The sequence below is a fragment of the Benincasa hispida genome, chromosome 4 (genome assembly GCF_027475165.1).
Source record: "Benincasa hispida cultivar pf3 chromosome 4, pf3_genome.v1.1, whole genome shotgun sequence".
NCBI lineage: Eukaryota > Viridiplantae > Streptophyta > Magnoliopsida > Cucurbitales > Cucurbitaceae > Benincasa > Benincasa hispida.
Genome location: NC_143481.1, coordinates 69,029,338 through 69,101,426, shown reverse-complemented (window position 1 = coordinate 69,101,426; position 72,089 = coordinate 69,029,338). Strand labels below are relative to the sequence as shown.

Here is a 72,089-nt window from a genome sequence, read left to right as displayed (position 1 = left end):
CATTTTATGGATGTAATCACAATATATTTATATGAATCTCTTGATAATGATATATATATGAGAATCCTAGAATGATTTAAAATACCTAAAACATATACATCAAATTCTAGGGAAAGGTATTTAGTAAAGTTACATAGATCACTATATGGATTAAAACAATCAGGACGGATGTGGTATAATCGCCTGAGTGAATATTTATTGAAAGAATGATATCAAAATAATCCAATATGCCCGTGTATTTTTATAAAGAAATCACAATCAAGATTTGTTTTTATAATTGTATATGTTGATGACTTGAATATAAGCTTTCAAAGGTAATAGAATATCTTAAGAAAGAATTTGAGATGAAAGATCTCGGAAAAACAAAATTTTTCCTTGATTTGCAAATTGAGCATTTAGCAGATGGAATATTTATTCATCAGTCAACTTATACAGGAAAAATTTTGAAAATATTTTATATGGACAAAGCATATCCATTAAATATTCGAATGGAAGTTCGTTCATTCGATATAAAGAAAGATATATTTCGACCTCAAGAAGATAATGAAGAACTTCTTGATCCTGAAGTACCATATCTTAGTGCAATTGGTGCACTTATGTATCTTGCTAATAATACAATACAAAATATTGCATTTTCAGTAAATTTATTAGCAAGATATAGTTCTTTTCCAACAAAAAGACATTGGAACGAAATTAAGCATATACCCCGTTATCTCCAAGGAACAATCGATATGAGTTGTTTTATTCAAAAAAATCAAATTCTGATCTAGTTGGTTATGCAAATTCTGGATATTTATCTGATCCACACAAAACTAGATCTCAAACAGGTTATCTATTCACATATGGAGGAACTGATATATCATGACAAACGATAAAATAGACCATAACGACCATTTCCCCAAATAATGCTGAAATTCTTGCAATTTATGAGGCTAGTCAAGAATGTGTATGACTAAGATCAATGACTCAGCACATTCGTGAAACATGTGGCTTGTCTTCTAATAAAAATCCCCCAACAATTGTACGAAGACAACACAGCTTGCATAGCCCAAATCAAAGGAGGATATATTAAAGGAGATGAAACAAAGCATATTTCACCGAAGCTTTTCTACACTCATGATCTTGAAAAAAATGGTGACATCACTGTACAAAAAGTTTATTTGAAGGATAACCAGACTTATTTACAAAGGCATTACCAACCGCAACTTTTGAAAAATTAGTGCACAACATTGGAATGCGACGACTCAAAGATCTTAAGTGATGTTTTCATGTGGGAGAGTAAATATATTGTATTCTTTTAGGAGTATATATTATATGAAATATGTACTTTTTTCCTTCCCTAAGGTTTTTTTCCATTGGGTTTTTCCTAGTAAGGTTTTAACGAGACATATTTCATATAGATATGGGCACTTAAGGGGGAGTATTATGAATATTATAATAATAAATAGATGTCTATTGTTTAGTATTCCAAAAGATATGTGTCACCCTTCATATTGTCTATATGCCTTGTAGTTATTCATGCTTAGTGTCATGTAAGTTCACATCCTACTTGCACTTTCTCTATAAATAGTGACATTTAGTGGATCTTAAAATTACACACCCATTGGTAAGAAATCAATTTCAAATTTCACTAAATCTTCTATTATCCAATTTTATAATTTTATGATTTTAATTATTGTATTTTAAATTATATTTTATATATTTATTATTATTTTTATATTATATTTTCTCCATATCCGTGTTTCCGTTGTATTCCTCGATTTCACAAGAGCCTAATTATTTACAAACATAGCAAGATTTTAAATTTCATTTCTTTTAAATTATGATTTTGCGCATCCCACGTTCTGTAGCTCATCTTCATCCAAAATCTCGATTTTGTTCTACTCCGTCATTGAAGTTGGCTATCAAACACCACAAAGCTACTGTTCGAGAAGTCAAGCCCAAGAGTAGAAGAATTATGTTGCGATTTTAGGGGATTTTGTTAAAATTCTTTAGGCATTACTATTCTCAATCTGAATTTTTGTGGGTTTTGTTAAAAACAGGGTGCTGGAGGCTATGAAGACGAACGTAACATATTGTCACCATGGCTGAAACCTTAAAGCTTCTTTGTTCAATGCAAGTTTCACGTTGACTCTCATAAGAGCAAATGTAATAATTTGGCAACCTAATTCCTTGGTTGCTCTATAATCTGATGAAGGCGAGGAATAATCTGATGCCGATAGAGGATGAGATTAACCTAGCGTCTTTTATTTCTAATAATTCGAGGATGGAGATTGGGAGGAACATTAATCCCTCAATGAAAATAGTTGTTAATGTGCTTCTGTTAGTTTAAGAGATATTAAACGCATTATTTTTTTTTCAAATATAGTAAAATGAATTACTTATTCATAAATATAGCAAAATATCATTGTTGTTATATTTGAATATTTCTATTAGTTTTGTCATTTAAAAAAAATTATACAAAGCTTTTGTTTAGTGTATTTGTTGATCTTGGTGGATTTTTAGTGAAAGTGTAAAAACCTTCTTACATATAATGGTTTTGATAGACTAGTATCATTTGATTATTAGATTGTACATCTAATTTATTTTATGAAAGTTTATCACTAACATATTTTTATGAAGAAAAAAAATTTAGTCGTATATTTATAATTCTATCGGTGATATCTCTATATTCTACGAGTGATATCATTTTATGTGAAATAAGTCCTTGAATTTTGAAGATTGTATTTACTGTTGTCATTTTTAAACCAATTTTGTTGATATGAAATTGTACTTATAAAGTGTTAAATTAAATATTAAATTAAATTTGAGTGAATATGAACGTGTTTTGGAATTATTTTGAACATGACTTGATTTTAATCATTTCAAAATTACTTCCAAACATGCACTTATATTATATTGTGTTGGGCATTATCGCAATTCACTATTGTTTAATAGGGGTTCTCTCATCTCTAGGATCTCGTTGGTGCTTTCTAGTGCAAACTATAGCTCATTTGATATATGTTCCAACTTATTGTCTGTGAGGCACGTTATTCATGACCATTCTTCCATAATTAGGCCTAATTGGATAAATCCTTCTTCGAGGTCTTTCAAAGTGAATTTCGATACAACTATTGAAGGCAGTGAGGTTGGTAATGGAGTTGTTGTACGTAATTCCAATAATGAGATCTTGTTGGTTACAGAAAAATTCTAACTTTTCGTTTGTTATGTGGAGCTTATTGAGGCCTTAGTCCTCTATTAAGGCATTGTCAAGGTTTTGGAATCTAGCATTTATCGTCTAAGGATTAAGACGATTCTCTCATTTTGTGGAACCTTCTGATGAACTCTTCTTGATATTCTAATGAGATTCAGTATTTTATGGATTCTCTATGTGCTTTACATCGTTGTTGTGTTGTTGAAGGTTTTTTTTCCTCTTAAACATAAATGCAATTTTGTGGCACGCGCGCTTGCTTCCCATGTAAGAAGAAATTGGGTGTTGTTGGTTTGTCTTGAAGACCATCAATGACAAACATGTATATAAATGATGTGATGATAAATTTGTAAGATAGTGCAAACATCCACTGTCACAAAGTAGTAAATTAGGAATATTCCAAGTACCGTATCTCACGACACTAGCAAGTAATTCAATTATTTCCAAAACAGCACTTTTAATGCAAACCAAGGGTAACTGGTGAAAATAGGTGAATTTTATGGTTGGTTGCTAACAAAGGTAAACAATAGATGACAATAGGAATTGGAGGTCAAATTTTAATAATTAAGTAATGTACCTCGAACTATGCGGTAGCATCATGTCGACGTTGACCAACTATGAACAAAGAACTACTCCTATTCAGTTTTTTTCCCACAAGTTTTTCTAAGAGCTTAAATAACTAGTTTTATATTTCTATAGTTAACTGAATCTTAGCTTAATTCATGCAATCTCTAAGTCCTATGTTGTACCTAATGTTTAAGGTTACACGACAACTTATGTCTAGGTTATTAGTCTCAAATTCTTTTGAGTTCCACTTATGTCCTAACTTGCATAACATTAAAAACACTAACATGCTAACTCAAATGATTAGTTTAACTTAACAAGATAATGTTTAATCAACGAAAAAAGAAGAAGAAAGTATCGATGTAATGTGAAGCAATTGTATTGGCTCGAGCTATATTATCTTAGGATATTCACATGAGTGAATTCATTAGAAAATTAGCCCATAAATAGATGAAAACAAATATACTTCATTAAATCAAATGTCATGGGTTAAAAAACATCCATTCAATAAAAGACTGAGAGATAAACAATGAGAAATACATAAAAATAGTAAATAAAAAATGTTGGAAAAACAGTACAACTCCTCATTGAGTAAGAAACGATACACCGAATGGCTCTTTAGGATGGGTTTAACGTTTCTCAAGGTAAATTCTCACTATAGACACGTCGCTGCTTGTAAGAATGACATAAAGAACTAATTTCTTCAGCGAAATTTATTTTCATTCTTAAAGAGTTTATAGATGATTTTCATGGGCTTTCTTCCAAAGGGGTGGAAATTGATGATTCTTAAGGACTTCTTCATAATTCATAGGCCAAGGAAGTTGGATGGAGACCCTTCAATGACCCTAGTCAAATTTAAAGCTGAAAAACGGTTGACAACTGCAAAACTAGCAAATGTTGAATGATTGAAGCGTGCGTTGATTCGGTCTAGGACATGATGCGACTGCATCAGACGCATTTCCAACAAAACTGCCAAATTCGACTATAAAAGCTCATAAAACTGATTCGAATCATCATAAATTAACTCAAAGTTGTTAAGAGAGATGTGCTCGCTCATTTTACCTTTTTTTTATGATATTATGGGGTCAAAAGTCATAATAAGTGATTCTTTTACTTAGTAAAAGTAATAACATATATGGTAAAAAGGGACACTTTGGGGTTGCTTGGGAGGTTGGAATGTAATCAGGATTACTAGGAATCTGAGGAGTGTTAAAACAAATGAGGAATTGAGAATGAAATATAATGAGATTGTGAAGCGTGAAAACGGTGGAAAAGAATATTGAGTTGAAAACTGTGGGAATGGAGTGGATTTGTTATTATGAATCGGGCCTAAAATACTCAATCCAAACATGAGTTTTGGATCCATTACATAACAAATCTATTTCATCATTGCCCCAAAAAGCCCTTTTATGACATCTAATACCCATTCTCATGGGTGGAATCTGGAAAAATTTCATAAAATGACCCAAAATCCAAAACTTTTCTATGAATGACCTCTTTCTAAAAACTTATCTATGACAGACCTTTTGTCCATGCAAAATACCAATTTTATCTCCAATTTTAAAAACTCGTCAGATTGTGCCATTCTTCATCTTCCTTCAAATGATTTCTTCAGCGATTCATTCAATATGTATTCAATACATCACCAACATCCTACCATAGTATTTATTCCCAACTAATATTCTATCAATAGCATCTAATAACATTGATCTTAAGAATGGAAGATCACACTCAGTTATTCACTTTCTGTCGAACTCCCCACGAAGTTCTCCCTTGTTCTCTTTGTTGAGATTGATACCCTAAATTTCGTGGTTTTTTGTAAGTTAAACATATATGTGGAGACATACAGGTGGATTATGTTTAAGTGATGATCTAAATGGTCTGTAGTGGATGGATATGGCTGGGTATGGTGACACTACGAATACGACTTATTTTGTAGTTGTTACAATTGTTGTAAAGTGCTACAAATGATCTGATCCTGATATTTCATGTGGAGACATGTGAGCAGGAGTATTCTATACAAAGAGTTTGTATAAGACCGAACCACGAAATGAATAGTCTTTCTGCATACACCGTTGCTAGAAAAAACTTAGAGGTTGTTTAGGGCGCTGAGTTGAGATAGGATGTTTGGAATTCATATGTCTTTGAAGTTCATATATCTGTGGAGTTTATATGTTTGTGTTTGGGGTGCAAATTATCTGGTATGAGTTCATATGTCTGTGTTTGGAGTGTAGAATTGAGTTCATATGTCTGAGTATATGATGCAGTTTGTTGAACTCTAAATAATATTCTTTTATGATTACTATTTTTATTTTGAAACTTTTTTATTCTATAATTCTACCAATTTTTGTTTGAATAAAATCTGGATTGCATTTTTTTTCTTTTAATTTTTAAAACTTTTCTTTCTTTCTTTTTTTTCTTGGGCAATGAACAACAATTAACCCATTACATTTCTTATAGAAATATGGCTAAATAAAATAAGAACTAAAGCGAAATCAAAACTTTTGATTCTAGCTAATTTTTCTCAATGAATTTCATTATCATCTTCTTCTTTTTCTTTTTCTTCCTATTGTTACTCTATATTTTTACTATGTCATGAATTTTTTAAATTAAATCTCCCTCAACATCATAACAGCCAATGGAATGTCACCACATTTCTTCAATAGTTTCACTTTTATTTCCTCTAAATTTGGAGGATCATCAAAGAACAAATCTTTACTTTTCACTAATTCTTGCTGGAAAATGTTCCAGGAAAAAAATTTCATTTTATGGTTTTTTTTTTATTTATATGTTACATACTTTTCAACTACATATATACTTTTCGTCTAAATATTCTTAACGCTCATTTGATATGTGAATTCATTACGTATAAATATTGCACTTAATGTAGACAAAATAATATTTTTTGTATAATAAACAACCTTACAACATACTTTAACAATCATCAGTCTTATAGTAGTCGGAAGTGGTTGTCGAAATTGATTATCAAAGATGATTTTTGCTGGAGTTTGTAGTTAAAGGAGGTTGTCAGAGCCTAAAGTTGGTTTCATGAAGGTATATTGGAGTTGGTTGTTGAAGTTTATCATTGGAGGTGGTTTTCGAATCCCGGAGTTGGTCGGGTGAAAGTAGTCGTCGAAGTTGATCATGAAGATGATTTTCACTAGAGATTGTAGTCAGAGGTGACTGTCGAAGCCTGAAGTTAGTCGCATGAAGGTGGTATTAGAGTTGATTGTCGGAGTTTGTCGTTGAAGGTGGTTGTCGAAGTCCCGAGTTGATTGTCAGAGTTGCCTGCTCAAAGGTAATCATCGAAGTTTGTAGTCGGAGGTGGTTGTCGGAGCCTATGAAGGTGGTTGTCGAAGTTGGTCATCAAAGTTTTTTGTCGGAGCCAATTGGTCGTTAGAGTTGGTAGCACAAAAGTGGTCATCGGAGTTGGGTCACCGAAGGTGGTTGTCGAAGTTGGTCACGCGAAGGTTGTCGGAGCTTAGAGTTGGTCGTGGGAGCTGTCATCGGAAGTGGTTGTCGGAGTCCGGATTTTTTCATCGAAATTTTCATCGAAGATGGTTGTCGGAGCTCGGAGTTGGTCGCCGGAGTAGTCATTAGAGGTGGTTGTCGGAGCCCAAAGTTGTCATAAGAGATGGTTTTCAGAGCTTGAAATTAGTACTTGGAGTGTGACAATGGTCAATAGGTGGAGCCATTGAAAACATGAAAATAAGGGAGAGTTAGGGTGTATTGGGGTGAGTTGATAAAATATATCAACTCAACTCCACCAACATTTAAAGTTGGTGGGCCAAACAATGAGTTGGTATATTATACCAACTCAACTCATATTGGTGAGCTAAACATCCCCTTACATTTCATTCGGATAACCATATGTGATGCAACCTGAATCTTGAGTGAGTTGTGAAGTCTTGCCTATGAAGGCATGTAGGGATAAAAACTCTAACATAGCGGAAAAAACTAAGACCCAACTCGTAATTATTTTAGATTTCAAAATATCAGTACACTGGAAAAACTTACAGAATAACACAGAGACCTAAAAATCTCAATCATCCGTAAAAGTTAGGTTAAACATGTTGTACTATTAGGGAATTTAGTATTACAGAGAATAGGGAAAAAAAATCACTTATTTTTGTTCACGACTCGGACGAAAGGATCAATTCTCCTTGGGATTGAATGCATGAACACCACCAATTGAGAACCTCTGTATTCTCTGAGAATTTAGAGTTTTTGGTTTGCGGGAACCAATCTTAAAATTGGGGAAAGAAAAAGAGAGATTTTTTTTTAGAGAGTTTTTCAACAGAACGTTTCTATAACCTCACAAAAATCTTCCTTCTCCAGATCTATTTAGGCCAGATAGACTAAGAGTTAAACGTGGGAAGTATCCCATGATGGGAGTTATCTAATAAGTTCTTTTAATTTAACTAATGAAATCAAATAATTAATAATTAAATCTAATTCAATTAATAATTTCATTTAAATCATATTTAAATGAAAATCTCTCACATAACCTATAATTTTAATTCAATTTATTAAATTAAATTAAATAATTAATTAATATTTCAATTAATTAATTACTAAATTAAATATCACATATTTAATTTAACCTACATATAAGTCATATTCAATCGTATTTCTCCCATAACCTATAGTTCTAATGTTTATCTAATACGCACTAATTTTAACCTATAGTTTTAATATGAATCCAATTCATATTAAGTTAATATTTGAACTCCTTTAAAATTTCAATTCTCTCATAAATTAATTTTGAACCATGTCCAAAATTAAATTTATATTATAAAGTTTAATTAAAATATAAACTTTATATTATAATGTATCATTATACATTATACTATTTCTCAAAGTGAATTTGAACATTTCAAACTCTATTCAAGACAAAATTACCTCGATTCCCTTTACGAGATAGGAAGGTGACCTCATGGCCCTACAGATCGGAAGTTCCAAGAATATGAGATTAATTAGCTAAACTCATTAATCATATTAATCAATATTCATTAACTGTAGGTACACTCTACTAAAGACCTACAACTGCACTCTTCTTATTGCAAATATATTTCTATGTCCACAGATATAGGCCAATAGCAACAAGTTAATCCTTCACGAGTGTTCATAATATCAGCTAGATCAAATTACCATTTTACCCCTAAGTTACCTATGTATCCTTATGTACCAGTGCTTCTCTAATGAACAATCCGTTTATAGTCCTACCATTAAACAGAAACTTCTCTTAGCAAGTGAAAGGGTAGGGCCCTTTGTTTAAGTCCTAGAAGCACCACTTAAGGGAACATCCATCTACTTACCCTCAAGTCGAGAAGGAGTGAAATTCATCTTGTATTATTATATTTCTAGCTCCCCATTCAGTCTTGTCCTTAAAATGGTAGGCATATTGAGTCAGCAAGTTGACCACTCTCACTCATACAAATCAAATGACAATCCCTCACGAACAAAAGTTCATAATACACTCAAGATTAAGACTGAGTTGCCTAGGTCATCCTATTGAAATAGAAGCCTCACTAGTCAACGAAGTTACATCTAGTGGTTACTATTTCACGGTCCGATCTTATGTAAACTCATTATATATGATACCCCCACTTTCATGTCACCTACATGTATGCGTTGGATCATTACATTTGTAAGAAACACAAAGTGCGTCGTATCCATAGTGTCACTAAAATAAGGTACCTACGCTTATCCCTATACTATAGAGTATAGACCCTTTAGGTTGTATATTGAACATTGTTCCCTATATGTTTTCACATATATTTCAAAACTCAGAAGATAGCCTAGGATGTTAGTTTATTGAATTTAGGGTTATCAAGACGAAACGAACATAATACAATCAATAACACTTATTGAAATAATATCGATAACTCTTTATTGATGACAGTCAATTATTTACATTTTCCATCTACAAGTTTTAAGGCATAAAACCTAACAAAGCGGTATTATTTGACCTTTAATTACTAGTTTGGTCTTGGTTTTTTCTGGTCTATTAGGGCTTTTTAGCCCTACAATTAGTATCAAAATAACTCGCATAATTAATTTAGAATTTTCAAAATCTGCACTGGTTTGGTGGGTTCAATTGCATTTTGGAATGTGATTTTCGAATGAATATTTATAATATCATTTGGCCTTAGATTTACATGTTTTGATTTGATTAATTTGTAAAGACCCCTGTGTTTTTGGGCATTTTTTCATGTAAATTGAGTATTCTGTAAGTTTGTATCTAGAATTAAGGTTGTTGACGATGAAGATCGAGACCAATTTTGGCCAAATCGGAAGAACAATCCATTTCTAAATGTCGTAGTGTTGTCGCAACCGAAGGGTAGCCAAATACTCCTTCACTAAAGCAAGACATTCTTGACTAAATGCTATCTCAAGAATAACTCTTATTCCTATAGTCATTTAGTTAACGTTTTCAATTAAAAATTACTAACACTTAGTAATTCTTAAGTGTAACCCTCCATTTTCAGACTTAGGAGGTCGACTCCAACGATGCTACCGGATTGGAGAGTCAAGGTTGGGAATGGACCTAAGGAATCCTATCTATTTCTGAAGTTTGAGTTGTTCTGAATCCTATGTTACAATCCTCCGAAGGGATAGCCATCGCTAAACGACTGGCAAGGTTGCCTAAAGTCAACAAGTAGACGCAATATAGGATTCTTACAGTCCAAACTAACGGAAGAGACTGTAGGACACGTTGACACATATCCTTCACCCACTTACTATAAACTACTTCCCCCATTCACCTTGATCTTGACCCATACAAACACTTTCCGAATGGAGGTCACTCCCAAAGTGACAAAAAGCATCGTATGAATCTCACATTGTAATGTCCCCAAAGTTGTTTTTTTAAAAAAAAAAAAGAAAAAAAAAAAAAAGAAAAAAGAGAGGGGAAAATATTGGTTATTTTTAGGAAGAGAAGTAGGGTTTTAAAAAGACTTTGGGATGCATGTTAAAAGACAAAAAGAAAAGAAGGGTTTCTTTTTTTTTTCTCTTTTCCTTCTTCTTCTTCCTCCAGCCGCCCCTACTACAGTCATCATTCTCCGCCGTTCGTTCGCACCAATGCCAGCTTTTCGCCACTCGCATCTCTATTCATTGAAAGGGTACATAGGTCTTCGCCGCGTTGTTCGTTTTCGTTCGTCGACAGGCCCAACACCGCGCAGTCCGTTTTCGTTCGTCGATAGGCTCTTTGTCGTGCCGTCTGTTTTCGTTCGTCGACTGGGTAGCTCTAGCCGCGCGAGTCCTAGTCGCGCCGAGCACCTTTTTCGCCTCTGTTCGTCCGCTACACATCAGTGTTCCATCGATAGTCGAAGCCTAACGTGCGTCAGAGCTCACCTCGTTCGTTTGCACACCAGAATAGTGTCGGTTGTTGCCGATTCGCGGTTGGTTTCGCCTGATCCTACTGTTTGGGGTAAGTTTCGGTTCCCTTTTGGCAGCTCACTATCTTTTGGGGTTCTTGGGCCTAATTTGTGATTGGTTTTAGGAACGTGTGTCGGTGAAGGGAGTTCTCGAGCGAAGTCAGGTCTTGTTTTGGGACAGTGCGTTACCCCGAGGTAAGTGGTTTACTACTGGTTGTCCTAGGATGTTGTTAGGCCTACTGAGAAATATTTTTATGTCATATGTGAAACTGTGATGAAGTCTACTATGGGTTTTGTGTTGAATTTGAAGTATTCTTACTATGATGAAATGGATGTAAGGATTAATGGGATACTGTGATAAGGTTGAAGCTTGGATATAATGTGTTAAGGCCTGATGTTTGAGTACTGATATCTGAGTTATGAGTAAGTACTGATGTATGGGTTATGAGTACTTATGTATGAGTTATGAGTATACTATGAAACGGTTGATTGAGGTATGGGTAATGGTGTTAAAGTTTGATGTTGAGTCATGACCTTGCTTGCATGCTTATGTTTAATTATGTACTGGATGTTTGTAAGTTTATGTCCATATGAGATTTTAGTGAATGTTAGTGTACCATTGGGCCATACACATCGCATGTGTGAGCCTTCGGGCCCATACCCTATGCTTATGTACGGTGTCCATTTTTTTGGGATCACCACTTGTATTTATGTTGTGACCTTTGTGTCACTACTTATGAAAGCGTGCCTTCGGGTTCACCCCTTATGCTTATGCCTATGCCTATGTTTATGATGCCCTTGTGCATTTTGGGTCCAATGGATAAACTAATAGATCACTGAGTGGGCACAGTAGTGGGCCGCTTACTGAGTATATTTTTATACTCACCCCTTTTCTTTCCCTATTTTTCAGGTAAGAATAATGACAGACTGGTGCATGACAAGAGAGATCCGTGACCTGGCCATTAGGACGAGTCACTGTTTCCGCATATAGTATTATGTTTTGAAGTCTGGGTTAGGAGTTAGGCGTCTTTCACTTTTATGCAAAATATATCAATTCTATTATTTGACTATTTAATTTCAAACATTTGTTTTAGTAGAAATTAGGGGTACCCCGACTGGTAAATTATTTTATTTTATTTTGCTTTAGTTTATTTATTATTATTTAATTATGTTTTCCCATCCTTGCTCGTTTGAGCTTTATTAAATAAAATCTTGGCTTTTTAATTTGATGATTTAAAAGAAATAGTACGATTGAGCCTATGCATGCATGAAGTAGCGTCCTAAAATGTTGTAGGAAACTAAGGTGTTACAGTTGGTATCAGAGCCTAAGTTTTAGGTTCTGTAGACTGACTTACATCGTGAGTCTAATTTGTTCCTTATGGCCATAAATGGATCTTTCGTCATCACCAAGTATGTCGTTTTAAAACCTTTAGAGAATTATATATATACATGGAATCCTACTTGTGTGCTATCGTTTGATGGTTTACCCTGCTAATGTGTATTAAAGTGTTGCGTGTGGTCACTAAGTATGGCACCATGAACTAAAGGAAAGGGCTGTCAAGTCAGGAAAGTAGTTGGGGAGCGGGACCCTGATCTGCAGAAAACTGAGGTGCAGAGCCGAGAGGTATGGGACCCGCCACCTTGCGACCCCTCTGGGTCAATCTGTCAGAGAGTTAGACCAAGAAGCGGGCCTCGAACTTCAACTGTACCCCCACCAGAACCGTCGTCCTCAGAAATCCCAGTAGAATATACGACTATGGCTGCAGCCATTGGGAACGTCGTCACACAAGCCGTGGTGGGACAGCTAAGGGGCATGGTGGCCGAGCAGATCGCCTAGCACGTACAGTCACAAGCAGGCGCCATCCTCATCAGCCCCGTTCCACCAGTTCAGAATCGGGATAGAGCCACGAGTCGGACCGTGGCAGGCCCTTCATTGGAAGCTGGATACCTGCGAGATTTCAAGAAATATAATCCCCCGACGTTTAACGGATCTTTAAAAGACTCCACAAATGCAGAATTGTGGTTGTCAACTGTTGAGGGGGTTTTCCAGTACATGAGGTGTCCAGAGGAGCAGAAGCTGCAGTGTCCCGCTTTCGTCCTCATCGACAATTCCAAGCGATGGTGGCGTTTGGCTGAGAGAATGATAGAAGTCGGGGGATGCCAAGCCACGTGGGATATGTTCAAGGAGCGGGTTTGTGAGAAGTACTTCTCTGCTCATGTGAGGTACAACTAGTAGGCTGAGTTCATGAACTTGAAGTAGGGAACCATGACAGTGGAAGGGTATGAAGAGTAGTTTGACAAATTGTCTTGTTTTGCCCCTAACCTGGTATCTACCGAAGCAAAGAGGGTTGAGAGGTTTGTACAAGGACTCCAAGACAGGGTGCGAGGCATCGTGCAAGCCCTGGAGCCTCCCACCTATGTCGCAGCCTTTCAAGCAGCGGCACGCGTGGGTTGTCCTTCAGGGATAGAGTTCCTAAAGTCCCTGACGGAGAACCGGCCCCCGGCCAGAAGAGGAAGGTTGAGCAAAAAGCTCCGAGACCTCCGCAGAAGGTCCAGAGTACAAGCAGGTCAGTAGAGCATGCTCAACGACAGGTTACGACTTCAGGAGAAGTTTGGAGAGAAAGGCCGATATGCAAGTCTTGTGGGAAGCGTCATTGGGGACGCTATCTGATTGGCACAGGGACATGCTTCAGATGTAAGCAGGTAGGGCATATGGCAGACCAATGCCCTAGTAGTGGTTCCAGAAGTGCGAGGGGTCAGCCCCCGAGTTCGCATCAGGGTAGTTCGAGCCGACATCAGTAGCAGGGTCGGGTCTATGCCACCAGTCGTCAGAAAGCTGAGCACTCGGGAACAGTGGTGACAGGTACACTCCCAGTCTTGGGGCACTACGCCTTGACATTGTTTGACTCGGGCTCGTCCCACTCTTTCATTTCGTCGTTGTTTGTAAACCATGCCATGTTAGTTTTGGAACCTTTGAGCTATGTTTTGTCAGTGTCTACACCGTCGGGAGAAATTATGATAGCCAGTGAAAAGATAAAAGCATGTCAGTTAGAAATAGCAAACCGCACCCTTGATGTGACTTTGATAGTATTAGACATGCGCGATTTCGATGTAATTCTGGGCATGGATTGGTTGGATGCCAACCATGCTAGTATAGATTGTTCTCGTAAGGAGGTGAATTTTAACCCCCCTAGAGAAGTCAGCTTTAAGTTCAAAGGGGCCAGGACAATAGTTTTGCCAAGGTGATTTCAGCAGTTAAGGCCAAGAGGTTGATTAGCCAAGGTGTCTAGAGCATATTGGTTAGCGTAGTTGACACAAGGGAAACCAATGTTGCACTAACCTTTGAACTAATTGTGAGAGATTATCCTGACATATTTTTGGAAGAACTTCCAGGATTGCCTCCACCAAGGGAGATTGATTTTACGATTGAATTGAAGCCAGACACTATTCCTATATCCAAAGCTCCGTATAAAATGGCTCCGGCAGAATTGAAAAAATTAAAGGTTCAATTGTAGGAACTGCTTGATAAAGGGTTTATACGACCCGGTGTTTTCCCGTGGGGTGCACTAGTATTGTTTGTGAAGAAAAAGGATGGGTCATTATGTTTATGCATAGATTACAGGGAGTTGAATAAGGTGACCATAAAGAATAAGTACCCCCTTCCTAGAATCGATGACCTAGACCAGCTACAGGGTGCTACCGTATTTTCCAAGATTGACCTACGATTAGGTTACCATCAGCTGAGGATCAAGGATAGTGATATTCCGAAGACTACATTCTGATCCAGATATGAGCATTACGAGTTCATTGTAATGTCTTTTGGTCTGATCAATGCTCCAGCGGTATTCATGGATTTGATGAACTGGGTGTTCAAGGACTTTCTAGATGCCTTTGTAATCGTTTTTATGGATGACATTTTGGTATACTCCAAGACAGAGGCAGAGCATGAGGAACATCTTAGAAAGGTCCTAGGAACACTGTGGGAAAACAAACTGTATGTAAAGTTTTCTAAGTGCGAGTTCTGGCTACAGAAGGTGTCCTTCCTTGGGCACGTGGTGTCGAAGGACGGGGTTTCAGTAGATCCAACTAAGATTAAAGTCGTTACCAATTGGCCCTGCCCTACGACGGTCAGTGAGGTGCGTGGTTTCCTGGGTTTGGCTGGATACTATCGTAGGTTTGTAGAGAATTTCTCCAACATGGCCATGCTGTTGACCCAGCTAACCAGGAAGGGAGCTTCGTTTATTTGGAGCAAATCGTGTGAGGACAGTTTTCAGGACCTCAAGCAGAGGTTAGTTTCAGCCCCGATTCTCACCGTATCAGACAGCTTCGGGAACTTCGTGATCTACAGTGATGCTTCTAAGAAGGGTTTGGGTTGTGTGCTTATGCAACATGGTAGGGTGGTCGCCTATGCCTTCTACCAATTGAAGAACAATGAGCACAACTATCCTACCCACGACTTGGAATTGGAAACGGTAGTGTTTGCCCTGAAGATCTGGAGACACTACTTGTATGGGAAAAAGATCCAAGTGTTCACTGACCACAAGAGTCTGAAATACTTTTTCACCCAGAAGGAGTGAGGTAGCGCAGGTGGCTCGAGTTAGTAAAGGATTATGACTGCGAGATCCTCTACCACCCAGGTGAGGCGAATGTGGTAGTCGATGCCCTCAGTCGAAAGGTAGCTCATTCGGCCGCCTTGATCACTAAGTAGGTTCAGTTGTGTAAAGACCTGGAACGAGTAGAGATTGTGGTGGCAGTGGGGGAAGTCACTTCGCAGCTAGCTCAATTGACAGTGCAACCAACCTTGAGGCAGTGGATTATTGATGCACAACAGGGTGATCCCGACTTGGTTCAGAAGTGTTGTCAGGTAGGGTCAGGTCAGGCCAGTGAATTTTCTGTGTCAGTGGACAAGGGTCTTTTGTATCAGGGACGGTTGTGCATCCCGGCAGATGATGGCTTGAAAGGGGAACTGTTGGCGGAAGCTCATAACTCTCCATTCCCGATGCACTCAGGTAGTACCAAAATGTACCAAGATGTGAAAAGGTATTACTGGTAGCCAATATGAAAAGGGAGATAGCTGAATATGTCAGTAGATGTTTAGTTTGTCAGTAGGCTTGTTACAACCTTTGGATGTGTTAGAGTGGAAATGGGAGAGCATGGCTATGGACTTTACTACGAGGTTGCCCAGGACAGCGAAGGGTTTCACGATGCTTTGGGTTATGATAGACAGACTTACCAAGGTGGCACATTTTATTCCAGGGAATCCCACGTATGCGGTGAGTAAGTGGGTTCAGTTATACATGAAAGAGATAGTAAGGTTGCATGGTGTGCCAGTGTCAATTGTGTTCGACAGGGACCCTTGTTTCATCTCCAATATTTTGAAGAGCCTCCAGGCAGCTTTAAGGTCGCAGTTGAACTTCAGTACAACGTTTCACCCTCAAACTGATGGGCAAACAGAACGTTTAAATCAGACATTGGAGGATATGTTGTGTCCTTGTGCGTTGGAATTCTTAGGGAGTTGGGACTCCCACTTACATTTGGTAGAGTTTGCTTATAATAACAACTATCAGGCTACCATTGGTATGTCTTCGTTTGAAGCTCTTTATGGCAAAGGTTGCAGGTCTCCCGTTTGCTGGGGTGAGGTTGGGGAGAGGAAACTGGTGGGGACTGAGTTAGTGGAGTTGACGAATGAAGCTATGCAGAAAATTAGGGCCAGAATGCTAGCAGCACAAAGTAGACAGAAAAGTTACGCGGATGTCAGGCGAAAAGATTTGGAGTTCAAAGCAAGTGACAAGGTGTTTCTGAAAGTGGCGTCAATGAAGGGTGTCCTGAGATTTGGGAAGAAGGGTAAGCTAAGTCTGCGTTTTGTAGGGCCATTCGAGATTTTGGAGCGGGTCGTTTCTATGGCTTACCATTTTGCCTTGCCACCGTCCCTCTCCGCGGTCCATAATGTATTTCATGTCTCCATGTTGAGGAAGTATTTAACGGGTCGTCGCATATGGTGGACTTCGAGCCCTTACAACTGAATGAGAACTTGAGTTATGAGGAGAAGCCTGTGCAAGTTGTGGCCAGGGAGGTGAAAGTTTTGTGCAATAAGGAAGTGCCACTAGTAAAGGTTCTGTGGCAGAACCATCAGTTTAAGGAAACAACTTGGGAGCGAGAGGACGAGATAAGGGCACTGCATCTAGAACTCTTATAGGATTAGAACTTTCGAGGACAAAAGTTTATTAAAGGGAGGAAGAGTGTAACGTCCCCAAAGTTTTTTTTTTAAATAAAAATAAAAGAAAAAAAGAGGGGAAAATATTGGTTATTTTTAGGAAGAGAAGTAGGGTTTTAAAAAGGCTTTGGGATGAGTGCAAAAGACCAAAAAAGGAGGGTTTCTTTTTTTTTTTTTTCTCTTTTCCTTTTTCTTCTTCCTCCAGCCGCCCCTGCCACAGTCATCATTCTCCGTCGTTCGTCCGACTAGTGCCAGCTTTTCGCCGCTCGCCTTTCCATTCGTCGACAGGGTACGTAGGTCTTCGCCTCGCCGTTCATTTTCGTTCGTCGACAAGCTCTACGCCGTGCCGTCCGTTTCTATTCGTCGATAGGCTCTTCGCCGCGCTGTCTATTTCCGTTCGTCGACTAGTAGCTCTTCGTCGCGCCGTTCGTCGATAGGGTAGCTCCAGTCGCACGAGTTCCACCCGAGCGAGCCCCAGTCACGCGAGCGCCTTTTCCACCTCTATTCATCCGCTGCATGTCAGTGTTCCGTCGATATTCAAAGCCCAACATGCGTCAGAGCTCTTCTCGCTCATTTGCACACCAGAACAGTGTCGGTTGTTGCCGATTCGCGGTTGGTTTTGCCTGATCCTACTGTTTGGGGTAAATTCTGGTTCCCTTTTGGCAACTCACTATATTTTGGGGTTCTTGGGCCTAATTTGTGATTGGTTTCAAGAACGTGTGTCGATGAAGGGAGTTCTCGAGGGGAGTCAGGGCTTGTTTTGGGATAGTGCGTTACCCTGAGGAAAGTGGTTTACTGCTGGTTATCCTAGGATGTTGTTAGGCCTGCTGAGAAATAATTTTATGTCATATGTGAAACTGTGATGAAGTCTGCTATGGGTTTTGTGCTGAATTTAATGTGTTAAATTTGAAGTATTCTTACTATGATGAATTGGATGTAAGGATTAAAGGGATACTGTGATAAGGTTGAAGCTTGGATATAATGTGTTAAGGCCTGATGTTTGAGTACTGATATCTGAGTTATGAGTAAGTACTGATGTATGGGTTATGAGTACTTATGTATGAGTTATGAGTATACTGTGAAACGGTTGATTGAGGTATGGGTAATGATGTTAAAGTTTGATTTTGAGTCATGGCCTTGATTGCATGCTTATGTTTAATTATGTACTGGATGTTTATAAGTTTATGTCCATATGAGATTTTAGTGACTGTTAGTGTACCATTGGGCCATGCACATCGCATGTGTGAGCCTTCGGGCCCACACCCTATGCTTATGTACGATGTCCATTTTTTTGGGATCACCACTTGTATTTATGTTGTGACCTTTGTGTCACTACTTATGAAAGCATGCCTTCGGGTTCACCCCTTATGCCTATGCCTATGCCTATGTTTATGATGTCCTTGTGCATTTTGGGTCCAATGGATAAACTAATAGATCACTGAATGGGCATAGTAGTTAGTTGCTTACTGAGTATATTTTTATACTCACCCATTTTCTTTCCCTATTTTTCAGGTAAGAATAATGACAGACTGGTGCATGACAAGAGAGATCTGTGACCTGGCCATTAGGAAGAGTCACTGCTTCCACATATAGTATTATGTTTTGAAGTTTGGGTTAGGAGTTAGGCATCTTTCACTTTTATGCAAAATATATCAATTCTATTATTTGACTATTTAATTTCAAACATCTATGTTAGTAGAAATTAGAGGTACCCCGACTGTTAAATTATTTTATTTTATTTTGCTTTAGTTTATTTATTATTATTTAATTATGTTTTCCCATCCTTGCTCGTTTGAGCTTTATTAAATAAAATCTTGGTTCTTTAATTTGATGATTTAAAGAAATAGTACGATTGAGCCTATGCATGCATGAAGTAGCATCCTAGAATGTTGTAGGAAACTAGGGTCGTTACACACAGTATGAACTTTCTAGGGACGTGAGAGTTGAAATCAATATATCACATATTTGATTTTATAATGAACAACTTCCCCTTATTCACCTTGATATTGACTCATGCAAACACTTTCCAAATGGAGGTCACTCCCAGGGTGATACGAAGGAAAGCATGAATCTCGATGTGAACTCTTAGGGATATGAGAGCTAAAAACAACATATCATATATGTTATTAATCTTCCATCGAAGCGTTCTAACATATTATATATGTTATTAAATTCCCACTGAAGTGTTCTAATGATTGTTTGGGTATATTTATACTCATGTTTATTCTGGCTTATTAAACAACCTAAGTCTATGTCGTTTATACAAGTATAACGCTTATAAATGGATTTAACCTACGATGCTAGGTGATAAACCGTTTTATTACTTCACACTGTTCACGTATGCTTATAAAATCGGTTGACAATGCTCAATTATTCGGCTATAATCCTCAGGTAGGAGGTGTTTCATAGATTGTCAACATAAAAACCTCTAGCCTTAGATAGAATTATATACCGGTTGAGTTTGTAACCGTGATTTATAAGATAACGACCTATTTTAGCTATTAAAACAAGTGCTTAACCTACATGAACATGCAACTTATCTTTGTTATGGATTTTAATGTCTAATTCAATTTTATAACAATTTATAAAAATAGACATGCTTTGCATCCATAACATTCAACAAAGGCTAGAGGTTTTTATGTTGACGATCTATATAACACTTATATTAAATATAAGAAACCCTAAACATGCATACTATATATTATAACAATTTATAAAATATATCAAATGCATGTAACATGCTTCCTGTGGTGGGATTTTACATGGTATACAATATGCACAAACATGTTTTCATTTAAATATAACATACATCACATGAACAAATATTTAAACAACACTAATATGGTTCAACTTTGGCATTCTAAGCAAGCAATAATAACTAAATTATTACAAAATTGATCAAAATCTGCTTCAAAATTGTTTTGGACTGCATGAATCGACCTAAACCGAACTTGAATCGCCCAAACCGAACCTCCAAACCCACAAAAGATGCTGAATTGGTCCAAAGATGGCTGAACCGGACCGGAATACTTGAAAACTGGTCAAAGCGAACCTCCTACGTGAACCGGTTACCAATGCGTGTGTTGCTGGGCTGGGATGAGAAACGTTGCAACATTCATCCCAGCGTTGCGATGCCTCGGGCTACATATGAGCAGCGTTGCAACGCTGCCTGGCAGAAGCACTCCTTCTAGTTTTTGCTGCCGACCTTGCTTGCTTTAATCCTCAAATTACAACTTAATTTCGACTATATTGACTCCAAATAAATTACAGACTCTAGAGTACACACATAAGCTCATCAATCAATAGTCAAATACAAATTTAACTTAGGAATCGAAGAGAAATCTAATGTCAAAACTGATTAAAGCACCATATCAGTCCCCAAACATGCAATCAAAGAAATTCACCCACCAAACTCAAATTAACGTTAATTGAGTGCTTAAGTTATGCTCTGATACCAATTGATAGTTTGAAGAATCATGCAACGGAAGCAATCAGAATCAATAAGCACTTTAATTACATTTAATTTGAGCTCTAAATTAAGCATGCTCATCAAGTAATAAGAGGGTTTTAAGAATACATGTGTAGATCTTCTTCTTCAACGAAAATCAGCTACAATCCTCTCTTGTTCTGTTCGTGAACCACCACTAGGACTTCTCTACTATCCTTTAAGAACCTTAGATTGAGTTGTGAGGCTCAAAATAAGCAGGAATTTTCGGGAATTAAGAGGAAGAAGGAGATTGTTTTCTAAAAAAATGAAGAATCTTTCTTCTAAGTTTTTTAGCAAAAATCGCCCATTTGCATGCATCAATTCAGTTGATATAAAGTGTGTTTTATGCAGGAAAAACATGCAATCAAATTACATCAACAACCCGTACTTTCTTCTTGAGATTTGAGGTGAAATTTAATAGTGAAAAATGACTAAGGTGCTAGGTCTTCAAAGTGGAAAATCCCACATTTTGGGATTTTGAAAAATCAACATTTTTCTTTAATTTTGAAAAATAATTCCAAAATCAAAACCCAATTTTTAGTTTTAATTTTATAATTAAACTAAAATTTATTAATTTTACCAAAAATTAATTCAATTAATTAATTTTTCTAAAATTAATAATTAATTAATTTTTTTGAAATTAATAATTAATTAAACAATTTAATTAATTATATTAATTTAATATCAAATATTAAATTAATTTAACATCAATTCCACCAACATGAATTCCTATTCATGAAATTATATTTAAATCATATTTAAATATTAATTGATTCTCCAATTTCGTTTAATTTCATAATTAAACGTGTAATTATATCAAATATAATTACTAATTCTCTTAATTCGAATTCGAACATTTCAAATTAACTTATCACGCTATTCTAAGGCTTAATCCGTTTGTGAGTTAGTAGAGGGACCTAATGAACCTACAGACCATGGGCTCCAACAATCCAAGATTAATTGGCTAAACTCTTTAAATCGAATTAACCCCCCATTCGTTAACTACCGGGTCATTCCACTAAAGCCCAGTAGTTGCACTCAGATATATTGTGTTCACTTGATTAACCATGAGTAATAAGTCGACCTTTCACTGGTTGTTCATAATAACGACTGGGTGAAATGATGTTTTACCCCGGGCCAATGAGAGGGTGAGGTCCCTTGTTCAAGATCTGGATTCAACATTTAAGAGAACAACCTTCCTTCTATCCCTAAATCGGGTAGGCGTGAATTCCATCTTGCACCCTATGTCCTCAGCTGTCTACCCTGTCTTACCCTTGAAATGGGAGACTTATTGAGTTGGCGCTGTTGAGCCAACCCTCACCTATGCAAATCTAAGGATAATCCCGAATAAATAGGAGTTCATATTTAGCTCAGGATTAAGATCGAGTTACCTAGGTCATCTAAGCAAAATAGTCAGTCTTAAACAGTAAACAACAATATAAAGTAAAAGCAACTTATTTCTTGATTCGATCTTACGCAAACTTATCGCATAGGACACCGCCACTCCTCTTGTCAATACACGAACAAATCAAGATCACTTCATTTGTAGCACCTTACAACAAATTGTAACAACTACAGAGTGAGCCGCATCCAATAGTGTTACCAGAATAAAGCACCCAACCTTATTTATATACTATAGACCGTTTTGGCCTTTTACTCGAACTTGATCCATCTTTATGTCTCCATACAAAGTTCATGTATTCATATAATAGTCATAGATCTTAGTTTATTGGATTTAGTCTTTACAAGTGCAATTTACAAAATTCAATAACAACTTTATTGAAGAAATGTTGAAAAACATATTTATTGATAATAGAAAATGTTTAACTTTACAAACTGTGAGTTTTAGGACATACAACCCAACACCAAGGATACATGTTAAATAAAAGAAACAATTTATTACAAGACAAAAATGGAACAAGGAGTTTCTCAACATTTACCCATTCTTTTTAAGAATGTTCCTCAAATTTTAGAAATAAGGAACGAGAATGGTTATCAAACAAGTCAATTTCTTGAAAAATGAGAAGCATATATAGAAAATAGGAAACGAGAACGTTATGAAACGGGCCCTAAACGATCGCCAAACAAAGAACTAAACAATCACATAACAAAAAACTAAACGATCGCATAGCAAAAAACAAAACGATCGAGTAACAAATAACTAAACGATCGCTCATCCTTATCTAAACAATCTTTTAAGTTTCTCTAACCGGTCATTTAGAAAAACGTTAAATGCTCGCCTAACTTTAATTCAACAATCAATTATGAATGAACTCTAAACGATCACATAACAAAATACTTAATGCTCGTCAAAGCTCAAATGTTAACATGCATTCAAGGAGAAGAGTCACATACCTTTCAGATCACAACGACAGTGAAAAATGTATAGAAAAGAATGGTTAGAAGGTGGCCAAACGCTCAAATAAAGTGACGAGAGAAAACGAAAGAAACCTGAGAGCCAAAGAGCATAATGAGAGAGGTAAGCGAAAATAATGTGAATGCTCACTTGGTAAAGTATTCTTAAAGGTGAGATATGAAGAGTTTTTAAAATTAAGAGTAAGACTGGTACTTTGCAAGAGCAAAATGTCAATTATAGATCAGTTTCTAGAAAGAAATTATTCATAGAAAAGTTTTTAGTTTTTTAGTCCTTTTTGTGAAATTTTCATAGGGAATTTGTGTTTAATTGTTGACGGCTGTTTTCCTTATTTTTGGTTTTTCTTTTCATAAAGTTTAACCTATTATTATTGATTAAAAAGAGGAGGGGGGAAAAAAAAATCACCGGGGGAAATATCTCACCGTTCCAGAACCATCCCATCTCCGAGAGTCCTAGAAAGGCTGCAGCCTCGACGAAAGCTTGCACTGCTTCCGCTGTCGAAAAGTAACATTGACGTCTGCTTCTGCCAGAATCGTGTCATCGGCGACAGTCCTCTATCCCCAGCGGTATTATCACTGTCCACCTAGCGACAGCTACCTCGAGTAAACGATTAAGGAACAATATGTTCAAGAAGGCGGCAGAAGCGAAGTTACACCAGAGATTATCTGGTGCAGACAGGAAGAAGCTGAAGAGGACTGTTAAAGAAAGGTTCCCCGGAGCTTCCGACGCCGATATTGATGTCTTGCTTCCTCCCAAGGTATTGCTATTTTTCCAATCAATTTTGTCTGTCCTAATTTAATTATGGCAACTGCTCACCAGATTACTTTGCGATTCTTCTTCTCGTTTTTAGTTGAAATTATCGCTGAATATCACTTGCGTCTAATTCCTCTTAGATCAATCCTGCACCCTAATATTCTTATCTACCTGTAAAAAATTGTTTTGGTACTAGCATTGCGATGAACCTTGCGTCGCTAACTACCAAACTAAACGTCATTTTTTTATGCATTCAATATTTACTCATTTCGTGGAGGGAGAAGAATTTGTCACTAGATAGCTCAATTTTAAAGAAAAGGTAGCAGATTGAGTAGAAGAGTAAAGAGGACCTTTTGGAGATTATGGTCTTCCTGGCTTATTGGTATATTTTGTCAAAGCTCTTTTATAACTATTATATTTATTTTATCACCATAGAGTTCACTTTGTTTTTTTAAGTAATTATCATCTCCCCATATACTTCATTCTATCAATCCTAAATTAACATGTTTAGGTCGAGTTTTCTGTTGCCAAGTTCCAAAATCGCGTCCACATATATAGTCTAGAAGGAGGCTTTCCTATGTTTTTTGACGTCGATGGGAGAGGAACTGACATATTCCCCACAGGTATTTGATCCTTTACTAGACTTTATCTTTTACACCAGAAGATTCTCTTCAAATTTTCACCACCACTATTAATTATTATAAGGGTTCCTAAAGCTTTCCTTCACAACATTTTGGTTATTTTTGGATTGGATGATTGTTTCTCAGTCTTATTGCTTTAGTAACATTCTCAATGCCATTACAGTTTTTGCACTCTGGATGGTACCAGAGTTGTTGCCTGCCTTCATTCTGAAGGGGGGTGAAGTCTCTCGCTATGTGATAGGAGGAGCAGACTTGATGTTCCCCGGTATTCATGTTCCTGCTGAAGGTCTGCCCTCTTTTTCATCTGGGGAACCATGGGCTGTGAAAGTCCCTGGCAATGCATCTCCTATTGCTGTAAGATTCACTGAAATTTGATCTCATGTTGCAATTTAACTTTGGCTGTGAAGGCAAATTAGCACTCTAGTCAACCTGAAGATCTCATGCAGGTTGGTGTTACCACCATGAGTAGCACTGAAGCATTAAAAGCGGGTTTACGTGGAAAGGCTCTGAGAATTCTACACTACTACAGGGATTCCCTTTGGTGAGATGATCAAATTGGCTTAGAAACAGAGTGATCGATTCTTGATGAATGACACGATCTTATCTCTTAAATTTATTTGTCAGGGGATCAGTAGAGGGTCATTATGTGCCGAATGCAGGTTTTTTGGAAGATGCTGTATATGGAGATCCTGCTTTGGCATCATCTTCACAAACCGATGGCTCTTGTGAAGGTACTGAAGCTGACGATGCTTCAAATTATGGACAGAATGACAGTGGCAATAAAGAAGTTGGGGGATCTGTCGATGAAACTACAAGTGATGTTCTTGATGAGTCTGGCGTTGTTCTAACAGCACAAACTGATTCAACTACTGATGAAATCGTTTCTGGTGTGAATGATTTGAAGGTTGTAAATGATATTTCCACTGAGGAACCAAATGTACAACATACTCTATCAGCTGAAGATGTGGACAAGCTTCTCGATAAATGTCTTCTTCAAGCCCTACATACAACAGTGAAAGACAAAGATTTTCCACTTCCTGGAAGCACTCTATGGTAAGAAATTCTGACCTGTCATAGAATTCTGACATAGGAGTGAGTTTGTTTGTTTTGAAGACTTAAGGCTTCGTTTGGGATTGCGGTAGCTTTTAAAATAATTGCTAGCAGCCGTGCTTTTAAAATCAGTTGTAAAGAGAAGTAAAATAGTGTTTGGTAAATTTCAGCTTAAACTTGAAAAAGTAGTTTAGAGTATTTGGTAAATAAATATAAATACATCTTATTTTAGATATAATAACTAAAATAGACTTAGAATCAACTTTTTTATTATGATTTTTTTTTGTAATTTAAAATTTTAAACAATTTTTAAATATCAAGGGCAATAGCTTTATTTAAAAAAAAATCAATATGTTATATATATTTTTTTAAAAATGATGCATTTAACTCATGAAAAATAGAAAATAGATTTGATCAAGTGAGAAATAGATAAATATTTAAAATAAATCTTCTTTTTAAAATATAAAATTGAAAACTAAATATTAATTAAAAATTGTATTTGATTTTAGGAGAATCTAAAAGCTAGTATGATACTGCTTTTAAACTAGACGTGAAATTAACGTGTTTTTAAAAGTGATTCTAATAGATTTGATTTAAATCTGTTTTAACAAACGCAAAAAACGGTTCAGATTTTTTCTAAATGGCTTTTTTACACAGCTAACGCAATGCCAAACATAGCCTAAGTTTTAAAAGATATTTCTGGTATATTTTTCATATGAAATATTTGTTGCAAGTTGACAATTCTTTCATGTTATAAGTGTGATTATAATTTTATGCAAGTAAAGGGTAGTAGCTACGGATCCATACTTCCATTGTTACCATTGTTGGATTCATATTGTGGCTTGCTGCACTAGGAACATCTGCATTTTCTGAATGATTCTTCTTCTTGGCTGTTGGCCATTTAGTATATCTTCGAGGAAATTTAACTCTCTTTTCCGAAAATATTTGTGTAAAAAGAAATGTTTTATATTAAAAGAACTGTACTGACATAGAAGTAAGACAGATTTCCATACTTGAAAAGGAATAAAGAAACGGTATAATACAACTCAAAACCCAAATCCGGAGGTGGTGTGTTTGTTTTTTTGGGGGGGGGGGGGGTGGGGGTGTGTGGAACATCCTCAAAATGCTTATTGATTGATAGAGAAGCTCTTGACTTGAATGCTTACTACTGTGAATTTGAAGACCCACATAATTTCGTTTCATTCACTTTTTGCCCGATGTAGGTCAAATCATGTATTGCCTTGTCGGCCTCCTGGCATGATGCTAGACATCAAGAAATCATCCTACAAGAAATTGTCAAAGTGGTTGCAAGCTAAATCCTCTACTGGACTGGTATGTCTCATGCTATTTCTATTCAGCTTCTTAGTTTTAAAATGAACTGCTGACTTTGTATCATACTTAAAACCTAATAGTCATGACAGAGCAAGAGGGAATAAAACCACACATAGTTCATCTTTATGCTTTGCTAGTTGATGTTTTAGAACAAGCTATGTCATCTTCTTTGTCTTCGTCTTCGTCTTTTTAGTAAGAAATAAAAAGTCTTGTTTCCTCTTTTTTTTCTTTTTTCTTTTTTTTTCTAATAAACAAAGAAGTGGGTAGGTATATAGATTGATATTAGTGTAAAAAACAGGTGCATTGTATATAGATTGAAAAATAGGTAAGCATGAAGTTCAGTGTAGAATTCAGGTGTATTTGTGATTGTGGGTTCAAATCTTAGTGACCACATATTTAAGGATGCTTATAAATATTAATCTTTCATGAGTTTTCTAATGATAAATGTTACAATGTTAAACTGTAAAAGTTGGCGTATAAGATTTAGTGAAGTAGCCTGTAAGTTAGTATAGACAACCACCATCATTGCAAAGAAAATACCTATTTCTTGATTTTATTCATCATGGAGGCAAAATATAACTAATCAAATTGGAGTACCTTTTGGAGTCCGTTACTAAGATTGGACATTAGTCTCCCCTCTTTTTATCTACCGTTTTATGGTGAATAGAATTTGTGTCTTATCCCTGAAAAAAAAACAGAGAGAGAAGAAATGATGGAAAGAACTTCAAATTTATATCCTTCCCTATGGAGGCAAAGTTATAAAAAGCTGTGCTGCCTCAAACTTCATTCTACCTTTATTTGTCTCATACAAAGTATGTAAAATTTTAGTTTACTATCAACTGAAGGCTGGTGTTTTGAAGTTGGATTATGTTATCTGAAGATCTTGGGTTCTTATCAGGGGAAAACAACAAAAACGAAATGCTTACTTATGTCACTTGTTATTGTGCAAACGTGCATTGAATATACTATTCATTTGTTTCAGATTACAGTGAGAGAGGATAAGCACAAAAAAGAGACGGTTTTGTACTCTGTTAACCATAAGCATCCAGACTACATTTCCTTTAAACCAGAGAAGCAACAGGTAGAGAAAATTGATCAGAGCAACAATCACGGTCCAAAAGAAAGTTCATCCAATAAAATGCTTGAAGTAGCAGAGATATACAAGCCAAGTGTGCATGTCAATCCCATTTTTGTTACTGTGGGGGCGGACACTAGCAAACTTTACACTGCAGCAGAGGCTACTGATATTGTCTTCCAATACGTTGAGAAAGAAAAGTTGGAGAAACCAACAGATAAGACTAGAGTGGTCTTGGATGCAATATTATGCGATGCACTGTTCAAGGGGGCCATTAAGAAAGGAACAACATATCCAACAGAAATTCATAAAAAAGATATAGGTTCAACATTTATCAGCCGGATGCAACCTCATCATATTGTAACAAGAGGAAGTGAGTCTGTTGTTTGCAAAGGTGCATTAAAAACTATTCAAATAATGACAGAGCGACGCCAAGGAAATAAGAAAGTTACAAGACTTTCTGGATTGCAAACGTTCTTGTTGGATGCTGAAGCATTGGCATCAGAGCTTCAGAAAAAGTGTGCTTGCAGTACGACGGTGGCAGAGTTGCCTGGTAATATGACCTGTCTACATATTGTTTTTGTTCTTTTTTGTTTTTTTTATGAAACAATTTCATTGGTGGTATGAAATTACAAAAGAAGGGGGAGACCCCACAAAAGGAGTTACATGAGACCTTTCCAATTGGAGAGGAGAGTGGAAAAGCTATGGTGTTGAAATAAAAGAGAAAATTTAGACCAAGTGACAACCATGTTAACCATAGTCTATAGCATTAAAAAATTATATAAAAAGAAAGCTCTTTGTCTTGGAATCTTCTATTTCTTTCATGCCATAAATTCCATCAGAAGGCTCTTTTAAAATTCTCTCGAACCATTTTCTTTTCCTTTTTGAAAGGATGCCCTCCAAGGGTATATGAGAGGAGGAGATTGGGATCTTTAGGAAGGACCGTGTGTAGTTGAATGATGAAAAGATATGGTTTCAGAAGACCCTCGCAAATTTGCTGGAGACCATAAAATGACTCTGAGATTCATAATGTTGCTTGCACATGGAGCACCACTGTGGATAAGACCATGAAAGGCAGTCTTCTCTGTAATTTATCATGAGTATTAATGGCTCTTGAGATAGTTCCTTAAGAAAGTCCTTAACTTTTTTGGGTAGTGTTCTTTCCTAATTAATTCAGAGCAGATTCATTGTTGGATGGAACAATGTCACGCAAGAGGGAGCTGTATGTAAAAAAACCGTTGGGGTCCAATTTCCAAATTCCCGGTCTTTTTATAAGTAGACAGTGGACAAGCAGTGAATGAGAGTTCCATATTCTTCAATTTCGGCGTTTCTAAGATTTCTTCTCAATTGAAAATTTGAAAAGCCAAATTTAGTGTTCTAAAATTCCTTGACAGCCCAGTTTCTACTGAGAGTAAGATAAAAAATCAACGGATATTTCCTTGCAAGAGGTTCATTTTCAAGCCATATATCCATCCAGAAGGAAATATTTGCCCCATCACCAAGAGTATAGGGTGTTCTGCTGTGTATCAGGGGGCAACATTTATCTGAGGTATCTTTTTATGGGGGTATGTTAAAAGGATCTTACGTTGAGAAAAATGAAGAGACCTCACAATGTTTATAAGACACATTGGCTACTTCTCTCTTTGTCAATTTGTTTCAAGATAGAACCCGTGTTCATCAAATCGATTGGATGTTACCTTTCGAGATGCTTGACTATTGCATTTGGGAAATTAGTAAGGAAAGCCTTGGTAGCCAAGTATCTGTCAATAAGCATATGAGTGGGAGAGTCTAAAGTCAATCCATGTTATTGAAAAACTAAAGGGTAGAAGAGAAAACACCAAGGTTACGTGGAAAACCCTAGGTCAGGGAGAAAAAACCACGACAAGAGTTTTTTTTATTAATTTTTGATACACACTACACAGTACAGGTACAAATATAAATAGCCATAGGTCAGAAACCCTAGACTTTAGACACCACGTAAAAAGACTAAAATACCCTTAGGACTAAACAACATTTTGCGACACTCCCCCTCAAGTTGGGGCATATATATCAATAAGACCCAACTTGCTAACACAGGTGTCAAATGTCTGTCTCGGTAACCTTTTGGTGAGGACATCCGCAATCTGTTGACTGGATGGAACATAGGAAATGTAGATAAAGTGTGTGTCGGTCGACCTCAACATGTTTGGTTTTGTCGTGTTGGACAGAATTGTTAGCAATATAAATAGCAGCCTTATTATCGCAATAAAGTTTCATCGGGTCATGACTTTCCTGATGAATATCTACCAGAACCTTTTTCAACCAAATTTCTTCACAAATTCCCAAGCTCATAGCTCTGTATTCAGCTTCGGCACTGCTTCTAGCCCCGACACCTTGCTTCTTACTCCACCAGGTAACTAAATTTCCCCACACAAAAGTACAATATCTCGAGGTAGATTTTCTATCCATAATAGAACCAACTCAATCTGAATCTGTGTAGGCCTTAATGCGTCTTTTGTCATGTTTTCTGAACACCAAGCCTTTTCCGGGCGTAGACTTTAGATATCTCAGAATTTGTGTAACTGCCTTCATGTGTCTTTCATAAGGAGTGTGCATAAATTGATTGACTAAACTAACTGCATACGATATATCAGGCCTGATATGCGAGTGATAGATCAGCTTCCCCACAAGATGTTGATATCTTTCCTTGTTAACAGGGACATCTTCTACTGATTCTACCATATTGCTATTGACTTCTACCAGCGTATCTGTAGGTTTGCACCCAGTCATTCCTGTTTCTCTCAACAAGTCTAGCGTATATTTTCTTTGAGACATAGAGATCCCTTCCTTTGATCTTGCTACCTCCATTCCAAGGAAATATCTCAAGTCACCAAGATCTTTGATCTTAAACTCATCTGCCATCTTTTGTTTCAACCTGCCAATCTCTGCTGAATCATCTCCTGATAGTGAACAAGGTGTGATCAAAATGTCCTTGAACAAACTCCTGGGACTTGACAAAGGTAGTGAACCTATCGAATCAGGTGTAAGACCACCCATAATAAACACCTATAAACGGCGGGGTAGAAAAGGAAATGAAGAATTGGGAAGTTGAGGAATATGCTGAAATTAGTTAGAAGAGGTAAGAGGGGGACCAACTGTAGGTGTCACAAATTTGTTAGGGAAATAGGGGACCATGAGAGGCAAATTAGAGTATAAAAAGGGGTAGGGAGTAGGGAAGGCAGGCCAATTTTGGGAATCAAGTAAGGTTCATTGGAGAGGATACTAGCCCTCTATAAGGTGCTGGAAGGAGATAGTTTTCTGTTCAGTTTGTTTCTTGTCCTTGAGGATTTTCCATGTATTTGCTGCTAAATTTTCTCAGAAAGTTCATAGATAAATATTGAGAGCACTGCTCTATTCTGGGAATTTCTTTGTTAGGATAGCCTTTTATTTGTAGGTAATCAAAATCCTAACAAATTGGTATCAGAGACACCTCCATCTTGGGTAAAACAAGAGCAGAAAAGAAGAGGGAGATGGAAGAAGAGCTGGAAAATCAAGCCAAAAATATTGCAGAACTAAGAGAATGGATGGTCGAAATGCGCAAAAACTTGGAGATGGTAGTTACTACCGTCCAACTGTTGATAGAGTCACGAGAAGAGACCTCGGAGGTGACAACGAAGACCCCAAAAACATGAACGTCCAAAGGAAGCGACGAAGGAGAAAGCTCCTAAGCTCGAGCAGCTGATAATCCCACAGATCGAAGTAAGTATAAACGACTCGAAATGCCAATTTTTATAGGGGAACATCCGGACTCTTGGGTATACCGGGCAGAACATTTCTTCGAAATCCACGAGCTGTCCGATGATGAGAAGGTCAAAGTAGCAGTCGTAGCTTTCGCTCCGGAGGCGGTAAATTGGTTCCGATGGGCACACAACAGACGACCGATTCGAACATGGGATGACTTGAAAAATCGGATGTTCGAGAGATTCCGACCATCCCAAGAAGGTACTCTCTTATCTCGACTTTTGCGTATTAAACAAGATGGCTCTTATGAAGATTACAAGAAGAATTTCGAAACATGTGCAGCACCGTACCGGAAATGACGAAGGAAGTTTTGCAGGAGTCATTCGTAAATGGGTTGGCACCGGACATCAAGGTAGAGCAGATCAGTAGACATCCGTTGAGCTTGGAAGCTTGTATGAGAGAAGCCCAAGCCATCGACGATCCTAACTTGGCCTTCAAGCTAGCGAAGGAAGAAATGGACCTGGCCCAAAGAATGGCCCATCGGGGCTCCAGTTCTTCAAACGCGAGTGGACGACCCAACTCACCTGGCAAAAAAACAAACGAGCCCACTCTTAAGAACATAGTGCTGCCTGATAAGGGAACGACCCAATAGAAGGAAAAGGTATCTCAAAAGCTGACGGATTCTGAGGCCAAAGAGAGAAGGGAAAAGGGGCTTTGTTTTCGTTGTGACGAGAAGTACCATCCCGACCATTGTTGAAAATTGAAGGAGATTCGAGAGCTCAACCTGCTAATTCTTCATGACGAGGAAGAAATTGGGGTAGAATCAAGCGAAGTGCTGTTGGACGAATCGGAAATCAAAGCGTTAGAGGTTTCAGACAACGTGGAGATTGCCATACGTTCCATCCTTGGATTATCAGGAAAGGGCACGATGAAGCTGAAAGGGTTACTCGCCGGACGAGAAGTAGTGGTGATGATTGATTGCGGAGCGACCCACAATTTTATACATCGAAGATGGGTTGAAGAATTGAAGTTACCTTTGATCGATACAACAAACTACAGAATCATAGTCGGTAATGGAGATGCCATCTAGGGCAAGGGGGTTGGCAAAAAAGTGGTGGTTGTGCTACCGGAAGTGACGATAACAGAAGATTTCTTATTGTTGGAGCTCTGGTGAGTGGATATTATACTCGGAATGGAATGGTTGTGCAACATGGGCTACATGGAGGTACACTGGCTGACATTAACCCTGACGTTTACATCCAGACTGAAGCGGATAGTATTGAAGGGTGATCCATCCCTCACAACGGCAGAAGTCTCCCTAAAGTCCTTAACCCAGACGTGGAGCGATGACGATTTGGGTTTTTTGGTGGAATGTCAACAACTCGAAACCGAGCCACCCGAGGAAGCAAGTTACGAGTCCGAATCTGAAGGAGGAACATAACCACCCCTAGGTATTCAAGAATTGTTAATTGAATTTTCAGACATATTTGAGGCGCCTTCTTCTCTTCCACCCAAGCGAGTAATCGACCACGGTGAACGTGAGACCATACAGGTACAGTCATACTCAGAAAAATGAAATAAAAAAATTGGTTAATGAGATGCTGTCTGCAGGAATAATCCGACCAAATCAGAGCCCTTATTCCAGCCCTGTCCTCTTAGTGAAGAAAAAGGATGGAGGATGGCGTTTTTGTGTGGATTACAGACGATTGAACCAAATAACTGTGGCCGAAAAATTCTTGATTCCGATGATTGAAGAGCTCCTGGACAAATTGCATGATTCAACAATCATTTCTAAATTAGATCTCAAGTTAGGATATCACTAAATAAGAATGCACGAGCTAGACGTAGAAAAGACTGCCTTCCGTACTCACAACGGCCACTAAGAATTTTTGGTCATGCCCTTCGGACTAACCAAAGCATCGACTACATTTCAGTCATTGATGAACCAGATTTTCAGACCATTCTTACGAAGGTGCGTTCTCGGTTTCTTTGATGATATAGTGATTTATAGTCTAGATGAGGACACCCATACTAAACATTTGGGCATGGTAATGAATGTTTTGCGAGATCATCAACTTTTTGTGAACCGGAAGAAGTGTATATTTAGCCAACGACGAATTCAGTACTTGGGTCATTGGGTATCAGTGGCTGGAGTTGAGGCGGATGGTGAGAAAATATAAGCAATGTTGAGGTGGCCAGAACCAAGGAATGTATTAGAACTAAGGGGATTTCTAGGCCTCACCGGATATTAACCAAACTACTGCAGAAGAACGCCTTTCAGTGGGATGACAACTCCACGGCAACTTTCGAATCTCTAAAGCAAGCCATGGTAAGTCTGCCCGTGTTGGCCCTGCCCAACTTTGAGTTACCTTTTATTATAGAAACTGATGCTTCAGGCGTGGGGCTCGGGGCTGTGTTAATGCAAGAGCAACATTCGGTGGCTTACTTTAGCCAAGCCCTGTCAGCACGAGCTCAAGGAAAATCCATCTATGAGAGGGAACTTATGGCGGTAGTGCTCGTGGTACAGAAATGAAGACCCTACTTGTTGGGCCATAAATTCACAGTCATTTCTGATAAGAAGGCCTAGAAATTCCTCCTAGAGCAAAGAGAGGTACAACCCCAGTTTCAGAGATGGTTAACGAAATTAATGGGTTATGATTTTGAAATCCTTTATCAGCCCGGGTTGAATAACAAAGCCGCGGATTCCTTATCAAGAATGCCCCTCCAATCTGAATTAATGACAATTGCAGTCCCATCATTAATAGATGTTCAGGTAGTACAACAAGAGATTGAAGATGATGAAGACCTCCTACAAATCCGTAAGAAATTGGAAGAAGATCCATTGAGCTATGAGAAGTTTTCCTTGTCACAAGGACGATTACTGTACAAAAATAGACTGGTGTTGTCCAACAAATCAGTTTTTATACCTACATTATTAACAACATTTCATGACTCTATCCTAGGAGGACATTCAGGGTACCTACACACGTACAAAAGTCCTCCTAGGTACTTACGCACGTACAAAAGAATATCTGGAGAACTATATCGGAAAGGAATGAAGGTAGACGTCAAGAGACATGTAGTCGAATGTGTGATCTGCCAAAGGAATAAAAAACGAAGCCATTGCTCCAGCCGGGTTACTCCAACCTTTACCGATACCAGATCGAGTATGGGAAGACATCTCAATGGATTTCGTGGAGGGACTACCCAAATCAACCGGGAAGGACTCATTGATGGTCGTGGTGGATAGATTAAGCAAGTATGCCCACTTCATTCCACTCAGTCATCCATACACGGCCAAGAAGATAGCAGAATTTTTTGTGTGGGAGGTAGTACGACATCATGGTTTTCTAAGATCCATTGTCTTCAATTGGGATAAGATCTTTATGAGTAGCTTTTGGGTGGAAATGTGTAAAGTCCATAGAGTGGCCCTCAAAAGAAGTACAACTTTCCATCCTCAAATAGATGGACAAACTGAACGTGTCAATTGCTGTGTAGAGACTTACCTCCACTATTTCTATAATGAGCAACCCAAGCAATGACTCCATTCTATTCCATGGGCTGAATATTGGTACAACACCACCTTCCATGCATCAATCAACACCACACCATATTCAATAGTTTTTGGACGTCCAGTGCCACCCCTAATTTCTTATGGGGATCGGAAAACAACGAATGACACTCTTGAGCAACAATTGATCAAACGAGATAGAGCACTGATAGCACTTAAGGAGCATCTCTCGGTGGCCCAAGAAAGGATGAAACGATATGTAGATCAAAACGGAAGGGAAGTCGTTTATGAAGTTGGAGATCTAGTTTTTCTCAAATTAAGACCATATCGACAACGAACTTTGGCAGGAAAAAGGTGTGAAAAACTCGCTCCACGGTTTTACAGACCTTACAAAATTGTAGGAAAGATTGGGGAGGTAGCTTATCAATTGGAACTTCCAACGGAGGCCAAAATTCATAATGTATTTCATGTTTCACAGTTAAAAAAGTGCATATGCAAGTCCGCTCTAGTGCAAACTCAAGATCCAGATTTATCAGATGACTTCGAGTTGCAAATGACATCAGAAGCAATAAGGGGCGTTCGTTGGAATGCAGAAATGATGCGGGAAGAATGGCCTAGTGATGACATGCAGAAATGCACGTCATCTTAGGCCTTTTATTTAGAATTATGAGGGCTGTTAAGCAGAATATGCGGCAATTAGGTTAGGAATTCATGAGAAAATGAGTTTGCATCGTCCATCGTTAAGAATCTCGACTAAACCATTATTATGCATTATTATGCGTTCAATTGTCTATCTTTGTAGCTAACGCAGGAATCGGACGTAGATGCGGAAGCCGGGCTATCGCATAGACGACCGCATACGGAGAAATTCTCCATCGCAAACGCGAACGCATACGTTCAACGCATGGGTGTTGCGGTAATCAACCGCATGCGTCCATCACATAGGAGTTGCGATCGTCAAGTGATTGCGGTCATCGTGTAGAAATTGCGTTTATCAAGCGAATGCGGTCATTGCAAGATTGCGGCTACACGATAACCATAATAGTGGGGTGAATGCAAGGTTGGTGGAATGGAAGCATCAACGCATATCTCGGGAAAACCAAAAGATGTTGACATTTCACCTACCACGTCGTTAGCGTAGAGATTCAGAAAAGGGACAACGTGCTGCGATTGTCAGAATCAGAGCAGGTCCATAAATGCTGTCGGCAATCAAGCTCTATAAATAGAAGTCGATGAACAGAATTTCATTTTATCTAGGGTTTTCACCCAAGGTTTCCTACCTTCGGGTGGATCCTTGTGATCCAGACAAATGCGTGAGAAGAAAGCTTGAGAGTTCATCATCTCCTTCATCCATTCAGAGTGACGACCGGAGTCTCCACTGGAGTTAGATCTCGATAGAGTCAGCTCCATCGCCTTTCCATGACATCACCGGCAGTCTTGACACACATTGTTTGAAGCAAGACATTGCTTCCAGCTGGTCCTTTCATTTTCTCATCTTTTCTCATATTGTATTGTATTACATTTTGGATTAAGAAATTAATACATTGTGTGTTTAATGCATTTCTATATTTCCTTCGATTCTATCTCCATCTTCATTACTTAGTATCCTTAATCTTCATTGCATCACTTAGTGAGGCTGTTAGAGTATCGCATACTTAATCATGCGGCATAGAAATATGAAGCATGTAGCAAATCAACGGGAGGTGTGCATTGCGTGAGTGTTGTGAGAAAACCTTATTTGCTTAGTGTGAAGTTGTAGCAACGCCTGTCTATAGGCGGACGCAACGCTTGTATATGAGCAAAGTCAGCAACAACTAACTGTCCGGAAGGGTAAGTGGTTGGTCGCATTAAGCAATGTAAGCTAGTGTTCACTAGAGATAGGAATGATCTTACGTCAGCCAAGTTTATGCAGTTACCTTGTCTTATGAGCGCATCACTCAACATTTAGGCATACATGAGAGAGTAGTCTAAAAACCAAATCTATGTCTTGGGAGAGTGGATTGGATCGCATAAGCAAGAATGGGGAACTTAGAGATAAGCTTCGTTTGCTATTACACAGCGTATGCACCCTACGGAGAGGATATTGCATGCGTCCAAGAAGTAGGATACGGTGATGGTATGCGGTCATCTTGTTTATGTGTGAGAGCACATGAGCAGGAATAGAGACTTGGGAATAAGGCCTCTCGACACTTCGCATACACATCGCATACGTCCTAGATTTAGGCACGAGTGTGTGTAGCATGATCGCATAGCTTGCGTTGGCTGAGGTTGCCCTTGCGGTCACTCTTAAGGGTTGCGATGAAGACATCCTCACATTTTATCTATTTTCCATCCATTTACTTCACGTCAACAGTTGTCTTGTCTCTACCTCTCATTCATACTCTCATTGCTTTGACTGTTAGTTAGGAGTAGGAGTAGTTATTAGCTTATACCCTCCATCATTCTTTTATTCAACCGCCGCAAACACATTATCACATAGCATTTAGTTACAAGTTCCTGAGTTCGACCTCGGATCACTCGAGAAACTTGCGTTCGCGTTATACTTGGTTGGTGCGAGCGTAAGAAAACTTGTGACGGGAACGCATGATCATCGCATAGTTTCATTCCAACGCATGACCATTGGCGCATGATAATCAACGCATAGCTTAAGACATGCATCGCATACTGCGTTCACCTAATTTTCGCCATCAAGTTTTTGGCGCCATTGTCGGGGATTGACAATTATTAGTGCTGAATATTTTTATGATATTCTGTAGGACAGATTTCTGTTGTACAGTCTGTTTACGCGAAGAGCAGACTGATGGTGCATGAGTACTGGTACAGAGCTAGAATTCGATGCCGACCCAGAGATCGAGTGAACCTTTCGTAGAAGAGCACGTCAAAACCAACTAGGCGAAGAAGAAATATGGCAAACAACGGAGAGAGGCCCGAAGGGAATCAAGGAATGAATCGGCTACCGCAAGACCCAGTCTTTCTGGCCGCTGATCGCAACATTCCCAGGAGGAACTATGCGGCGCCTAATCTATACGACTTCTCGCATGGTATCGCAAGGCCTATAGTGGAGGAGAATGCCAGATTTGAAATTAAGTCAGTCATGCTCCAAATGATTCAGAATGCGGGTCAATTTGGAGGTTTACAAGGAGAGGACTGCATGCACATCTGACCAGTTTTGTAGAGATGTGTAACACATTCTCCATCCTTGGCGTGACTCCAGAAGGCATACGACTATATCTCTTCTCGTGTACACTCAGAGACGAAGCAAAGAGGTGGGCTCATTCGTTGGAGCCAAATGAGATCAATTCTTGAGATCAATTGGTTGAACGGTTCATGAAGAAATTTTTCCCTCCCCCAGTCAACGCAAGAAGATGAAGGGAAGTGTTAAATTTTGAGCAAACGGAAAATGAGACTCTGAGCACCGCATGAGTGCGATTTAGAAGACTGGTGAAAAATTGTCCGCATGATTGCGTTCTCATGGAGACCTTTTTATAACGGCTTGGATAGAGCGACACAAGCTATTGCAGATGCCTTCGCGACAGGAGGATTTATGGATAAGACGTACACTAAAGCAAAAGTCATCTTAGATTGCATCTCGTGAAATATGGATGATTGGATTGATGATGGGTATGGAGGAAGAGGCCCAGAGCAAAGGAAAACGGAGAGCGCCATTGTACCAGTTGATACAATGACCACATTGGCCGCCCAAATGGCCGTAGTCACCTCGCTCCTCCAAACAATGGCTATAAATCAAGGAACTCTCTCCCAAGGTGCAACGCAAGCCAATGCGCTAACGCAAGTGGCAACAGTAAGCTGTGTACAGTGCGGAGTGGGTCATTCAGTGGAAGTTTGCCCATCAAATCAATAGACAGTATACTCTATCCAGAACAACCCATTCAGCAACACGTACAACCTAGGTTGGAGGAATCATCTCAACTTCAGTTGGGGAGGAAACGACGACCAAGGGGGCCAAAGAACCATGCAGAACAATCATTCAGGGAATCGAGGCAATGCTCCGATTTTTCATCAAGGTCAAAATCAAAGTAACTATCAGAACAGGCAATCGCACAACCAACCTTCTTCATCTAACACCTCATCGAATTTGTCATCCTTGGAAGCTCTACTCAAGCAATACATAGAAAAGAACAATGCGATCATGCAATCGCAAGCATCTTCCATCAGGACTTTGGAGGTGTAGGTCAGGCAGCTTGCGGCCGAACTTAGAAACAAAGCACTTGGTACGCTGCCTAGCAACTCAGAAGCACTTGGATTGAGTGGGAAGGAGCAATGTCAAGAAGTGACATTGGGCAGGCAAGCCTGATCGCCTGTGGGGATGCGTTTGCAGTAACACTGAAGATCCTTTTTAAACATCCCTATCAACTATCTTTACTGTCTCATTTACTGCTTTGTTATTGCATTATTGAAATTAGTTTATTGCTTGCGTTGATTTAGTTTCCTGCCAATTTGAATTTATTTTCATTTCAATCTCAGCTTGCGTTGATTTTAGTTTTCTGTTGAATGAGCCTTTGATTGCGTTGAATTAATCTACTGTTGAATGAATAATGTAAGTGAACATCGCAACGTCTTATCAATATGGTTTTGGGATAAGCGTTGCGATGTTGGTGATACTATGACACGTCAGGTATGCATACGTCGACGGGTGTATCTTGTGTTAATAGATACACTTTGCGCCTGTCTTCCAAAAATGCATTGCGTTGACGGATGTGTTGTGCTCGTATGTACATTGCGTCCGCCCTCCGCAAATACGCACTATGTTGACGGATGTGTTGCGCTGGTAGAAATACCTTGCGTTCGTCCTCCTAAGTTGCGTTGCGTTGTGTTGATGGATGTGTTGCGCTAATATATACATTGCGCCCGTCCTCCGCAAACATGCACTTGCGGTAACGGACGTATTACATTAACAACTAAACATTGTGCCCTTCGTATAAAACAATGATAAAATATTCGCGGGGTGGGTAATCGATCGATCGTTTCAGCTCCCGAGGTGAATTATTACTTAGCAGACGAAAGGACGTCCTTTCCTGCTATGCCTTAATGGGAGGGGTGCGGCAGACTTTTTGGATTACCAAAGCCTGCCATCGCAGCGATTGCGTTGGCCCATCAAGGCCCAATCTATAAATCGCCCCTCCTCAACCCGAGGAGTTCACTTTCATTCCCTTCGCAAAAACCCTAGCAAAATCTCTCTGCATACCCTGATAGCCATCCACACTTTCTTCCGAAGAACGAAAAAAATCTTCCAACTTCTTTCCCTTAACCGAACCAATGGCCGGACAATCATTCCATTCTTCTTCCTATCCATCGTCCCCTTTCCACACCCCGTCACCGCGCGGGAGGCGGTCTTCCTCGCCGCCAGTTGCCGCCTCGCCACCCAGCCAAAGCTAACCCCTAGAATTGTCGGAAAACCCAAGCGAAAACCCTCTGTAGCCGCAATACCACTCACCCAACGTGAGGGGCCGAGCACGAAGAGTGCCCCTACCACCAGACTTGAGGAGGCGCTCCTAATACCTTCAACCGAAAGTGAGTTGAAAAGAAAAGATGACAAGGAGGTGTTCGGTAGTATTCTGAGCCACTTAGAAAGGGATGGGGGGTTGCTGGAGGCCGGAGTAGTAAACCAACCACTGCCAACGGAGGAGTTAGTGTTAGCTTCACGGAGGATGACCCTGACCATTTCGGATCTTTAGGAGACTGCCTCAACAGACTCCAATGAGGGACCCATAAGGGCTATTTTGGAGGTTATGGAGGTGAAGAAGCAGACGGAGAAGTCTGAAGAAAAGGAGAAGAGAAAAGTCGAAGAGAAACAGGCCGAGAAAGATGAAGTCACCCGGTTGGAGAAGGAGAAGAAAGAAAAACGGAGAAGTGAAAGAAAACAGCACAGACGAGAAGAGAAGCGCCTGAGGAAAAAGGAAGAAAGGAGGAAAAGGGCGGAAAGTCTGGATGTCAATGGAGAATCAACCACCGCAAGGGTGGAAGTGGGGTGTTAGCGCAAGTTAAATAATCAATGCAACTACTAGCTTCATGGCCGCATTCCAAACTAGTTATGTCAGACGACAAGGAAGATCCTGACATCTCCCCTTTAATGCGACATCGCAAGGAGAATGTGCTGCAAGGGTCCACAAGAGACCTAACAATTTATCAACGCATAGAGAAGGAGAAGGAAGAAAGAAGAAGAGAATTAGAGGAGAAGGAAGAAAAAAGGGCACGGGCGCACCAAATCATCGCATCGGTTGATTTGGCCAGAAAGCTTCATGATGAGGAGGTTCGCCGTGGCAACGCAAGGGTGGAAGAAGAGGAGAGAAGAAGGCTCGAGGATGAGCAGCGCATTGCGCTCGCCTCTGAGCAATTTGAAAAGGAAATGAGAGAAGAAGAGGAAGTGGAGGAGAAGGCAAAGGAGGAAAAGGAGATGCGCCGCAAAGCAAATATTCAGCGCATCAGAGAGAGAAAAAGAAAAGAAGTGGAAGAGTGGGAAAAGGAAAAACAAGAGCAATGCAAGGTGCGGGAACGCATCCAAAGACAAAAATCTCGCCTTGCGTCCGCTCAGGAAAAGGGCAAAGCAAAGGTGGAAAGCAGTGAGCTTGTGCCGGCCAGGAGGCGACCAAAAACCAAAAAGGAAAATGATGATCTATGGATGGAAATGAGCTTCTTTCCTGCGCCAGCGCTACTACCGGATCTCATCATTAGCATTGAAGCTTTTTGCCAGTGACCATCCATTGTAATTCCATCGGTAGTGAGGGCCTTCTACCATGGCCAGCTCCACGACACTGAAGATGCGGTGATCGTCGAAGGGAGGGTAGTGCCATTCGACGCAGAGGACATCAATCAACTCTACCAGCTGAAGAATTTCCCGGAAGCACCGGGTAACAAACTGATTGATGATCCTACAGAAGAAGATATGGAGGATGCACTGAACACATTTACGCAACCGGGCACCAAATGGATGGTGTTCTTACCGACATAAAAACCCTCGCCTCCAACCGGCTGCTACTTGAAGCGTGCCTTTGGGTCTACTTGGTGAAGAGACGGCTCATCCCAACATCACATGATAAAACCATTTCTAGGGATAGAGTCATGACCGCATATTGCATTGCGCGCAGCATTCTGATTGATGTGGGCCAGCTTCTTGCGAAGCAAATCCGAGGTTTTGTTGGCCGTGTGAGAGGCCAGTACTTCTTTCCATGGACAGTTTCGAGCCTATACCTATCTGTGGGCGCAGGCATTGACGAAGAACCCATGCCAGAAGTGCACGACATCGTCAGCACAAAAATCCTGAGAATCCTTCTCAAGGATTCGCCGCATTGCCCCGAGCCTCTACCGAAGCGGCCCCTTATTGATTTGAATGTGCCGCAACCACCAAGACCCAAAAAGCAGCGCTGCAATGACAAAGGGAAGGAAATCATCCAAGGAAGTTCACCGCAGAAGCAAACCAATTTACCCTTGGACCCTTTACCCTTAGTTATTCGTCCACCAAGCCCAACAGCTGAACCCCTTTCCTCTCTTCCCGAACAATTTACCAATCTCCTCCTTGCCCCCGACTCCAACCCCGCATCACCAGCAGCTTCCACTTGGTGCCCATGATCATCCACTTGGATAGTGGGACCGGTTGAATGGCCACGATTGTCGCAAACTCGAATGATGGGTACCTTAATGTCCGACATATCGTTGAAAAAAGGAAACCCAAAATACAAAATCAGTAGATCTGGAAAAAAAAAAAAAAAAACAAAAACAACACAGAGGCTTAAACGAACTAACAACTAAGAAAATTATAGTTGATGGATAGCGGAAACCGGTCGGTAGTGGAAACGGCGGTCGGCAGCACAGACACGATTGGACGGCAGACTGCGAAATCGTGACTAAAAAATGTGACTTAAACAACGTTCACGACTTTCAGGTGGACGTCCGGCGGTGGAGCTTCAGGTGGCCGACAAAAGGTTGGGTTTTTTCTAGGGTTTCAAAAAGAAAAAAAAATATGTTTTTTTTTTTTTTGGTTTTTAGCATTTCAAATATTTTGTTACTCTGATACCATGCTAAAAACCATTATTTTTTCTCTTATTAATCTTAGAAGGAAAGGGTTTCTTAAATAGAAGAAATACCCGATTACAAATAAGGAAAGAATAAAATAATTATAAATAAGGAAAGAATAAAATACAACAAATATAATACAATAAGTACAATATAAAATTTCACAATAAAAGAAATAATCAACCATTCACCTCGTAGAAGGTTGATTATGTACTCTAAATTACTCTGATTTATTCAATAATGTACAAATTTAACCCAAGGATTTATTTGGAAATGAATAAGTTAAGAATACATGGAGTTCGGAAGTTTGTAGTTTTTTCTTCTTTTCCTTGTTTCTATTTTTGTCTCGTTTCTTGATGGGAAAATTTTTCAGATGTTGTTAGCCAATTCTCATTTCTTTTGGTTAAGGTATTAACTTACTGAAGAAAGGATACCTAAATTCTAAATGAACATAATATTCATCTGATGATTTTTACTGTTCTCTTTCTGAATGCATTGATTCTCCTGATGCATTTTGGAAAAACAAATTCAGGTAAAAAAGGGTATGAAGTTGTGGTCCAAGGTGGAGTCATTGATGGCTTGGCAAGACATCTGATTGAACAATATGGGATTCCAAAAAAGTACATTGAAGTACTTGATAAAACAAGGAAATGAGAGGCTAGAGCTGGTTAGTTTTTTATTTTTTGATGCATGTAGTTATATACTAAAAAATAGTTGGTATTACTTTTTTTGTATCTAGTAGTAATATTAAGTGCATGCTTGGGAGTAATTTTGAAATTATTAGAATCATTTTTAATATTCGAAATCACTCTGAAACACACTTTTAATCCCTCAAAATTAATTTAATATTTAACTTTACACTTTTAAACACAATTTTTGTATCATCAAAATTGATTTTGAATAATTAAAAAGATGTTTGTGGGTATTTTTGAAAATGTCAAAAGTGATGTTAACCATTTTAAAATCACTCACAAACATATCCTAAATGAATGGCCACCTTACCTCTGTTTTTGCTCCTTTCCATTTAGGAAGTAACGTTGATATGCGATAATCGACTGCTTCCCACTGATTTGCTCATGGAAATGACCAAATTGGTCCAACTTGTTCTCATCACTTAATTGCACCAACACGACACGATTTCTGACACATATCCTAGCTACTACCAATGGTTATAAACCCAAGTCTTATTTGGGACTTGATTATGTTAAGATTTTAAAAAGTGGAACGAATAGAACAACGAAGAGGTGGTTACTGTTGTCGACAGAGAGGTAACATGATCATTGTGTGTTAAAAATGTACATTCCATTATCATACTGTTACTGTTGACTATTATATGCAGGCTATCTGTTGAAGTTTAAGCAGTCAATATTGACACTTGTTTTTACTTTCAATTTTATATAATTTACAGGGAACTTACGAACCACAGGCTTATGATATCAAGTAAAGATCTGCTACTACCAGCACCCGCATCATGCAAAGGGAAAGCCCGAATCAAAAGATATGATAGAAGTTATTGACGATGAGGTATCAAAATTTGATTCATGCAACAAAGATAGATTCCTCGTTTGTCTCTTTAGGCTGGAAAATTGGTTCTAGTTTCAACCACACTGAGTGTTTATCAACTTTAAATTTGTTCATCCCGTGTTTTAGGCCGCCTTGTGTAAAAGAAAATGTTTGTAGGACAAACCAAATATGATTTTATCAAACCTTTGAGAGATTTTCTTACACTAATGAGTTATTTCAGTGGTCTTGTTATTTTACCCCTTGACTTTTAATCCTAAAGTTTATTTTTAAACATGATTTTGTCAAACATTTGAAAGATTTTCTTACACTAATGAGTTATTTCAATGGTCTTGTTATTTACCCTTTGACTTCTAATCCTAAGTTTATTTTTATCTTCTAATTATTTATTCTTTCAGTTCTATCCTTTAACAATTTATTGTAATTTGGTCCTTTACTTGAATAATTTTTTTAACACTTTCGGAGGAAAACTTCCATAATCCAATTTGTAACTGAGTTATTAATTTTAATTCATTTTATGAAAAATTGAATAAAATTTTTACATACTTTTAAACTAAAAATTAAAGAAATTAGTCGAATAACTCGAACCAATTCAATCTAAATGTTTTCATTGTTGGGTAGAGTTGAGTTCATTATTTAATAAGGGTTATTTGGGTTGAAGAAATTTATAATATGGTTAATTATATTGAGTCTAAAAAGTGCTTCCATTGAACTTCAATCCATGAATACCCTTATACACACTCACTTGGCAAGACGTTATGGTGTTGTGGCTACATTTCTTCTCTCATTTCTTTTTTTAGGGCGCTTTGAACTTGTGATATATGTTTAATTAGTTAAGTTAGCAAATAATAGAAAAAGAAAGCTATTCATTTTTTTATTTTAAAAACTCTTATTACATTTTTAATTTATGCTTAGAACATTATAGCTTCAAAACTTGTTTGAAGATATTGTAGTTTTTATTAGGCTGCCTGATGTTGCTGATGCTGCTGATGCAAGGTTCCTCTTTCACTCAATAAATAACAAAATTTATTTGTGCCCAATGATTATTGGTGTGGTTGGTTTAACTTTTCAAGTGTTTGATTTTGAAAATAAGTTATTTTGAAAAAAAATTGAACTGTTTGGCAACTATTCAAACTAGCTTTTGAAACATTTTTAAAAAGTATTTTAAATAGTTTTGAAAAACATTTTTTTCTCTCTTGTCAATCTAATGAGGTCTTACATTAATTGGTGTTGATCGATCAAGTATGAGTGATGAAAATAAAGATAGAAGAGGTCTAACTGCAAATATATATTATTGATGAAATAACGATCTTGAAGTATTCAAAGTATCAAAATCCATAAAAACAGGTCTACTTTTAATTTAACTATGATTATGAACCAATGAAGGGAGACTATATAAAGTGATAGGCAAGGTATTAACTTTAACACAGTTAACAATGATGGACAAATAGGTTTAAACAATGATTCAATCTTTCAAGTGCTATACCTTAAGCGATGCGGCTGCACTATACTAAGACAGTGAGTTACCCATGAACAAACTACTACTCTTGTTCAGTCTTGTGTCAAGTTTCTTTAGGAGGCTAACATGAGCGTAGCTCAATTGACATAGTACTCGTAATATCGACCTTGAGGTCAGAGATTCGATTTTCCTGTCCCACATTTTAATTATAATATCTTTGCAAAAAAAAAAAAAAAAAAAAAAAATCCTTTTGAGGTCTAAGTAGCTAATACTTAATGTTTCCACGATTAGCGGAATCTTAGACTAATTCAAGTTTAATTTTTTTGGTGTCCCTTATTTTTAAAGCGACATGACAGTCTTATTTCTAGGCTCTCAATCTCATATTCCTTTGTCTCATCCGTTTACTCCTCAACCTTCTCAGCATTAGGATTCCATTAGATCGTTAAAGTAAATAGCCAGTATAACTTACCAATTTTATCTTCAAATTCAACAAAGATAACGTGTAAAATAAAGTAGTATGAAGTACAACGTTGCTTAAGCCATAAACAATCCAAGGACTTCCACATTGTTGAATCCCTAAAGGATTTAGCTCATGACTAATGATAAAATGATGGATTTTATTGAATAACAAATCATAGCTACAAGATAGCATTCAATGGGTAAGAAAATAAAGAAACCACAAGAAATAAATGAATGATAAATGTGGAAATACAACTCAAGAACCTTGAGACAATTCCCAAGTTCCTAGTTTTGTCCTTAGGTGATTTCCTTTTCCAAGGATGAATTGTCTCTCGCCGCACGTTTTCATGGGATGAGATGGCCTAGAGTGATCACACCTCAGAGGAACTTTCGTCCTTGAGGCTATTTACTTGATAAGTTGAGAAATCGCCCAAAGGGATTGATTAAAATGGGCAGTAAAACTGTGAGTAAATCATGATGGAGTCATTAACAACAATAGTTGTTATCTTGAAATGAGGAGCTTCCCTTCCTTTTATAGGTCCCAAATCGGTTGAAGAGGGTCGAGATTCAAGCTCTGAGGGTTTATCGGGAGATTTCGAGGTTGAACAGCTGCTTCGAATGGGAAAAACGCAACCACCGGTGACTAGATCGAATTTTGAAAAATTAGGGCTTAAGATACGACGTATGAACAATAAAATCTTTAATTGGCCAAAAATCATCATGCCCAAAACTTTGCAAATCCACCTAAAATCAGTAAATATCAACCTTTTAAGATAAACATGACCTTCATAGCTCATTTTATCCATTTAAATCTAAACAATTAAAAAAAACACATATAAAAGTTCATTTTTCTATGTAAACGTATGAAAATAAGACCTAAAACATGCATTTCATGACATGTATCAAGTGTAGATTCACAAACCATACCTTTACAATTTTCCTTATTTATTTGCTTTTTAAAGTATCTTCTTCTTCATCTTTTCTCTTCCCTTTTTTTATTTTTAAATCTGGGCTAAAAGTTATTTTCTTTTGTTATGAAAGTGAAAAGACGTCTTTTTGATATGATAAATTTTGGGACGAGCAATTAATGGAGCATCTCATGATATAGTAGTCACATTTGAAAAACAATGGTAGATTTAGTATGGGTACGAATTAAGCTCCCTCAACTTTATACTACCTTATATAATTCTAGAAAAATATATTCTTAATAACAAATAAGAATTAAAAGTTCGCGAATCATAGGAAATGAGCAAGCACTTTTTGATTGAAAAATATGGTTCATAAATGGTAAATTTGGTATATCCATTGTATAACTTCAATATTTTATGTTTGATTAGTCAATTGATGTATCCAATATAAAGTATATCATAGATATAATATATATATAAATATATTATTTTATACATGTTGATACACCAATAAGAATTTGGAATAATAAAAATAAAATATGCCTTTATGTTTTTTTTTTGGTTGCTTATATTTGCAAACTTTGAATAATCATTGCTAATTGATAATGTTTTTGCTATTCTTGCAAGTGCCCTATTCTAAAAAAACTTTTGATATTCAATAATTAAATACCATTGAATGATAAAGAGAAACTTTTTCATAATGACATTTAGCAAAGTTAAAATGATGGAAATATAATTTTACAAATAATCAATTCAACAAATTTATTTTTGAATGGATAACTATATTTTTTTGTTCTAAAATGGGACACTATATTAATTTAAATATATCCAAACAAATCTTCTATAAGATTGTGGGATTGAAGTGAGTGCATATATTTAGTTTAATTGATCGAGTTACCTTTTATTTTAGTTTAATTTAAGACAAAAAAAATCAAACAAATTCATTCTTAATTTTTTAAAAAAGGGAATTCTTATAAATAAGAAAAAAAACAATAATATTTACCTTTCATAGAAAAAACAAATTCCAGTTTTCCTTTTTTTTTACAATTATTAAAAATACCCTTCTTCCGCTGATTTTCCTTTTCTTGAATTTTCATTTGCCGCGCTCGCTCGCTGAACTCTGCTTCCTCGTCATGTCGTGATTTCTCCTTGCCATTCAAATTACAAACACCGTATTGATTCTTATTCGCTTATTCTCCTTATCGGCACCATGATTTTCCTTCTCATCGATTTTCCTTTTCTTCAAATTTGATTTGCCGCACTCGTTGAACTCTGTTCTTCCTTCTTCCTCATCGAACACATTGATCCTTTTCCTCGCTAAATGCTGTTTTTCCTTCTTCCTCGTCAAAACGCCATGATTTCTTCCTTTCCGTTCATCAAAATTCTTCCTCGACCACGGTACAATTTTTTTCTTCTATTTTTTGTGTTTGTAAGTGTGTGTTTCTTCATCGAATTTGTTTATAGTACTAGCGGGTTTTTTTTTTTTTTTTTTTTTTTTTTTTTTTAATATCTGCATTGTGTTTATGTGATAAATATTTGTGGATGAATTGTTGATGAATGTTTCGTGATAGAATTCTCGTTTTAAGGCTTTCTTTAAATTTTACAAAGTTAAACGATCAGATAGCTTTTGTTATGCGATCATATAGAGTTTACTACACAATCGTATAGCATTTGCTAAACGATCGTATAACTAATGCTACACGACCGTTTAGAGTTTTTAACACGATCTTGTTTCGTTGGCTGCATGATTATGTAGGCGCTCGCTTACTAGATGATCACGTAGTATTGGATACTCGATGCATTCTTGCGCGCTAAACGATCGTGTAGCACCGTCCATCTATGGCTTCTTCCCTGCAGATAGATAGTTTTTGGTATGACTATGTATGGATGTGAATATTTCTCTACCACTGATAGACAATGATACACATATATAACTGTCTATAAGTTATACAAAGTGATAGAGTTTTATCACTTTCTATCAGTGATAGACAGTGATATAGTTCTATCGCTGATAAAAAGTGATAAAACTCTATCATTCTCTATAACGGTTATTGAGCTTTATCACTAGTGATATACCGTTCTTGATATATTGTAATTGAGCTCTATCATTGTCTATCACTGTCTTTATACATATTAAGGCTTTCTTTAAATTTTAGAAAGTTAAACGATTGGATAGCTTTTGTTATGCGATCATGTAGAGTTTACTACACGATCGTGTAGCATTTTCTAAACGATCGTATAGCTAATGCTACGCGATCGTGTAGAGTTTTTTACATGATCATGTTGCATTGGCTGCATGATCGTGTAGCACTGTCCATCAATGGCTTCTTCCTCGCAGATAGATAATCTTTGTCGTGACTATGTTTGAATGTGAACATTTCTCTACCATTGATAGACAATGATAGACATATATCACTGTCTATAAGTTATACAAAGTGATAGAGTTTTATCACTTTCTATCAGTGATAGACAGTGATATAGTTCTATCATTGTCTATCATTGATAGAAAGTGATAGAACTCTATTACTCTCTAAAGCATGAGCTGCAAGCCATGCACTCCACTTCTTTGCATGCTTTTCTAGTATATATAAAGAAGATTGGAGTCATTTGAGGAGAATGAATGCAGATTTTTTGAGAGAAAAATTTTTGGGAGAAGAGACTGTCTTCTTTGATCGGCTACTGTGAGTTCTTCTTTGTTCTTCATTTCTTCAAGTTGTTCTTGAGTCCCACAACTCTGCCTAAAGCTCCAAGAGGATAGTAGGGAAGGCTTTGAGGTGGTTCACGATGATATCAAGTGAAGACTGCTGCTGTACACACGGTTTCTTGGAGAGCTCATCAAAGGTATGATCTTAAAACTCACTTTTTAGATAAGCATGCTTTAGTTTCTATCAAAATTAGTGAATTTGAATGCTTATGGATTATTGATACTTCCGCTGCATCTTATTTAACTCTTTCAATTGGTATTAGAGCATCTTTTAAGCTTTCAATTCGGTCTAATTTTGGCAAGGTGGGTGTTTTTCATGAGATATATGAAACTTATGCACTACTATGGTTTTCTGAGTTTTGACATCTTAATTCTCTTTAATTTCTCAATTAAATTTGTAATTGGCTATTGTTTGATGAGCATTTATGTGTTAGCAAGCGTCTATAATTTATTTGGAGTCATTAGAGTTGAAATTAAGATGTAATTGAAGAAACAAGCGAAGGAGGTCGAGTTGCTGTTCCAGTATTTTTAGCTTCCGCTCAAATTTGTTGCTGAGGTCTAGTTGGTAAGCGATCATTTAGCTCCAGACGTTACACGATGAGAAGAAAAACTAGATGATTGTTTAGTAATATGCGCTGGTCGTTGTGATGTCGAACGTTAAACGATAGTGTACCTGCGGGAGCTAAGTGATATGTTCATTTGCTATATGATAGGCATTACATGATCGTTTAGCTTTTTCGTGGGAACTAAACGATACGTTGATTTTGCTAAACGATGAGCACTAAGCGATGCGATAAAGTGCTACGCGATAGACTGAGCGATCGTTTGATCGTAGAGCTAAGCAATCGTGTAGATAAATGATATGCGACGCGATGATGTTCTATATGATGGAGCTAAGCGATTGTTTAGCTGCGGCGGATACTAAAGATGACTTGAATGCGCTGGGCGATGGTGTTAAGCCATCACTTAGTACTATGCGATGGAGCTAAGCGATTGCACTGCGATGGAACTAAGCGATCGTCTAGTCCTATGCGATAGAGCTAAACGATCGTTTAGCTTTCAGCAAACACTATGCGATTGTGTACTTTCTTTCAACCTAAGGCGATGACACTAGACGATTACCTTCAGCGCTACACGATTGACCTTAGCAGCACTTTGAGGTTGGACTAAGAGTAGCCGATTCGACCTGTTTACTCAAGGTTCAATCCGGTTCAGCCTCAAATGGTTTTGGTTGGTCCTGTTAAGGCTTTGTTGGTCCGGTTCAGACTCATCCAACCCAGTTCAAGTTGTTTTAGGTTCGGTTTGGAGCGGTTCGATCGGTTCAAAGACGGTTATGAAGCTGTTTGTAATAATTAGCTATCTGTTTGCTTGTTTATGCCAAAACGAAAACCATAACAGTTAGTATTTAATTTTTTACGCATGAGATGTATGTGATAATTAAATAATTCATGTATATGCATACAGTATGCCATGTAGATTTAAAACTCCACCGTAGGAAGCATGTTACATGCATTAACAGTATATTATAATTGTTATAATATATAATATGCATGTTAGGGTTATGTTTAATATAATAGTTATATTAGATACCTTTGTTGAATGTTGTGGATGTTAAACATGTCTAAATTTTGTAAGTAGTTATAAAATTGGTTAGACGTTTAAAAGCCATAATAAAAAAAAACTGCATGCTCACTTAGGTTAACAACTAATTTTAATCGTTAAAATAGATTGTTACGTTATAAAATAAGGTTACAAACTCATATCAGTTCATAAACCTGTCTAAGGCTAGGGGTACTTAAATTGACGGTTTATGGAACACCTCTTACCTAGGGATTATGACTGAACTAGAGTTGTTAACTAGTTTTATGAGCTTGCGTGAGCGATGTGAGATAATAAAATGGTTTATCACTAGACATTATAGGTTAAATCCAATTATAAGAATTATATTTGGATAAACCACTTAGACTTAGGTTGTATGAAATTAGCCGTCATGCCTAAGTAAATTACCCAAACATTTAGAACACTTTAGTGGGAGATTAACAATATATTGGATATATAGTTATTAGCTCTCACGGTTCACACTGTGAGATCCATGTTCGACTTCTTATCGATTTTACCTCGACTGCTCCATACGGAAAATGTTTGCATGGGTGTAAAACCCGAACCCTGATTACCTTAAGTAAGAGTAAGTAGTGTGATATCTTCTAATGAGTTAAATGAAGCCATGTTTTAGGAGGAATAGAGGATGGAAGCAAGAAGAAATAAGCTCTTGTGTAGCTAAGTGTAAACCCTGAATTCTAAGTTTCCTAAACAAGCATGTTTAGCCAAAGGAATGAAATATTAAATATCTAATAAGTGAAAAACCATGTTATTTATAGAAGTTGTGGAGAAAGGAAAAGAAAAACATATTAAATAAGGAAACTCACTTATTGGTTTGGCTGGAGGCACTAAATATGGGGTGACGTGGCGGTTAATCCTTGAACTCGGGAGTCGATAGGAAGATTAAAAGGCAGAGGAACTTCGAAAGTTTGGTTTGACAATCTACATGAGAAAATTTAGTGAAATCGGTGCCATTTGAAAGCTGGGAGAATCTAGTTTTCAAGGTTGTCTTGTCGGAGAAAGATTGCAGGAGAAGGAGAACAAAAGTGAGGAAATGGCAAAAGAGGCAGAATCTCGGGTTAATCAGGGCCCGAGGTGAAGATTGGAAGCTTTAGGCCAAACTATAAGGAATTTTTGGCTAAAATTAATTCAATTTTAAACAAGGTTGTAGAAGGAAGTTTCTTCAAAAGAGTTCTGGATTTTGAGTTACGAATTTTTGAAGTTGTAACAGAGGATCTATGCATAAGCAGATAGTTGCTTGGGAAGAACAAGCAAACAGCTCACTGTGGAGAGTTATAGCGAGATATGGAGAATGAGGATATCGTTAATGAAGGAAATCTCGCTAATTTTGTGCTGAGCATCTCGCTCTAGAAGGAAATCTCGCTAGAAATTGGGTTGAATCTTGCTGGTAAGGTGAGTATCGCTAGGAGGAAAGTTTGCCAGGAAAAGCTTGATCTCGCTCATGAGGATGAATTCACTCATGATGAGCATCTCGCTAATAAAGCTGTCTTTGATGATGAAAGTTCCATTAGTAAATGAACTATTTGAGGTGTTTTGCTAAGAATTCTAAGTAGTTTAACCGGGAATTATGTTTTTTCAGGCCAAGAAGAGCTAGGAGGGACGTATAACCCGTTAAGAGGCCAACGAGTTGTGAGTGACTATGTGGTAATTTAATGTTTTAATGATTTAGGAACCATGATTTCTTTGAAGTTATTTCTCATGCTAAGTGTTTATATGAAGTGCCAAGCAACCTATGTCTGAAGCTATTTCTCCTGCTAAGTAAAACATGTTTTCCATGGAAATGGACATGATTTAAGTATGTTATCTTGTCCAAATACTTTCAGCATGTTATAATAACTCCATTTTCGTGATGTTTACTAATGTATGAGTGTTTCAAGTATGTTATCCGTGTCTAACGCATGCTAATGGTTTTTACGAGCTAGTTCAACATGATTTAAGCCAACTTATTTTACAAAGTGTGAAGCATGCGTTAGAGAGAAGCTAAGGTTGAATGAAGCTTGATGTATTATGTTTTATATACTTAAGGTTGTCAAAGTACATGTGTTGGTACTCCTAAACATAATGGAAAGGGATACTGAATTTAATGACCCGTGTTGGTTTGTGGGGAAAACTTTCCCTTTTAGAAGCATTCAAGGCAAATGAGAATGACATAGCCAGGTCGCAGGGGACGCAGGGGAATGCCGGGGCCATCAGAGGCCAAATCCGGATTCCGAATCCTAGTCTTGGGGCGTTACACTGAAGGTAGAGAAAGTATCCTAAAGAGTTTTCTATACTATATTTGAGAGCTATTCTTTTAATGCTCTTTGAGAACTTGATAACATAAATGTACCTAAGGTATTGACGGTACATAGAAACTCCAAGTGCACATAGGTAATTATTAATGAGAGGCCGAAGTATGGGTCTCCTAGGCTATATACCAGCAAAGGGAGGCCAAAGTATGGGTCTCTTGGCCGGTAACAGACGTTGGGAGCTAGAGCGATGTATACTCGTTCTCAACTAAGGAATAAAGATGTTTAATAGTAGTTAAATGTTGTTATCAATGTTTATGTTTAAAGTAAGTTGCTTGAGATGCCATCGGTTTATTTAAAGAAATCGACGTAGGGATCTCGCCTAGCCATAGTTCAGTATGAGTAGGTCGAGTAGAGGACTCTCCTGGCCATGGCTTGGCGTTGGGAATTAGAGCGATGAATGTTCATTCTTAACTAAGATTCAGGTTTCAAATACAATGGTTTTAAAGGTTTTATGTACACGTTTGCTTGGTATATTTTAGTTACAGTATTATGTTTTCAAGCTTTCAGTTTAAGCATAAGATTTATGTTTTTATTAAGTCACTCATTGGGCTTCTAGCTCACGTTTTCAAATGTTTCCTTTTTGAGGTAGTGGTCAGTTCCCAAAATACTTTTCTGCTGCTGCTCTGCCACTCAAAGAAACAGGTTGAAGGAAGCGTAATTGAAGACCTGTATGTCTAATGACTAGCTAATACATGTCTTCAATTACACTTCCTTCAACCTGTTGTCGTTTTTATGCGGCACTAGCTAGTCGTTAACCGCGACGATCCCTACGGAGTGTTGTAACATAGGATTCGGAACAACCCAGGCTTCAATAAAATGAATAGGGTCTTATAGTTCCAAATTGGATATTGTCATCTATCTCGGAGGCATATTCATACCGTCCTATAAGATCTGAAAATGGTGGGTCACACTTACAAGGATTACTAAGTGTTAGTAAAGATCTTGATCGAAAACGATAACCAAAAGAACTATTGGAATATGAGTTATTCTAGATAATAGTATTTGGTCAAGAACTGTCTTGCTTCTATGAAGGAATTCTTGACTGCCTCACGGTAGCACTTGTTCTAAATCACTTAAGTATCGTTGCAAATAAATAAAGATTTATTGGGTACTTTATTAGTTTTGCTAAAATGGATTTAGATGCATGTTTAATAGAGTTTGTTTAAAATGTTTCAGCAATATCGAACTCGATTATTCAACTACTTGCTTCTGACAAATTTAACAGAGAGGGTTACTTGAATTGGAAATCAAATATCAATACAATATTAGTAGTAGATGATTTGAGGTTTGTGTTAACGGAGGAGCGTCCTCCAGTTCCCAGTTCAACGGCGACCTGAAATGTTCGGGATGTTTATGATAAGTGGGTAAGGGCAAATGAAAAAGCCTGGGCCTATATCTTGGCGAGTATATCTGATGTACTCAACAAAAGACATGAGGTCATGCCCACAGCTCGTGAGATCATGGCATCATTACAGGAGATGTTCGGGCAACCGTGATCGTCTGTTAGACATGAAGCCATCAAATATGTGTATGTGACACGTATGAAGGATGGGACCAACATAAGAGAACACGTTCTCGACATGATGGTCCATTTTAACATCGCGGAGGCTCACAGGGCTATGATAGACGAAACAAGTCAAGTAAGCATGATATTGGAATCTCATCCTGAGAGCTATCTGCCGTTCAGGACAAATGCTATCATGAAAAAAATCACTTATAACTTAATGACGTTATTGAATGAATTGCAAACTTATCAATCGATGATGAAACTCAAGGATAAAGAAATAAATGTTATTTCTAAACCCAAAAAGTTTTTCAAAGGGTCCATGTCTGGTACAAAACCCGTTGATGATAAGAAAGCTGGTCCTTCTTCTTCTTCTAAGGATAAAATTGTATAGATGAAAAAGAAAGGAAAAGGAAAAAAGAAAACCGCTACAAAGAAAAACAAAAACAAAACTTCCAAGGGAAAATGTTTCCATTGTGAAGAGGTTGGGCATTGGAAGCGTAATTGCCCAAAATATCTGGCTGAAAAGAAAACAGAAAAGAATAAACAAGGTATGGAAAATTCTCACCTTACTTGGATATTAGATTCAAGCGCCGCTAATCATGTTTATACTTTTCTACAAGAAACTAATTCTTGGAGAAGACTTTCTGAATATGAGATGACTTTCAAGATGGGCATAGGTGAAGTCATTTTAGCTGAAGCGGTAGGAGATGTGAAGTTGTTTTTTGGAGATTCTTTTATTTTACTCAAGAATGTGTTCTTTGTACCTAAGATGAAAAGAAATCTAATCTCCATTTCTTGTCTTTTAGAGAATATGTATAGTGTATCTTTTGAATGTAATGAAGTGTTTGTTTATTCAAGAGGTGTTCATATTTGTTCTGCTAGGCTTGCAAATAACTTATACATCTTACAACCAACGGAAGCAAAGCCATTTTAAATATAGAGATGTTTAAAACGGCTGAGACTCATAATAAAAAGCGGAAAATTTCTCCTAATGCCTATCTTTGGCACCTCAGGCTTGGTCACATTAATCTCAACAGGATTGAGAGATTGGTAAAAAAACGATCATCTAAATCAGTTAGAAGACAGTTCTTTACCTCCATGTGAATCATGTCTTGAGGGAAAAATGACGAAAAGATCTTTTTCTGACAAAGGTCTTCGTGCCAAAGAACCTCTTGAACTTATACATTCAGACCTTTGTGGTCCAATGAATATTAAAGCTCGAGGAGGATATCAGTACTTCGTCAGTTTTATTGACGGTTACTCTTGATATGACTATATTTACTTAATCAATCACAAGCCTGAAACTCTTGAAAAGTTCAAAGAATTTAAGGCTGAGGCTGAAAATCAGTTAAGTAAAAGAATTAAAACACTTCGATCTGATCGAGGTGGTGAGTATATGGATTTGCAATTCCAGAACTATCTAGTAGATCATGGAATTCAATCCCAACTCACAGCACCTGGAACACTACAACAAAACGGTGTTGCAGAAAGAAGAAATCGAACCTTGTTGGACATGGTTTGGTCTATGATGAGTTTTGCTCAATTACCTCAATCCTTTTAGGGATATGCTATACAGACTACAGTTTATATTCTGAACATTGTTCCATCCAAAAATGTTTCAGAAACACCATATCAATAGTGGAAAAAACGCAAAGCAAGTTTACGTCATTTCTGCATCTGGGGTTCTGCAACACACTTGTTTGTACAGAATCCTAAAAAATTGGAAACACGTTCGAAATTATGACTATTTGTAAGATATCCCATGGAAACAAAAGGAGGATACTTTTATGATCCCCAAGAAGATAAAGTGTTTGTATCGACAAATACAACATTCTTGGAAGAGGATCATATTAAAAACCATCTACCTCGCAATAAACTAATATTGCAAGAATTGTCTAAAGATACTACAGAAAGATCAACAAGAGTTGTTGATCAAGCTGGTCCATCAACAACGATTGTTGTCCCGTCACGTTCATCTCAAGAGTTGGGAATGCCTCGTTGTAGTGGGAGGGTTATTCAACAACCTGAACGCTACATGGGTTTAACAGAAACTCAAAACATCATACAGATGATGATTTAGAGGATCCATTAACCTTTAAAAAGGCAATGGAAGATGTTGATAGGGAACAATGGATACAAACCATAGACGATGAAATAGAGTTTACGTACTTCAACTCAGTCTGGGAACTTGTAGATCAACCACAAGGTGTTACACCTATAGTTTGTAAGTGGATCTACAAGAGAAAACGAGATCAAACTGGCAAGGTACAAACCTATAAAGCCAGACTCGTGGCAAAGGGTTTTACCCAATAGAAGGAGTTGATTATGAAGAAACTTTTTCTCCTATTGTCATGATTAAATCAATAAGAATACTCATTGCCATTGCCACATATTATGACTATGAAATATGGAAAATGGATGCCAAGACAACTTTTCTCAATGGCTATCTTGATGAAAGTATCTTTATGTCTCAACTAGAGGGGTTTGTTGAAAAAGGACAGGAACAGAAAGTCTGTAAGCTTAATCGATTCATTTATGGATTGAAACAAGCGTCCAGATCCTGGAATATAAGATTTGACACTGCGATAAAATCTTATGGCTTTGAACAGAACGTTGACGAACCTTGTGTATACAAGAAGATAGTAAAAAAAAAAACTGTAGCATTCTTAGTTTTGTACGTTGATGATATCTTGCTCATTGGGAATGAGACAAGTTTTCTTGCTAATGTAAAGAGATTGTTAGCATCACAATTCCAAATGAAAGATTTTGGTGATGCTATGTATGTTCTAGGAATACAGATCATTCGAGACCGAAAGAATAGAACATTAGCACTGTCTCAGGCATCTTATATTGACAAGATGTTGTCAAGGTATAATATGCAAAATTCTAAGAATGGTTTATTACCTTTCAGGTAAGGAATTCATTTGTCGAAGGAACAATGTCCGAAGACACCTCAAGAGGTTGAGAAGATGAACAAAATTCCATATGCTTCTGTAGTTGGGAGTTTGATGTACGCTATGTTGTGTACGTCTCGACATATGTTTTGCAATTGGAATCGTCAGAAGATTCCAATCTAATCCTGGACACGGTCATTGGACTGCTACCAAAAATATCCCAAGTATCTTAGGAGACGAGGGACTATATGCTTGTGTATGGACCTAAGGATTTGATCATTAGGGGATACACTGATTCTGATTTTCAGATTGACGTAGATTCTAGGAAATCTACCTCAGGGTCAGTTTTCACTCTTAACGACAGAGCTATAGTTTGGAGAAGCATCAAGAAAATTTGTATCACAGACTCTATCATGGAAGTGGAATACGTGGCTACATGCGAAGCTGCTAAGAAAGCAGTATGGCTACGCAAATTCTTAGCAGATTTGGAAGTTATTCCAAATATGCACCTGCCTATCACATTGTATTGTGACAACAGTGGTGCAACTGCTAATGCAAAGGAACCCAGGAGTCACATGCATGGAAAATATATTGAAAGAAAGTACCATCTCATCTAGGAGATCGTACACAGAGAAGATGTGCTCATCACAAAGATAGCCTTTGAAGACAACCTTGCTGATCCATTCACTAAGGCCCTTTCGGCTAAAGTTTTCGAGGGCCACCTAGTTGGACTAGGACTCCGAGTAGTGTAATCTAAAGCAAGTGGGAGAATGTCTATGGTATTGTAGATGCCCTAGTTTATTGTATTTTTCCCATTATGTATCTCGTCCGCTCCGCTTCGTATAGTCTCGCGTGCCCGTTCGCCCGCCTGCCCGAGACCCATGCACCCACGCCTCAGTTGACTACCCCAGCGTGCGTTGACTAGTCGGTCCAGACGGTCTGGACCGGTTCGTTTGACCTTGTTGAGCCGATTTGACCGGTTCAACTTGGTTTCTGGTGTTTTCGGGCCAGTTCGAGTAATTTCTGAGCGGTTCCTGATGGTTCAAAGTGTTTGAAGCCGGTTCAGGGAAGCTGGTTGCTGAATTTTGTAATAAATTAGTTATTTGTTTGTATTTAATGCCAAAATCGGTCCACTTTAGTGTTGTTTACCTATTATGCATATGATGTATAATGTTCTTTGATTATGTGTGCATATAGTATGCCATATAGTTTTAAAAGCCCACGATAGTAAAAGTATGTGACATGCATTTGTTATATCTTATAAGTGTTATAAAATATATACTATGCATGCTTCGTTTTAATATAAGTGTTATATTAAAGCATGTTTGATTGAAGGAAGCATGTTATAGATGAATGCTCTAGGGTTATAATTGTTATAAAATAACCTAGACTTCTAAAATCTATAACAAAGTTAAGATGCATGCTCATTTAGGGTTAACCATCGAACAATCCTATTTTTCATAGAAAATAGGTCGATATCTTGTAAAACCGAAGTTACAAGAAAACTCACCCGACAAGATCTTGGCAAAAAGTCAGATAAGATGACAAATGTTGAAGGTTTTTAAGTTGACGGTTCACGGAACACCTACTACCTGGAGATCGAGCCGGCGTCTGAGTTAGGTTAAACCGATTTTATGAGCATGCGTGAGCGGTGTGAGGTAATAAGATTTGTTTATCACCTAGACATCGTAGGTTAAAAATCCAGTATAAAAGTTATACTCGGATGAATCACCTAGACTTAGGATATGTTTAGTTAGCCAAAATGTATCGCTAAGTATTTTATACCCTAACCGTCTAGAACACTTCAGCTATAGAGAAGTAATGTACTTTTAGCTCTAGCGTCCCTAAGAGTTCACACCGTGAGATTCATGCTTGGTTTTGGGCCGTCCTGGGAGTGGACTTCATTCGGAGATTGTTTGCATGAGTTAATATCAAGGTGAATAGAGGAAGTTGTTCATAGTAAGTGGGAGAAGAAAGTGTGTCAACACATCCTACGGTCTCTTCCATTAGGTTGCACTGTGAGATTCCTATAATGCGCCTGCATGTCTGCCCTGGAGCGACCTTACCAATCAGAGGGCTGTATTATAGGATTCGAAACTCCGCGAACTCTAGAAATAGATAGGGTCTCTCAGGTCCGTTTTCATTCTTGTCTTTCCAAACTTTAGGAGCATAATGATTCCGATCTTTGAGGTCTAAAAATGGAGGGTCACACTTACGAGAATTACTAAGTGTTATTAAATTGTTGACCAAAGTAGCGATAACTAAGTTACTATAGGAATAAGAGTTATTCTGGTGATAGTATCTAGTCAAGATAGTCTTGGTTCAACGGAGGAATAGTCGATCACCCCTCGGTGGAGGTTATTCTAAACCATTGAAATATCGTTGCAAAATATAATAATGAAGGGTACATTATTAGATTTTTTGCTAAACTTGATTGGATTTAACAGATTAATGTTTTTACTAAAAAGGATATGTTTTTCTTTTCAGCATGACTAGCTCCTTAGATCAACTCTTAGCTTCTGAGAAACTAAACGGCGATAATTACTCAACATGGAAAAACAATATGAATTCAACACTAGTAATAGATGACTTGAGATTTGTCTTTACTGAGGAATGTGCTCAGGCCCCTGCCTCGAAAGAAACACAAGGTAAATATGATTTACTAGTTGTTGAGACATGTTTAGTGGAGAATGATACCTCAACCTGGATATTGGATTCAGGAGCCACTACACATATTTGCTTCTCTTTTCAGGAAACTAGTTCCTGGAAAAGGATTGAAGAAGGCAAGATCACCCTCAAGGTTGGAACAGGAGAGGTTGTCTCGGCCGAAGCAGTGGGAGACTTGAAGTTGTTTTTCAACGATAGATATATCATACTTAAAGATGTTTTGTATGCACCTCTTATGAAGAGGAATTTAATATCTATCGCTTATATTATGGAACAAATGTATAAAATATCTTTTGAAGTTAATGAAGCATTCATTTTCAGAAAAGGTATTCAAATTTGTTCTGCTATACTTGGAAACAACTTATATAAGTTAAGACCAACTAAAGCAAAATTTGTCTTAAATACTGAGATGTTTAGAACAGTCGAAACTCAGAATAAAAGACAAAAAGTTTCTTCTAATGCCTATCTATGGCACTTAAGACTTGGTCACATAAATCTCAATAGAATTGAGAGATTGGTTAAGAATGAACTACTAAATTAGTTAGAAGACAATTCTTTACCTCCATGCGAGTCTTGTCTTGAGGGAAAAATGACTAAGAGATCTTTTACTAGAAAAGGTCTCAGAGCCACAATACCCTTAGAGCTCGTACATTCGAACCTCTGTGGATCGATAAATGTCAAAGCTCGAGGTGAGTATGAATATTTCATCAGTTTTATTGATGATTATTCAAGGTATGGCCATATTTACCTAATGCATCACAAGTCTGATTCTTTTGAAAAGTTCAAAGAATATAAGGCTGAGCTTGAGAACCAGTTAGGTAAAACAATTAAGACACTACGATCAGATCGAGGTGGGGAGTACATGGACTTAAGATTCCAGGACTATATGATAGAATACGGAATCAAGTCATAACTCTCTGCACCTAATATGCCTCAGCAGAACGGTGTATCTGAAAGAAGAAACAGAACCTTGTTGGACATGGTTCACTCAATGATGAGCTTTGTTGAGTTACCTGATTCCTTTTGGGGACATGCATTATAGACTGCTGTCTATATTTTGAATAACGTTCCCTCTAAAAGTGTTTCAAAAACATCTTATGAGCTATGGAATGGGCGTAAAGGCAGTTTACATATCTTTAGGATTTGGGGATGCCCGACACACGTGTTGGTGCAAAATCCTAAAAAAATTGGAATGTCGTTCAAACCTATGCCTATTTGTAGGTTATCCAAAAGAAACAAATGGTGGTCTATTTTATGATCCTCAAGAGAATAAGGTATTTGTATCGACAAATGCCATATTCTTAGAGGAAGACCACATACGAAGTCATCAACCTCGCAGTAGACTAGTATTGAATGAAATTTCCAAAGACGCTATAGATAGAGCTAGTTCATCTACTAAAGTAGTAGATAAAACTAGTTCATCTGGTCAGTCACATCCTTCTCAAGAGTTGAGAATGCCTCGACGTAGTGGGAGGGTTGTTCATCAGCGTGACCGTTACTTGGGTTTAACAGAAACACAAGTCGTCATACCTGATGGCAGCATAGAGGATCCATCGACCTATAAACAGGCGATAAAAGATGTGGACTGTGATCAGTGGGTCAAAGCCATGGACCTCGAAATGGAGTCTATGTACTTCAATTCTGTCTGGAAACTTGTAGATCAACCAAATGATGTAAAACCAATTGGTTGCAAGTGGATCTACAAGAGAAAACGAGACCAAGCCGGTAAAGTACAGACTTTTAAGGCTCGACTTGTGGCAAAGGGTTATACCCAGAGAGAGGGAGTGGACTATGAAGAAACTTTCTCTCCTGTTGCCATGTTTAAGTCGATTAGAATACTCTTATCCATTGCCACCTTTTATGACTATGAAATTTGGCAGATGGATGTCAAGACAGCCTTTCTAAATGGCGATCATGAGAAGAGTATCTATATGGCTCAACCAGAGGGGTTTATTGCACAAGGTCAAGAAGAAAAGGTTTGTAAGCTTTAAAAATCCATTTATGGGTTGAAACAAGCTTCTAGATCTTGGAATATAAGATTTGATACTGCGATCAAATCTTATGGCTTTGAACAGAATGTTGACGAGCCTTGTATTTACAAGAAGATCGTCAATTCTACTATAGCGTTCTTAGTTTTATATGTTGACAATATTCTACTCATTGGGAATGAAGTAGGTTACCTAATTGACATCAAGAAATGGCTAGCAACGCAGTTCCAAATGAAGGATTTAGGAAATACGCAGTATGTTCTCAGGATTCAGATTATTCGAAACCGCAAGAATAGAACACTAGCCATGTCTCAAGCAACTTATATAGACAAAATGTTGTCTAGGTATAAGATGCAGAATTCTAAAAGAGGTCTGTTACCTTATAGATATGGAATTCATTTGTCAAAGGATCAATGTCCTAAGACACCTCAAAAGGTTGAGGATATGAGACACATTCCCTATGCTTCCGCAGTAGGGAGCCTGATGTATGCAATGTTATGTATTAGACCTGACATATGCTACGCAGTAGGATAGTCAGTAGGTATCAGTCCAATCCTGGATATGATCATTGGACTGGCATTAAAAATATCCTCAAGTATCTTAGGAGAACGAGGAACTACATGCTCGTGTATGGTACTAAGGATTTGATCCTTACTGGATACACTGACTCTGATTTTTAAACTGACAAAGATGCTAGAAAGTCTACATCTGGATCAATGTTCACTCTTAATGGAGGAGCAGTAGTGTGGAGAAGTGTAAAGCAAAACTGTATTGCGGACTCCACAATGGAAGCTGAATACATAGCTGCTTGTGAAGCAGCAAAGGAAGCAGTATGGTTGAGGAAATTCTTGACAGATTTGGAAGTAGTTCCAAATATGCATCTGCTTATCACCCTATATTGTGATAGTAGTGGTGCAGTTGCAAACTCAAGAGAACCAAGAAGCCACAAGCGCGACAAGCATATTGAGCGCAAATACCATCTGATCCGGAAGATTGGACATCATGGAGACGTTGTAGTGACCTAGATATCTTCTGAGAAAAACATTGCTGATCCATTTACAAAGACCCTCACGGCTAAAGTGTTTGAAGGTCACCTACAGAGTCTAGGTCTACGAAGTTTGTAAACTAGGACAAGTGGGAGAATTTTTGGGTATATGCCCTAGTTTATTGTACTCATATATTTCTCACTTAAATTCAACATTGTGATACTCCACTAGGAGTATTAGTCCAAGTGGGAGTTTGTTGGATTTTATGTCCTAAAACTCGTAGTTTGTAAATTAATAAATATATTATGTTTTGTTTTTTCGATAAATTTGTTATTGAAATTGTAACCTTGAATCCAATAAACTAAGGTCCTGAGGCTATTTAATGTAGTTTGAACTTTATGTAGTGACATAAAGGTGGATCAACTTCAAATATATAGCCAAAATGGTCTATAGTATATGAATAAGGTTGAGCGCCTTATTTTGGGGACACTATGGATGCGGCCCACTTTGTAGTTAGTACAAACGATGTGATCCTGAATCGTTCATATAGAGATATATGAGTGGGGGCATCCTATGTAAAGAGTTTACATAAGACTGAACCATGAAATAGTCACTTTTTACGTTCTAAATACCGTTTTATGTATAAAACTGACTATTTTGTTAATTGATGACCTAGGTAACTTAATCTTAATCTTGAGCTAACTATGAACTCCTGTTCACTCAGAATTATCCTTAGATCTGCATAGGTGAGGGCAGCTCAATATCGCTGGCCCAATAAGCCTCCCATTTCAGGGGTAAGATCGTGTGGATAGCTGGGAACATAGGGTGCAAGACGGAATTCACTCCTAGGTTGTTCCCTTTAGCACTGAATCCAAGTCTTGAATAAGGGGCCCCACCCTCTCCTTGGCCTGAGAGGGATTCGGTTTATAGGTTGGACCTTAAACCAATTGTTCAATAGAGAATCAGTGGAACTTAAGGAACAAGATGTAGTCTTGGGGGTAAAACGATTTTTATGACCCAGCCGAGATTACGAACAACCTGTGAAGGATTAACTTAAAAATCATGGTTATATCAAATGGACACAAATATATCTATAGTGAGGGGAGTGCAACTACGGGACTTTAGTGGAATGATCCGTTAGTTAACGAATGTTGATTAGCTTCATCTAAAGAGTTTAGCTAGCTAATCTTGGATCGTAGGAGCCCATGATCTATAGATCCATTAGGTTCCCCTACTAGCTCATATGGAATAAACTTAGAACAATATGATAGAATAATTTGAATTGTTCGAATTAGGTAGAGAGAGAGAAAAACCGACAAGTATATGTGATATAGTGGTCGGGTCTTTTTTAGCTTAGAGATACAGCTTTAATATTTAAATGTGATTTAAATATCAAGAATATGAATACGTTCATATTCGGAAGCTCGAAAATGATGGAAATGGTCAAAGTTTTAAAAAGTCAAAGAGTTGACTTTTGACTTTGAAAAGTCAAAACTTTGACCGACCTTATATTCAAATGTGATTTGAATTTTGAGAAAATGAATGTGGATTCATGCTCGGGAGGTCAAAATTAGTCAACACGGAAAGAATATAAAAAGTCAAAATGTTGACTTTTTGGTCAAAGTCAAACTTTGACCAAATGACTATTTTGCCCGTTGACTATAGTTAGTGGGAAAAATCAAACTTTTGTTGGATAATTCCACTAACAAAATAGTGGGCTAGATGTTGGCTTATGGTGGAGACATTAAGCCCACTAAGTGAGTGGATTCTAGGTGTTGAGTTTTTGTGAAGATTTTTCATGCAATTGTTGCATGCCTTTTTTCTATAAATTGGGCTCTTCAATTTAGTTAAAAGACTTTTTCCATTTTGAAAATTAGTTTTCTGATATTTGGGTTGGAAAATTACAACTTTATGAAGAAAAGAAAAGGAAACACCCAAACCTACTCAAAATTCCATTCCTTATTTTCATCTCTTTTCTCTCTCTCGGTTCTCTTCATCCATCGGGTCCCACAACTCGGTTCTGAGTCCAAAGGATAGTAGGTCAACTCTAGTGGTGGTCCAAAAGAGTTTGAGTTGAGATTCAACGAGGAGAAGCGGCTTTCGGGAGCTTCAAAGGTAGCATCTCTACACTTTTAATTCACTGTTTTTCCTTCATGATGCATGCTTATTTCTTTTAATTTAAGAGCAATTAGAGTGTAATTAGGTCTCAATTCCATTCCGTATGTCTCAAGTTCCATCAATTTTTACTCTGTTTTGCAGGAAACTAAGTCATCGCTTGTGATCAAGGCTCAACGAGAAACTGAACAATGCATCTCTATCACATTGCGCTCGTCAATCAACAATGAAGAGACGATTAATGCAATGACGGCGCAATGCGACAGCCGATCCAAAGCTGAGTTTCAACCGCATGCGGTAATAAAAACAACACCGCATGCGAGGAATCGATCAAAAGATGTAGCTGAGCAACGCAAACGCGGAGGATTGTGACACGTGTACAACTAACCGTTGTGCAGATTTGACGGTCTGATTGCATAACAGAAGGAATATTTATTCCTCCATCTTCACAATTTCCATAACAAAAAGTGGGATCCACAAGCCAAGAGTCAAAGCTTTTCACCTATAAATACCCTCATAGAATTCAGAGATGATATACTTGATACGGGTAATTGCTGCTGGATTATTGAGAGAAAGGCTGAGCTGAGTACTGATCGGAAGAAATCCGGGAAGAGAAGAGACAAGGCCAAGAGGTAAGTCTCAGTACGAATATACCAGATCCTTGCCGTGAAGCTCTGTGCTTAGATCCCTGCTACCGGTTGAGCAAGCTTGAGAGGGAAGCTCATCCATCCGTTCACTTCATCCACGCCGGCAAGCAAATCTCCATCCAGATCGGCGCTAAGACGTTGGCGCTTATTTGTATTTGTTTCTAACTTTATTTCATCAAGTGTATTTCATCTTCTTAATCTCTTCATTCACAAATCATGTATCAGACGCTAAATAGTTTTATTGAATGTCTCGATCACTTTCATTACCACTTTTCTATCTATTTTCGCTCCTCCATTAATCGATTTCTCCATGAAGTTTTCTTAATACCTTGGTAATGAATATGGATTAGACGAGTAACTTAAACTGTGCTAAAGAGATAAATGCGTTTAGTTAAAGCATGCTAGATGACATCTTCACCTGTGAGAGCAGAAGTGAAGATGTCATTCTGATCTTTCGAGAGAAGGTTAAAAGAATGCGTTAATTAAAGCGAGTAGTACTTCCAGAGATGGAAGCAACCTTGCGTTCATTACGTTCATCCCTGTTTCACCACAGAGATGTGGGAACGTGGCCGATCACCGAGAGGTGTATGCCAAGGGAAAAATAGAACAATACTTATATCTTTAACGCAATTAAGGAACTCGCGCTGTTTATATTAATTATCTTTTCTGTTTCTGCTTCGTACATAAGACTTGTCACCACATTACACGATCTTTGCATAATCTTCACAGCCAGCCTTGACCTCAGTATCTTGTATCATGAATCCTGTATCTTGTATCATCTTAGCTTAGATTTATTTTATCGCAATTTACTTTAACGCAATTTATGTATTATCGCATTTTTATCGTTTTACTTTACTTTATCGCATGTTTAATTTCTTACACAAATTCTTTTATAAATTGAAAAACCCCTGGTCACATATATCACAAGCACAATGCAATAACCTAAAACAGTCCCTGTATTCAACCTCAGATCACACCGAGAAACTTGCGGTGAAATTATACTTGGTTTCAACGCAAGGAAATTTGTGACAACGCACAACATACTACAAGAAATTCGTTAATAACGCATATCTAGAAGTAGTATCACATCTCATCGCATAAAATCTATGTCACAACAAATTTATGACGCATAAGATTACATTTTGCGTTTACAATGGTCAGGGGTCCAAGAAGTCTTGTTCCTGAGCCTGTGGGAGGAACCTTGCATGGGATGGTCAGAGGGTCGACGGGCCTAGCTTCTAAGCCCATGAGAGGGAGAATTATGTGCACATAAGTTTATGAATGTTATAAATGTGAAATCTTAACTATCTACCGTGTGTGTAGGTAAGTTTGTGAAAAGCTTTCATTCAGGATGGAGGTTTGCGTAGTAACCTCAAGTTATGATGTTTATAAGTTGAATAGACTTATAGAGTTATGATTCCACTCACTGGGCTTTAAAGCTCATGCTTTATTTTCATGTTTTCCTTGCAGGTAGCAAAAGAGTCCAGGTTGTAGGAAGTGGTCGAGGTCTGCCACAAGATAGAATAATTACTAGAATAAAGTTTGTAGTCGGGATGGAGCTGCTATTGTAAAACACAGTTTAAAACGTATAAACTTGTTTCCTAAACAAAGTTGCAATTTCCTTTATTTCATTAAATTTTCCGCTGCGAAATTAATTGTTTTAAAGGATACTAGTAAGAATGGGCAATAGGTGTCATGAAAGAACGATATCTGTTGTCTTCACGCCTCCTTATAGGTAAGAGATGAAACCTGGGAATAGGTGTGATAGGTAGGGTCTCTCCCGATGACGTGATGGAGCATCGGGAGTTCCTAAGGAACTTTCGATGATGTAAAGGCTCGTCGGGAGTTTATAAGGAACTCCCGACACGTAAAGAAGTGTGTTAGGAGTTCCTTAGGAACTCTCGATGATTAAAGAAGCCCATCGGGAGTTCCTAAGGAACTTCGGATGCATGAAGAAGTTCTAAGGAACTCCCGACGCCTCTTTTAATCGTCGGGAGTTCTAAGGAACTCCCGACAGATCTCCAAATGCCCATCGGGCGGCATCAAGAGATCCCATCTGGTAAAAACCAGATCCCCTTCCCCATTCTTCTTCTTCTGCATCACTCAAGTTTTTAGAACCCTAGCCGCCGCCCCTTCCCCTTCCCCTTCCCACTTGCGCCACCGCTGCCCTTTCCCCCTTGCACCACCTCGTATTTCCTTCCCCTTCCCTCTTCGTCGTTGCCCATTCCCCTTCCCCTTCCCCCTTCATGCCGCCGCCGGTCACTTCTTCCCCATTAACTCTTTCATTTAACCCAAACTAGAAACCCCTTCTCTTCACACCTCTTCTCCTTTTCGTTGTCGTCGCCATTCCATTACTACCCCTTCCCCATTGTGGTTCTGTAAATTAAATCTAATGTTTCTTGCATATGGTTTTTTTCCTTCCTTGTTGCACTAATTGATATTGGCCCATTTCATTACATTACAATTTTCGTAATTTGGTGGATTGTGGATGTTATTGTTGATTGTGGATGTTATTGTGAATTGTGGATGTTATTGTGAATTGTGGAATGTCGATGTTACATATAATTAATATTATGGATATTATTGTGAATTATGGATTATGGATTGTGGATTTTATTGTGAATTATGGATTATGGATGTTACAATTTCTGCAATTTGGTGGATTGAGTCTTTTTTTTTTTTCCTTTTTAATTCTTAAGGTTAGGGATTTAGTGACTTTCTTGACTAAAACTAATTTAAAATATATTTCAAATTTACTATGATGTTTGTGAGATGTTGACACATCTATAAGTAAAATGATACATCATATAGTTTTCACCTTTATTAATTCAACTAACTTAACGTAGAAAAATTGAACTTTATACCCCTAAACTCTCTACCCCTAAAATCACTTTGGTTTTCAAGCCAAATCAATAATAGTAAGGGCAAAAAAAGGGACCCCTTTTACTTATTACTTAATTTTGGACTTAGCTTAGGGGCAAAAAAATGAATAACATTAGTGGCAGAAAAAGTTAAATCACCTATTAGAGATTATTTAAAATTTTAAATTCTCCAAACAAACTTGGAATTGTTTATTAAATTAATCAAAATTCATGCTTAATAAAGACTTTGTACTTTATCCTCTAATCTAGGTTATTGTTTTGGAATACAAGTTGGTTAGAAAAGATTTATTTTTAAGGATGAATAAAACATGGATTAAACTAAGGAATAAGTTATCAGTGGAGTATAGAGAAGGAGTATCCCAGTTTTTAGATATGGCGAAGTTTCATGTTAATGATTCCGGATGAATAAGATGTCCATACACGAATTGTAGGAATTCAATTTGGGAAAAATTAGATATCGTGGAACGACATCTATTAACATATGGAATATATCCCTCATACTGTGAATCGGTATATCATGGAGAGCCAGTAATCTTATCTAGAGGTTTTGAAAGTCATACAACTCATTCAATACAAAATGTCGAAGTAGATAGTATAGAGGGTAATGTTGTCAAAGAAAATGAGATGTTGAATCATATAAACGATCTACAAGTTCCAATTGAAAACGAAGATGAAAATGAAGAAGGAATTGATAATGAAATGTCCTCGAATGGTCAAGAAAGAGATACCACGAACTCATTCGAGGATTTAATGACCGAAGAACGTAATGAATTATACCCTGGTTATTCACAATTTTCGTCCTGGAACTTTTTAGTGAAGTTGATGCATATCGAAGTTTTATTGTAGGATGTTGTTCGGAGATGAGGTTGGACGATTGTTCAAGATGTCGTGCTCTAGACGTTGTTTTCTTTTCTGTATTTATTGACTTTTTTTTTTTTTTTTTTTTTTTTTTTTTTTTTTCGACATTGTTTTATTGTGATATTGTAACTTTTCATTTATTTGTTACAGTATAGACTTCATTTTCTTTGTTTTATTTAGTATGTGAATCTATTTGAGTTGGTTAATGATGCATTAAAGGTTATTCAGATCAAGTTTAAAAAAATTACAAATTATAAATTAAAAAAAATTAAAAGCCAATATTCAACTAATGATGGAACTCCCTATGCATATTTTAGTGCGTCTGGAGTTCCCTTAACTTCTGACAAATCAAACAAATCGTGGGGAGTTTGAGAACTCCCGACGCATAAAACAGGGCATTGGGAGTTGTTCGAGAACTCCTAATACATAGAATAGGGCATTGGGTGTTCTCAAACAACTCTCGATGTAACGACCCGACTCTCTAGTGTGGGATTGATGTCTTAATTCTCCGGAGGCTCGTAGTTTGTAATATATACACATTGTTATGAATAAAATAAGTGTTATTTCATTCTGGCATTTACTCATATCCAATAAACAAAGCTTCATGGTTATCGTATGTAAACTTAAACATGTATATGAGATATACAAGTGGATCATGCCATAAGTGATAACCTAAATAGGTTTGTAGTATAAGGATTAAGGTGGGATATCTGATCCTGGTGACACTACAGATACAACCCGCTTTGTAGAGGTTTGCAAATGTTGTGAACTACTATAGATGATAGATCTTGACCATTCAGGTGGAGAAATGCGAGTGGGGGTGTCCTATACAAAGAGTTTGTATAAGACCGGACCATGAGATGATTCGTCTCTATATATAACACCGTTGATACTGGAGACTTACATCTCACCTAAACGACCATAGGTGACATGACTTTAATCCTAAGTGTTTTAGGAACTCTTGCCTTTGTGGACGATCCTTTGATTAGTATGGGTGAGAGTGGCTAGATTGCCAACTTAACATGCCTACCTTTTGGGGGACTTGTGTGATTTGGAAGCTGGAAACTTAGTTACGAAAGATGGAATTCACTTCTTCTCTGAAGCAGTGGTAAGTAGATAGATTGCTCCTTTAAGGGCTGATTCCAGGGCTTGAACATAGTGGCCATAACTTCTCTTTGGAAGAGAGGACTTAGTCATAGTAGGACTATGAATTATGTTCATTAGAGGGATCAGTGGTAGTTAAGGAGTTAGATGTAACTAAA

The 72,089-nt window shown here is 37.7% G+C and overlaps 1 protein-coding gene and 1 long non-coding RNA gene across 5 annotated transcripts; both read left to right on the top strand.

Moving 5' to 3' along the window:
* Positions 1-23,455: 23,455 nt before the first annotated feature.
* LOC120076794 (eukaryotic translation initiation factor SUI1 family protein) lies at positions 23,456-45,081 on the top strand. 2 transcript variants are annotated; one of them, XR_005481644.2, is made up of 10 exons: positions 23,456-23,965; positions 24,473-24,584; positions 24,766-24,956; positions 25,049-25,143; positions 25,227-25,655; positions 26,876-26,984; positions 27,967-28,612; positions 43,854-43,988; positions 44,350-44,589; positions 44,730-45,081. XR_005481644.2 is itself a non-coding variant. In XM_039030710.2 (9 exons), the coding sequence occupies exons 1-8, from the start codon at positions 23,831-23,833 to the stop codon at positions 43,973-43,975; spliced, it is 1,839 nt and encodes a 612-aa protein (XP_038886638.1). In that variant the 5' UTR covers positions 23,456-23,830; the 3' UTR covers positions 43,976-43,988; positions 44,730-45,081. The 2 variants fall into 2 exon arrangements, 1 of the variants encoding a protein (XP_038886638.1); XM_039030710.2 differs by lacking the exon at positions 44,350-44,589.
* A 4,109-nt stretch (positions 45,082-49,190) lies between these two features.
* Positions 49,191-67,358, top strand: LOC120076793 (uncharacterized). 3 transcript variants are annotated; one of them, XR_016529145.1, is made up of 4 exons: positions 49,191-49,539; positions 50,295-50,509; positions 61,172-66,440; positions 66,585-67,358. It is a non-coding gene; the product is annotated as an uncharacterized LOC120076793 (long non-coding RNA). The 3 variants fall into 3 exon arrangements; XR_016529144.1 differs by having other exon boundaries at positions 49,191-50,509; positions 61,172-61,332; positions 61,437-66,440; XR_016529143.1 differs by having other exon boundaries at positions 49,191-50,509.
* The last annotated feature ends 4,731 nt before the right edge of the window (positions 67,359-72,089 follow it).

Excerpts from the sequence above, each read along its gene's own strand:
- LOC120076794 (XM_039030710.2), top strand. The coding sequence starts at position 23,831 with ATGTTCAAGAAGGCGGCAGAAGCGAAGTTACACCAGAGATTATCTGGT. Across the intron at positions 24,585-24,765 it reads AACTGACATATTCCCCACAG|TTTTTGCACTCTGGATGGTA; the intron begins GTATTTGATCCT and ends ATGCCATTACAG. Across the intron at positions 24,957-25,048 it reads GCAATGCATCTCCTATTGCT|GTTGGTGTTACCACCATGAG; the intron begins GTAAGATTCACT and ends GATCTCATGCAG.